Here is a 71,709-nt window from a genome sequence, read left to right as displayed (position 1 = left end):
CCCTCACTTTAAAGAGGCGGAAACAGAGAACTTAAGTAACTTGCCCAAGGTCATGCAATACATGAGCCTGGGGTCAGGATTCCAACCCAGGCAGTTGGCTCCGGTTGGTGCTTTCAGCCATGTAGCTGGGACAGGGATAGAATGCAGAGATGACCTTTCGTTGCTTGCTTCTCCAGCATTCATTTACCTTTCCTTAGCCAACAGCATCCCTATTCTCTCTTGGGGAATCGATCACTCTCTCTCCACATTCCACGTGGTTGGGGGTGTGTGGCCCCCATTCCCAGCTCCAGGGGTGGATCTTCATTGGTGTAGGCCAATCAGCATATCTTTTTTTTTTTTTTTTAAGATTTTATTTATTTATTTGACAGATGGAGATCACAAGTAGGCAGAGAGAAAGTCAGGGAGAGTGAGGGGAAAGCAGGCTCCCTGCCGAGCAGAGAGCCCGATGTGGGGCTCGATTCCAGGACCCCAAGATCATGACCTGTGCTGAAGGCAGAGGCTTTAACCCACTGAGCCACCCAGGCACAGTTAAGCCAGTTTAAGTTGGGTTTTCTGTCATTGGCAACTGAAAGATTCCTGACTGGTATACACACACACACACGAGTGACAAAATAAAAATAAGAAAAATGTCGTATACATGTACCTAGCACACCCTGATGGAGATTAGTTTTGTTAAAACAATATTCTGTGAGATAAGAGCTAGGGGGTTTTGCTTTCTGTCACCACTAGCATCTTGACCCTAGCAGGCATGGCTCTTTGGGTCTACATGTCCATTTGTAACAGTAGAAGTTTTCTCTAGGCTGAGTATTTTTGAAAATGACAAAAGGATTTGTTAAGGGTGAGAGAGACCACACTCTGAAATGAGACCTAGATGTGGAGTGTGATACATATTTATAGGCTCTGAATGATCCAGCCTCACAGTGGCTCCCGCAGCAGGCACCTCCCCATCCCCCTTCTAAGGAATGGGGGTCCTGATGGCCTGGAATGGCTGTGGGAACAGTTCCCAGTCAGCCAGAATCCTCTTTCTCAGTTCCCACTGGTTTTCCCTGAGCTGTCTGAGCCTGCCTCTCCCTCCCAGACCTTCATTATTAAAGCCAAGCACCAAGTATTTGGTTCTTTAATTGCTCAATGCTCAGACTTTAAGAACTGGGCTGCTATGTGGAAGGCTGTTACCTTCTTTGTATCCCCTCCAGCTGGGGCGCCTAGCTGAAGGACTGAAGGACCAAAGGACCATCTGTTTGCCTCCATCCACGCTGTGGCCATGGGGATCGGGCATGGTAGAGGACACATCTCACACCTGTATCCCGCATCCCCTCCCCAAGAGTTACCCTTGGCTAGGATCCAGGCTGCAAATGAATCCTTGGTTGTGCAGGATCACAGAAGGGGATGAGGAAACGAACTACTCAAAAATCAGTCATGTCACCTATTCCATTAAAACCAAATGAACAGGGGCGCCTGGGTGGCTCAGTGGGTTAAGCCTCTGTCTTTGGCTCAGGTCATGGTCTTGGGGTCCTGGGATCGAGCCCCACATCGGGATCTCTGCTCAGCAGCGAGCCTGCTCCCCAACCTCCTGCCTGCCTCTCTGCCTATTTGTGATCTCTATCTGTCAAATAAATAAATAAAAAATAACGTTAAAAATAAAAACAAAAACCAAAAAACCAAACCAACAGAAATGATTTAGAATATTTTATTCTTCTGAACCACCATCATGACCACTTCATAGATCTTCAACCTCATGCTCCCCTTTCTTCTTCAGAGTATCCCAACTCCCCCTGGTTTCAAAGGTATATCTGATTTGTTGGCAAATGCAAGTTACCAGTTGTCTTTTTTGGAATTTGTGTTTTTTTTGCCATTGTAAGGTCTCTCTCCCCTGTGGACCACAAAACAATGCCTGGATCACTGTGCATAAGGGGAGGTCTTAGGCATACCCAGGTACATAAGAAAGCCTGCATGTAAATTAGTGTGTTAAGAAGCTGGTATGGTGGTCCTTGGGCCCCAGTGGGCAAGCATTGTCTTTATTCTTACCCATAATGCAGGTCTTAAAAACAGCAATGTCCTGTTTTAAAAGTTAGAGCCCATGAGATTTATTTTTTTCCTACCCAGCCAAGAGGAAGAAGTCATGTATTTGAGGTTCAATGGGCAAGTCTCACCCCAAGAAAGTCCCTTCTAGGTCTAGTATATTCCCAGACCTGTAAGGACATTTCTCATTCAATGCTGTTTGCAAAGACCTAAATGAAGACTGTTCTTAGACAAACCCTGAACCTTTCACTAATGTAAGAAATAAGAATAATGAATGGTCTGGTGATTGTCTACTGTCTGGCTAGTATAATGTGAGTGTCAGAATCCTACTCTGATATGTAAGCTATAATTAATCGTCCGGCCTCCATTGATCTGGGTTGAAAAATACAATCCTCTTACCCAGCAGTAATACTGCTTGGTCTCCTGCCACTTGCCCTGGGGAGGTCCAGCTGTGGTTGATTCCTCTCCCACTGTGATCGGAATCCCCGGCAGTGGTCTTAATATGTGTCGCTAGGTCTGGTCCTCTTGTCCTACCCTTCCACCCTAGCCCTGTGTTCCTGCTCTGGGATCCAGCTTGTCACCAGGTGTTTCCTGCTGATACCAACCAAAGATACATGGCGGCTGATGCCTGTCAGCATCTCTGCTGAGGCTGCCAGGGCCCAGTGTTGAGAGCTGTTCTATCTGTGCCAAGAAGACCATTTCCTGCTGCAGCCAGACCCATTTCTGAGTCATTGCTGCTTGTGGTCTAAGCTTCTAGAGCCCAGGTTGGGGTATCATAAGCAATGGCTTTTTCTTCAAAAGTTGTTGCTGCCCCCTTGACCCTGGAGCCCACTTGATCCCCAAGTAAAGGTTAGGACCTGCCAGGTAACCTGCTAAAGGACAATCTCAGAGACAGAGAGTTGGCTGTGTTCATATCACCCCTTTGTCTTTGAACCAAACTAGGTTGCCTTGACTTTCTAGAGGGGATTTAACTCTGTTAGATGCATGACTTCCAGCAAGTGGCTTAATCATCCTCGGTCTTACTTTCTCCTCTGTAAAATAGGAACAATGCTTATCTCATTGGGTGGTTGTGAAAATTAAATGATGTGAAGTCTTCCATGTGCCAGGTGTGGAGTAAATATTCAATAAATATTATAAGTTATTCTTAGGAAATGCTTCAGCCCCTAACCAGTTATCTAAACACGTCTGACTCTAGGATGATGATTATTATTTTTTGAAGATTTATTTACTTATTTTGAGGAACAGGGATAGAAAGAGGGAAACTCAAGTAGACTGTGGGCTGAATGGCAAGCCCAATGCAGGGCTTCATCTCAACGACCCTGAGATCACGACCTGAGCCAAAACGAAGACTCTGGTGCTTAACTGACCCCACAACCTGGGCACGCAGGATTGTTTTGTTTTGTTTTTAAATATATTTTTGTTTCCACGTTGAACACTTTCTATGTGGCATCCACGGTACTGAGTTCCTGTTGCTCATTCTCTCATTTATTTCTCAAAGTAGGGTAAGAGGTAGATATATTGAAAGCTTTGGTTTAAGGCTGAGTACACTGAGGCCCACAGGGATCAAATGGGCTTCCCCAAGGCCATCCATGTCATAAGTGGTGGAGCCTGCATTTAAACCCAGAGCAAACAAACTCCTGCAAGGCATGTAACTTTAACATTTAGCATGTAACTCTGAGATATTGTCACTTCAGGACGAACAGACCTTGGTCTCAGGCTAGTCCTTTGCTGCAGAAACTTTTTTTTTTTTTATGCTATTATTACTGAAGAAAATGTTGTAATGTCTTATTAGGTTAGCCAGGAAATCCCTGAAGCTGAGGGCCTGGTCCTTCAGCTGTCTGTTGTATTCTGTTTGCTTGTCCAGATATGCTGGTCCAAGAGTGCCTCTTTCATTTCCTGTCTCAAGCTAGGAAATTCATATTACCCTGGGCAGAAATGGTGTTCCCTTTCCTTGGTAAACCTGGCCTTGGCCCTGCGCTTCCCACAGTAATGGTACAGGGAAAGGGAGACATAATTCATAATCCCCTTCTTTAAAAAAAGTCTTTACATTTATATAGACAGATGTTGTTTTGTTCATTAAATCATCATGCTTTGCTTTAGATTTTTAGAATCACTCTGTTTTAAAGGATAGTTTTTTTTTTTTTTTTAAGATTTTATTTATTTATTTGACAGAGAGAGATCACAAGTAGGCAGAGAGGCAGGCAGAGAGAGAGAGGAGGAAGCAGGCTCCCTGCTGAGCAGAGAGCCCGATGCGGGACTCCATCCCAGGACCCTGAGATCATGACCTGAGCTGAAGGCAGCGGTCTGTTTTGATGTCATTTCAAACTTAAGAAATGTGAGTGGACAAACAAATAAGAAACTTACAGAAATGTTGTAAGAATAGGACAAGGAATTCCCACATGACCTTCAGTCAGATTCACCAATTGTTTACATTCTGCCCCACTGCTTTGTTTTCCCTGCTTTTTTTCCTAAACCATAAAGAAGTAAGCTGGAGACATCATGTCCCTCTCATAGCTGCATATTTCAGTGTATGTTTCCTAAAAATAACCACATAACCACGGTGAGAATCAAAATCAAGAAATTTTATATTGATACAAAAGTGTCATCTACTTGGTAATTCATATTCAAGTTTTTTCCCAATTATTATAATGATATCCTTTATAGATATGTTCCCAGGTCTATGATGAATTTCAGGATCACTCACTGCATTAAATTATCACATCTCTTTAATCTGGAATAGCTCCTCAGCCTGTCTTTGTATTTTTTTACTTTGACATTTTTGAAGATTAAAGACCAGTTATGCGGTATAACGTACTTATGTTTGTGCTTGTCTGGTTTTCTCTCATGATCAGATTCAGCTTCTGCATTTTTTGGCAGAAACATCAGTAAAGTGATATTGTGTCCTTTTTCGGGCATCATATCAGTGGACATAGGATGTTGATTCTGTATTGGGGATATTAGCTTTGGTGGCTTTTGTTTTTTACTATGAAGCTATCATTTTCCCTTTGCAATTAATAAATCATTGCGAGAGCCTTTTTTCTGCTTCAGCTTGTTCTTCTTTGCCAACATATCCATAGCAGCTCTGATATTAATTAGGCCTAACGTGAGAACTGAGCTGGTTCTAGAAAATTCTAGTTTCCTCCTCAGTCTATTGTCCTCTTTCTCTTCTTCTTTTTTCTTCTCACTTTCTTTTATTGAGCTGTAGTTTACACACATCTTATCTGTATATATATCTTAAATGTGCAACCCTATCCATTTTTATATATGTTTATGCCCGTGCAAACACACCCACATGACCCAGGCCCAGAACATTTGCAGCTCTCTAGCTGGTCTCTACCTTTTCACTCTAGACATAAGGAGAAGCCATTGGGAAGTTTTGAGCAAGTCCGGGGACCTGCTCTGTTGGATGTTATCAGAGGCTACTCGGGTTGCTATGTGAAGAGTCACCAGTGACAGGGCAAGGAGATAGGCTGGTTGGAGACGTACCATGGGGTCACCTGGAAGCACAGCCTGAGTTCTTAGGCAATTTAGCGTGAGAAGTATGGGAGGGGTCCCAGAAAGGCCAGGACAGATGCAGGCAAGTGGGACAGGGAAGGGAAAGGAGGCAGGGAAAGATGCATTAATTGAGGTACTGCTGTGGAAAACCAGAACGTAAGTCTCCTGAGGGTCCCCCAGAGAGCCGGGCACATGGCGTGCGGTGAGGGGACAGCTTGCCTGGCCTGTGAGGGCTGCTGGTGAGGAAGCGAGTGCTTACTGCTGTGAGGACAGTGGGGGTTCCTCCAGGGAACCTTGCAGAATGGAGGCCGGAGGCCGGAGAGGGAAAAATGAGAGCCTCACGGTCGCCCTCCCACTGATTTCAGTGGCTACCATTTGAGAACTCCTCTGGCCTCCTATCTCCTTGGGAGATAGGTTAGGAAAGTCTTTGCAGGGACCCTTGTGCTGCTGAAGGCGCTGACAGGAATGAGAATGAGAGAAATGTGTCCTCGTGGGGCACCTCAGTGACTCAGTCGGGTTAAGCATCTGCCTTTGGCTCAGGTCACAGTCTCAGGGTCCTGGAATTGAGTCCTGCGTCTGGCTCCCTGCTTAGCGGGGAGTCTGCTTCTCCCTCTCCCTCTGCCTGCCTCCCTGCCTACTTGTACTCTTTCCCTCTCTCTGTCAAATAAATAAATAAATAAAGTTATAAATAAATAAATAAATAAATATATGTGTTCCCCTACTATTCACGTGCTCCATTTCTTCTCTGTCCCTAGGCCTGGAAAGCGTGGCTGCATTGTGATTGTTTCTCTCCGTGACTGGCCTGGAGCTCACCCTTAGACCACACATTTCTTTTCCAGTTTGGGTTTCTGAATTGCTGACACCAGTTTATCACACCACCCCCCGACCTCTGACCTTAACTCAGTCCTCTGGACTCAAAGCGCCGTCTCTCTCCCTGCACACACCTCTTTCTCTGTCATCTGACCCGGTCGTGACCTCCTGCCAGCACACTGCCTTATCTTGCCAGCCTGGCATAACTCCCAGAAAGGCTGCCCTTGGCTTGTCCTATTTCATTTCTCTCCCTAATTTGACACTGACATTGACAGATAAAGACACAAGAGAAACCAAACCCCAGGGCGTAACTGGTATCATTCAAGCTCTACCAAATTAATTCTCGAGATCTCAGGATCATGTCAGCCTGGAATCCCAATTTCTACTGCTTGATCTGGAAGCAGAGAGTAACTTCTGGAATTGTCACCTAGTGGAGCTCTTTGCCCAACTAGAAACCCCAGTATGGAGATCTGGGGCTCCCAAGTCTAGGTTCTGGGGAAAAGAGACAAAGCCTGACGTCATGGAGGAACAAGGAGAGATTAAAAAATGTGAGGCTGGGGCACCTGAGTGACTCAGAGGGTTAAGCCTCTGCCTTCAGCTCAGGTCATGATTCCAGGGTCCTAGATTAGAGGACCGTCCCACTGCCTGCCTGCTTGTGATCTCTCTCTCTCTGTGTCAAATAAATTTTAAAAATCCTTAAAAAAAATGCATTAAAAATAAAAAGTGAGGTTGGACAAAGATGAGCTGTCTGTATTTCATGGTTGCACCCAGGCATGGCCCATGGTCTGTGGGAGATCTTTCTTATTCCAAGAGGAAAGTAACACATAGGAATGTCTGCTTATGAATTTACTATCCCACACCCACCATATGGAATTGTCTTCTGCCCAAATAAAAGCAGTCAATTTAAGAATTTCTTGGTTGTTGGGGCGCCTGGGTGGGTCAGTCAGTTGGGTGTTGCCTTCGGCTTAGGTCGTGATCTCAGGGTCCTGGGATAGAGCCCTGAATCAAGCTCCCTGCTCAGCGGCCAGTCTGCTTCTCCCTTTCCTTCTGTGTCTCTCTCGCTCTTTCTCAAATTTCAAAAAAAAAAATCTTGAAAAAAAGAAGAGAATTCCTTGGCCCTTGATTTTAAACATCTTCACCATGGCATTCAATCTTACTGACTAGTAGCACAAATTAATATATATTTTTAAAGATTTTATTTATTTGGCAGAGAGATGGAGAGAGAGTACTCGTGGGTAGAGCAGCAGACAGAGGGAGAGGGAGAAGCAGGCTCCCTGCTGAGCAGAGAGCCCAACATGGATCTCAGTCCCAGGACCCAGGATCATAACAGAGCCAAAGGCAGCCACTTAACCGACTGAGCCTCCCAAGCACCCTAGATTAATATTAATATAAGTTAATTTGTAAATTCCAGCACAGGGGCGCCTGGGTGGCTCAGTGGGTTAAAGCCTCTGTCTTCGGCTCGGGTCATGATCCCGGGGTCCTGGGGTTGAGCCCTGCATCGGGTTCTCTGCTCGGCAGGGAGCCTGCTTTCTCCTCTCTCTCTCTCTCTCTCTCTGTCTGCCTCTCTGCCTACTTGTGATCTCTGTCAAATAAATAAATAAAATCTTAAAAAAAAATTCCCGCACATTCTCAAAACACAAAGAAACACCACTATGAGAGAAGATTCTAGCAAATTGGTAGGGGAGCTGCTTGAAGGCTTTAATGGCTACAGTGGAAGAAGAATTTGGGGTCCCCTGAAAGAACCTGTAGACACAAGGGGGCATTCCTGGAGTCTTAGAGTCCTGAACTTGACCAAAATTTGACACCTTGACACTTGCTGGGCACCTGCCCATATCAGTGGAGACTGGCCTTGGGAGAAGTACCCATAGTGTCGAGCCTTCTCTTATGGCCATTTTTTTTCTAACAAGCCTTTATCTAAATACAAGAGTGGTTCCAACTCTTTGATCAGGATATAATATAGTCATCCATTCCAGAAAAATCACAATTAACCAGTGATTTTATTTCTACCTTGACATTTCTTTGTTTGGAAAGTTCATTTGTTCTGTGTGGCTCCTGGTGGGAGTGGGCAGAAGGAGCCCTTCGTCATGTGTGTGGGGACTGCTGCCAAATCTTCATAGATGGAAAGGTGTTGGCTTTTTATCATCGTGGGTAGGGGGTGAGAGCGAAGCGGGGAGGGTCACTGGGTAGGATATTCTACCCTAAAATATTATTCTAAAACATACTGGCAGCTAAATCTGGCCATGTTTGTGGGATTGGGTGAGGCTTTACTTAAAACGACAAGGCAAGGCACACTGTAGGTGAAGATTTTGAGTTGGGTTGTACATCCTGGGGAAATGGCTCAGCAGGGGCGGGGGGGGGGGGAGCTGATTCAGAGAGACAATTCCATGCATGGGGCTTACCATACCAGCTATCTGGCCTCAGGCAACTTACCTAGCCTCCCCGGACCTCCAATTCATCATTTAAAGAATATCACTTGAGCCCTAGGGTTGCTGGAGAGTAAATTAAGAATTAATATTTGGGGCGCCTGGGTAGCGCAGTCATTAAGCATCTGCCTTCAGCTCAGGTCATGATCCCAGGGTCCTGGGATCGAGCCCCACATCGTGCTCCCTGCTCAGGAAGAAGCCTACTTCTCCCTCTCCCACTCCCCCTGCTTGTGCTCCCTCTCTCACTATGTCTCTGTCAAATAAATAAATAAATAAAACCTTAAAAAATAATTTTAAAAAAACCTAAAAAAAAGTTAATTATGTTGTATAGTATTATATTTGTATTGTTTAGAACAGTCCAGAGTACAAGACATTGCATATACGACATTATTCTTTCCTGCCTGTTATAGTGTCTACCATCTAATTAAGTATCTACTAAATGTTAGGTACTGTGCTAAGTACTTTATATGCATTTCTTTTATTTTCTTTCTTTCTTTTTTTTTTTTTTTTTTTTAGATTTTATGTATTTATTTGACAGAGAGAGACACAGGGAGAGAGGGAACACAAGCAGGGGGAGTGGGAGAGGGAGAAGCAGACTTGCCGCCTAGCAGGGGGCCCCATGTGGGACTCAATCCCAGGACCCTGGGATCATGACCTGAGCTGAAGGCCAATGCTTAATAGCTGAGACATGCAGGTGCCCCTTTATATGCATTTCCTATTTTACCGTCAAGGATACAAAATTGTCTTATGATCCCTATGATGATTCTATGTATCAACTTGGTTAGGCTCTAGTACCGAGCTCCTCAAACGCTGATCTAGGTGTTGTGAGAGCTTTGCTGGTGTGGTTAGTGGCTACAATCAGTTAAGTGAAGGACATTACACTCAATAACGTGGGTGGGACTCATCCAATCAGTTGAAGTCTTGAAGAGCAACACCTGAGGTTTTCTGGAGAAGAAATTCTGCCTTGGGATCCAACATTAACTCCTGCCCTAGTTTCCAGTCTTACCAACCCTCCCCATCATGGGTGTGTGGATGTGAGTGTGTGGGGGTAGACGTGTAAGGAAACAGACCATCCGAGAAATAAAATAATTGCATAGGGTCATGTAACCAAGAAGGGGCAGCTGAGACCTGAACCTTGTCTCCCTCACTACAAAGCTGACTTCCCACATCGGATGCTGTCGCTCTGGTCATAACATTTCAGCTGCAGGCGAGAAGACCTATGATTTCGGGCTGTTGATGGAGCACGGACCACTCCCTCACCCTCAAATCTGATGGAAGAACTGACAGAAGTACAATTCCTTTGACTATCTGCTCTGCTCTCTATTCTGGTGGCATCCAAAGAAAAGGGTGGGTTGGGGAACAGGGAGAGAGAAAAGGGAGGAAGAAGGGTTTTATCAGTGGGGTTTTGGGTTGCAACAGAAACTGACTTTCATCAAGTTACCCAGAAAGGAAAGGAAGAGAAGAATAGCATGGAGGCAGGCAGCTCAGAGGGAAAAGACCCTAGAGCTGGATCACGAGAGCCCTAGCAATGGTCTCATGCCAGGGACCGCCTGGTTAGGCCACTGCCACTGCAGAGACTAAGCTGGAACTGGCCCCTTCTCCTTTAGGCAAGGTGCCCAGGCGGACATTGGTCCAGGGAGCAGCTTAGATCATGTGCTTGCCACATTCGGTCCCTGGACACAGAGAGAGGCGTGCGCTTACATCGGGAGGGGAGCTCTATTTCCCAAAAGAAAACTGGGGGGCTATGAAAAAGGGTATGCATGCGTGACAGCCAAAATGGTTTATGACCATTACAGTAGCAGAAATGTCCTCATTTGAATCTCTCTTCGCAAAATGTTTCTGGATGGATTCATCACCGGCCTCCAGAAAAGGCTCTCGGGCGTGTGGGGTGATAAGAAGCACATCTCTCAGCTTTAGTTTAAGATTTTTTAAAAAAAGGTTTTGTTTATTTATTTATTCAAGACAGAGAAAGAGAGAGGGAGAGAGCAGGGGGAGGAGCAGTGGGAGAGGGACAAGCAGATGCTGCCCAGAGTGCCCAGCCCACCGGGGGGGTTCCATCTCAGGACCCTGAGGTCATGACCTGAGCCAAAACAAAGAGTGAGACACTTAACTGAACCACCCAGGCCCCCTATGTAAGTTTTAATATGAAACATAAATAGCAATCGTGATGACAGCAGCTGATCTCTATCAAACACTTAGTGTGTACTGAACAGTGTTCTAAGGGCACTGCTTGGTATTCCCCCTTGTCTTTACCGGCTCGGTGAAGTAGGTGCAATTATTATCACTACTCTACATGTGAGAAAACCGAGGGACACAGAGGTTAACTAACTTGCCTACACGCCTAATGAATGGCAAGCAGTTCCACAATAGCGTCCTTTTACAGTTCTAATTCTGGAATATTAAATAGGAGAGGAGACTATCACATAATCCCAAGTAGGAAGTTCCTTAAGGTAAACAAGCCTTCCTCTTAGCTGAAGGACCGACAAGGGCTTGCTTAATAAAGATTCCGCCTTGATGTCTGATCTGAGATGTTCGATTCCATTTTCTTAATGGCTGTCAATCAGTTCCCCACTGTTTCCCCTGGAGGCTGGACCCAGTAGGGGTGTTGTCAGCACTTAGGAGTAGCATTAAGAACAAAGCCTGATGGGGCTGTTTGTTTTTCCCCCCACGGAGGTGGTCCATCCCTCAACACAGTCAGGAATGAGTTTAGATGTCGTGGAATGAATGGCTTCCCAAATCACTGGGCCTCCCAGAGGCATGAAGGAGACTACTCGAACAAACAGAAATGGTGTGAGCTCAAATGATACCTGCCATCGTCTTGGGTTCCATGGACTTCATTCACTCTTAGGACAGCAGTGTCCGATAGAAATATATCACAAGCATCATTTAAAATCCTCTATTTTTAAGGAGGTGAAGTTAATTTTAAAAATACATTTTATTTGACACAATGATCCCCAATATTATCATTTCAACATGTAAAAATATGAGAATTTATACTTTTTTTTTTTCTAAGATTTTATTTATATGTTTGACAGAGAGAGAGAGCACAAGCAGGGGGAGTGAGCAGCAGGCAGAGAGAGAGGGAGAAGCAGGCTCTCTACTGAACAGGGAGCCCGATGTGGGACCCAGGACCATGACCCGAGCCGAATGCAGATGCTTAACCCGACTGAGTCACCAGGTGCCCTTTACATTCTTTTTTTCACCTTAAGTCCTCGAAATCCATTGTATATTTTGCATTGAGCACACAACTCAGTCTGGACTAACCACATTTTGAATGTTCAGAAACCTCGTGTGGTTAGTGGCCGTTGTAGTGGATGACACAGCCATAGACCACAGCTCTTTCCACAGCTTCATTTCTCGAATATGAGCACCTGTGAGGCGTTACATCAGTTGAGACCGCGTGGAATTACATTCCAGAGAGGACAACATAAAGTAAACATCCAAACATACAAGGTGATTATAGGTTTTGATGAGCAGAGTGACTTGGGAGGACGCTTGAGCTTGAACATGTTGGGCAGAAGGGGGTGAACAGACTTCTCTTAGGAGGGGACATCTGAGCTAGAACCTGAAGGGCAGAAGGAACCGGCAGTGTGAGGTGGGGGCACACCTTTCCAGGCAGAGGCCAGAGGCAGTGCAAAGGCCCAGAGGCCAGAAAGCCCTCGGCATGGGGGATACGGAAAGGACGGCTGTGTGGGTGTAAATGGCTGAAGAGCTGAGTAGGCAGGGACCAGACTGCCTACTCAGGATTTTGGATTTTTCCTAAACATGAAGAGAAACTACTGATCTGTTTTAAATGGGATCTGATCTCAGTTTTAAAGGTGGCTCTGGTGGGTAACGGGGTAAATTGGATCACTAGAGACCCCTCCCCGCCACAAACACACAGAAATGCCTTCATTTAAAAAACAAAGCTAGGGGCGCCTGGGTGGCTCAATGGGTTAAAGCCTCTGTCTTCTGCTCAGGTCATGACCTCAGGGTCCTGGGATCCCCCCTCAACCCCCACATTGGGCTTTTTGCTCAACAGGGAGCCTACTTCCTCCTCTCTCTCTCTGCCTGTCTCTCTGCCTACTTGTGATCTCTCTCTGTGTCAAATAAGTAAATAAAATCTTAAAAAAAAAAAAAAAAGCTAAACAAAACTAAACTGAACTGTGTATTTGAGTTTGATGGAGAGAAATCCAAATTATCTTGGGCCAGAGGGTTAGAGAGGAGTTAAAAACATGGCAGGATCATTCCAAGTGGATTCTGGCTGGTTGGAGGTGGGAATGGGCTTGGAGGAAAGTTCCAGAATACAAACCCTAATGGGTATGAGCTGGAGTTTTTGTGCTTGTGCTGGGACAAGGGACTGGGTTGGACCTACTTGTAAAGAGAGCTTAGAACTAAAACCCTTCATAAAGTTAGGACCCTCAAAGGGGTCCCCCATCCCCTAATGAAACAGCTGAAATGCCTTCCCTCAGCAACCCAGGGAGAAAGCTGGAAATCTTGTCTTTGTCTTGCATTAAAAAAGAATCATAAGACATCTCAATCTGGTGCCACGTGGAGGGGTGGAGTCAAATAATTACGCAGAGCAGTGTGGGGATTGGCAGATCTGATCCCAAACCAATGGATTAGAGGCAGCCAGAAAGAGGGGGAGACCAGTTAGTTTCCTGCAGGATTTGGGGTGCTTCTTGAACTTTAATGTGCAAACGAATCACCTGGGGATCTTATTAAAACACAGATTCAGATTCTCTAGGTTTAGGTCAGGGCCTGAGACTCTGCATTTCTAACAAACTATGGACAACGGGGGCTTGGACCAGGTTGGTGGAGGAATACGGAGAGAAGAGGATGGATTTAAGAGATAGGTGGGGATAGAACTGACAGGACTTCCTGAAGGACCTATCTGGAACAAGGGAAAGGAGAAGCAAGGACAACTTCTGGGTACTTGGCTTTGGGAACTGGCAGATGGTGGTACCATTTATTGACACAGGGAAGTCCAGGGCACGGATAGGCTTTTTGGGGTGGGGGGTGGTAGGAGACTGTGTTGGGGAGGGATCCAAAAAACTCAAGGCCAGGCAATCGCAAATACTGTGCCTTATCTCCTTTCTCTGCAAGAGAAATGCCTCCAGGAGGCACACAGAGCATGAATGATCTGTTTTCCCAGCTCGGGATTGCTGACAACAATCTTTGCTTTGGAGGTCCAATCTGGCAAGTGTTAAAGGCTTAATAAATAACCGACTTTATAAACAAGGTCCAGGACTGACCAGCAAACTCCCCTTCTCTGCCTCTCACATGTTCAACACACATCTCTCCAGATTAGCACCAGCAACAACGATAACACTTACACCAGTCGAATCTAGGCCGTATAGACGGGAATCTCCCAAACTCCTCAGACTGTTGTCAATGTGAATGAACAGAGTGCTTGTACGTTGCAGTGGGTTTTTTGGTTTTTTTTTTGTAAAGGTTTTATTTATTTGTCAGAGGTGGAGGGGGCTGGGAAAGAGAGGGAGCACAAGCAGGAGAAGCTGCAGGCAGAGGCAGAGGGACAGGGAGAAACAGACTCTCCACTGATCAGGGAGCCCTATGCCTGGCTCCATCCCAGGACCCTGGGCTTATGATCTGAGCTGAAGGCAGACACTTAACCGACTGAGCCACTCAGGTATCCCTATAGTGCAGTTTCTAATAAATAATATAACGTGCAGAGTTAAGGGATTTTTGGACATTTACTGGTTCATTTATCATTATTATTTTAAAAGATCTTGTTTATTTAAGATTACAAGTAGGCAGAGAGGCAGGCAGAGAGAGAGGGGGAAGCAGGCTCCCTGCTGAGCAGAGAGCCCAACGCGGGGGGGGGGGGGGGGGTTGATCCCTGAGAGGCTTTAACTCAACTTTAACTGAGCCACCCAGGAGCCCCTTGTTTGTTTATTTTTAAATAATCTCCATGCCGAACGTGGGGCTTGAGCTCACCATCCCAACATCAAGAGTTGCACGGCTCTACAGACTGAGCCAGCCAGGCGTCCCAACAAATAATTATTTTACAAAAGAGAAGAAATTATCTTTGTGCTGGGTGCTCTGCTAGGTGCTTTTACAATCACTATCTTATTTAGTAGCTACAACAGTTCTTCCAGATAGGTTCTGCTATTCCTATATTCATGTAGGAGGAAGGTGAGGCCTGGAGGGATACGTAATTTGCTCAAGGTCACACACAGCCAGGTCAGCCCAAGCCTAAACCCAGGTCAGCCTCAGTGCAAAGTCCAAGTTCTCTTTTCATTGCTCTGGGCTCCCAGTTCCAGGCTCTGGGCCATGTGCTGACTGCAATGCGCAGAATTTCAGAAAACATCATTCCAGCGCTGGAGGAGTTTCATCTCAATGGGGAGAGAAGTCCATCAGGCTAGTGGTGCAGTCTTGTTGGATATACTCCTCCAGCTTTGGGGTGAGGGAGGCTCAGCAGTATTCCAGAGAAGGTCGGACTTGAAACCATGCATGGTTTCAATAGTTAGGACCATTGAATGGTTAGGACCTGGAGAGAGAGAGGGGAGAACTCCCCAGGCATCCATTCCTGGCAGGAGACCAACACAGGCCAGTCAAGGAGGCAACCTCTTGCCAGCAGGTTTTCCCGTGCTTTTTGCACCACTAAAATCCAACCTGGTTTTTCCAGGCCCAGATTAAAGAAATGTGTCACTCCTTTAGGCCAAAACAGGTGTCCACTTCCCACTCCCTCGTGACAACCTGTGATTATTTCTATCACTGTTATTGCCACATTAAATGATTGTTTTGGGTGTTTCCTTCCTGAGATCAGGGACTTGGCTTCATCCACGCATGAATCCCCAGGGACAAGGCAGTGCCTGGCACATAACGGGTACTTGATTAAAAAATATATATATTTTTGGACTTAACTGAATGTTTTTCATAATGGTTTTCCTCTCCTAGGCACCTCTTTGTTATTTGGTTTGTGTCATTCTGTTTTGGTTAGGATACACCTGAGACAGCAAAGGTTAATATATCAGTGATTTTTGTTTTAAGGATTTTATTTATTTATTTGACACAGAGAGATCACAAGTAGGCAGAGAGGCAGGCAGAGAGAGAAGGGGAGAAGCAGGCTCCCCACCGAGCAGAGAGCCCGATGCGTGGCTCCATCCCTGGACCCTGGGATCATGACCTGAGCCGAAGGCAGAGGCTTTAACCCATGGAGCAGCCCAGGCGCCCCTATATCAGTGATTTTTTTTTTTAAAGATTTTATTTGTCAGAGAGAGAGAGCAAGCACAGGCAGGGGGAGCAACAGGCAGAGGGAGAAGCAGGCTCCCTGCTGAGCAAGGAGCCAAATGCAGGACTCTATCCGAGGACCCTGGGATCCTGACCTGAGCCCAAGCCAGATGTTCAACTGAGTAAGCCGCCCAGGCGTCCCTACATCAGTGATTTCAATAACATAGTGTATTGTATTGTTTCCATGGATGAATAAGAGCAGAAGTGGTCCAAAGTGCTGTAGAGCCTTTGCGAGGCAGGCTGTCCCGGATCCTGCCAGCTAGTCGCTCTCTACCTCCCCCTCCCCCCAGTATGTGCCTTTCATTTGCATGGTAGAATCACATCTGCGTTCTCACCCGCAGGAAGGGGTGAAGAGGGAAGGGAAGACAGGCTGCCATCTTTTTAAACGTGCAAACTGAAAAGAGAACATATCACATCCATTCAGGTCCCGTTCTTGGGACCTCGTAGTGGAGCCAGAGCTAGCTATATAAGGTGGTCTGGGAAAGGTAGTTTTGTACCTGAGCAACCATTGAAGACTACATAGCTATGACCAGAGAAGGGAAGAGCAGACTATGAGGTATGGGGAGGGCAGAGGACGGCGGCTGCCACACTTTCTTATCCTACGCTGCCCTGTCCTAGGCGTCCAGATAGTTCCATATGCTATGCTTGACCTATTTCTTTCTTTCCAAGGTACGTTGACTATTGAATTACTTGCAATTGTCCAGTCATGTGTGGTCATCTTATATGTCCTCTGAGAGCTTGAGTTTTTTCATCTGCAACTTGCACAGCCTCAAGCTTATAGCATGACTTGTACCGAGATGTTCAATCAATGGATACGTGGTTGATGAAGAGTCGAGCTTCTTCATTACGCCATTACCCTGTGGAGTGGGATTTGTCAATTGTGTTGGGCCACGGGCATGAATAAATCAGCATTATCTATGTTGGGAACTCACAAAATGGGGAGCAGATAGGAACCTAAACCTCCTCTTGCCTGCCCTCTCTGGCAATGCACTTGAGCCAAGGAGGAGTCAGATCTGAGTCTAGGTGGCTAAACTCCCAGGACGCATGTCATAGTGTCAACTGTACCACCATCATCTTCTTCCCCTGCCCCCTGGCTCTCCTTCCTAAGGAGGATCAACTCTCCCTTTCATAATTTTTAAAAGCACATCTTTTGAGTTAGGATGCCAAAATTTGGAGGGAAAAGGAAAATAGTTCCAAAGATCAGCATTTTCTAAGGAGTCCTGAAGCTGCCCTCCCTGAAGCTGCGGTCATCTGGTTTAGGAGTAGCGGTGGAAATTGCTCATTCGCCTTATGAAACTGGGTTGCATTTTGACAATGCCAGGGCCGGCTGGCCCCTGCAAGGTCTGTTACCATGGCAAACAGTAAGGTCACCTTGTGATTACCCACTTGACCTGAGCTTGTTATGTCTAGACGCTCACACCGAGGGCAACATCACCCAGGAAATCAGAAACCCGTAGATTTCTGGTTTGTTACATTTTCTCTGGCCCTCCTGGACCAGGACAGGGTTTCCAGCTCTTTCATATTCATATCTGGCATTTCCTTGCTGTGGCTCTCCTGGGGCTGGGTTGCTTTTCAGCGGATGCTGCCCTTCCCTCCCCCAGTCCAGGAAGGGCCCTGGCCTCTGTGACAGCAAATCCATTGCACCACTTAGGTTTAATTAGAGCACAATGACGGATGATTAGTTTACACATCAAAGCACTGAAACAACTCAACAAATTGGCTCCATCCCAAAGCCCAGCCTGGGAGCTGGCCTTGAACTCCAAGGCTCTGCCTGCGGGGGCTGGGTGGCCGGTGATGAAAGCTCTGGAGCCCCACACAGAGGTGCACGGAATGAGTTTTATTTCTCAAGTGAAGAAATGGATCCCAGCTGTTTCCAACCCTAATTGTGCTCCTGCACTCCTCTCACATTGGCTTTTCCCCGCCAAGCCTGCTCTTGGCCATGGTTCCTGGGTCATCCGCTCACAGTTACCTGGGGGCTGGCTACCAATCCATGAGTTCCCCGAGCCCTTGTCTAATTCTGTTTTCTACCCGGCTCCCCTCCAGTGGGATTTTGACTGTTCATTTGGCCACCTACCAAGAAATGAGAGAGAAAGCAAATAAGTTAATCTTCAACCCAGGACGCTTGGCTACCAGCTGGTGATTTTTTGTTTGAGGTTTGGTGGAGGAAAGAGAAACTGTAAATTGCAATGAGGTATATCAGTTGTCTCTAGGTCTCCTTCATGCACATGCTCCCCCTTCCTTTGGATGACCAAGAGCCCGGCGAACCCATGAGAACCCTTGACATGACATTGTCTTGGCCTGTGTTACATATTTCAGTATCGCCTAGTGTCATGCTGGTGCCTTCGAGAAACTGACAACAGAGGTTGGTTCTTCGGGTTCAAAAGCCCAGTCTGTTCATACTAACAACCCCTTAATTCAGCGAAAAACAAAAACAGACAAAAACCCCTGGAAGTCCACCCAGTAGCTGAACCGAATTGATCCTCCTGGTCCACACACATGCTCATCAAAACGACTGGCATGTCCCGCTTCAAGGTCATGCCATCAAGTCAATCAATGGCAGAGCGGACCCTCGAATCTAGGTCTTCCTTCGTGCCCTTATCCCCCCAGACTATGGGCTCTTTCTAACTGTTGGAAGAAAATGGGGCTGTGACCATGTACAAATCTCATGAAACACAAAGGCTCAGGGCACTCCTCTGAACAATGGATGGGGACGCAGTGCACGGTAGGATTCTTGTTTTCTCGCTGTGAGCCTTGGGGGTGAGTGGGCATCAGCCTCACCGCTGTGATGTGGGCAGACAGATGAATGCTGGCTGCCTCTAGCGCAGGACAGTGGGCGGGAGCTGTACCGAGTTCAGAATGCTGTAAGCAAAGCACTTCAGAAGGACGATGACGCGGTATTATTAGCATAAACCAGGAACCTATTGATCTGGCTGATTAGAGAAACTTCCAAGGCACAGGGGTAATTAGCACAATTTACAGAGCAGCAGTTATCAGCTTCATTGCTTAATTAACAATGTAAATATCTTCCTAAATGACATTTTATAATCATGATCAGATCCTCTAGCATTTGCCCTGTTCGCTGCTAATTCCTTCCCAGATGTACAGATAGCTGCCTTTCTTTTTCCCCCCATGCCTAACATAACTTCTCTGCATCACATACGGTAGAGCAATTGTCCACGACCCATATCTCTTTTGTATCTTACTAGGGGTCTCTTCTGCTTTCCACTCTCTGGCACAAAATATACAGTCTGCCAATTGAATTGCCAATTAAAAGTACTTAATTAGACGTGAAAGGGGAGTTCTGTCATGTTCTGGATTCTGAACTATTTTTTATTTATGTGCTTAGCAGGATAAGTCATCTTAAATTAGCATCACATTTTTCCCTCTGAAGAGCATGTGAGAAATGAGGCTATTAGGAGGAGAGGTTTAACACAATATTTGTGTACACTAGTCATGGGTGCAGAGAATCAGCCCAAACGCATATGCTGCTTTGGCAAAGCAGGGTTACACTGCGTATGTATTTTATTGCCTTATCATTTCTTGTTGAATTAATGTTTGCAAGAGAATATTTGGCCTGCTTAATCAAGCATATGTGCGGGGAACTTGATTGTTTTCTTTCTTTCTTTCTTTCTTTCTCTTTCACTTGAAATCTATCTATTCTTTTGAGCACCCAGGCCATACTGAAAGATTATTGTTCCATGTCTAAGTTCCAAATGTCACACACACAAATTTGAATCTTTATGGAGCCCTCAGGGTGGAAAGTTCAGAGGCTCATAACCTCCCCTGGAAGGATGCCCCAAAAGCTTTCCATTACTGGAGGCCTGATGATTTCGGTTGGTGGATTATTATTCACTTCTGATCTTTTTGCTCCCACTAACTGCCTCGTGGCCAACACACCCACAATGTAGGTGGAAAGGGCATTTTGTCCAAACCAGTGTGTATCACGTTGGTAAAATGGTAAGGGCAAAAATGAGTTTTGGAGGAATTTTCTGTGGGTTTTAATTAACCGTCTTGCCCTTGTTCCCCATTATCATTGATTTGTGTGATAAGTGCCAATTAAATGTGTCATAAGTATACTTCCTTTTGCTGAAGACAAGAGATCTTGTGTGTGATGCAAATAAGGGTTCTCAGAATGCTAATTTTGTAATGAGCCAATGCATTCTTCAAGGAGTTTACAGTCTAGAGGGGGAATAACATGTGCATAAATAATTATAATGCAAAGTAGGAAACTGGTCTGTCATGAGACAGTACAGAAAGAATTATGGCCAAAAGAGGGTGGAGAAATAAATTACAGTTGAGAGATTCAGGAAGGCCTGCTTGAAGGTTGGGGAAAATTCGTATAAAAGCAAATCGAGAGTATCGGGTGTGGTTTCCAGGCAAGAGGAACGGCAAAAAGAAAACACAGAGGTGGGATAACATGACATTTTTTTTTTTTTTTTAAAGATTTTATTTTATTTGACAGAGAGAGAGATCACAAGTAGGCAGAGAGGCAGGCAGAGACAGAGGGGGAAGCAGGCTCCCTGCTGAGCAGAGAGCCCGATGCGGGGCTCGATCCCAGGACACTGAGATGGTGACCTGAGCCGAAGGCAGCGGCTTAATCCACTGAGCCACCCAGGCGCCCCTAACATGACATTTAAATGAAGAACAAGATGTGGGCGCCTGGGTGGCTCAGTGGGTTTAAAGCCTCTGCCTTCAGCTCAGGTCATGATCCCAGGATTCTGGGATCGAGCCCTGCATCGGGCTCTCTATTCAGCAGGGAGCCTGCCTCCCCCTCCCTCTCTGCCTGTCTCTCTGCCTACTTGTGATTTCTGTCTGTCTGTCAAACAAATAAATAAAATCTTAAAAAGAAAAAAAAGAATAAGATGTTTACGAGAGCCATTCCAGGAAGCAATGTGAAGGAAAGCCCCACAGAAAATGCTACGCAGGGAGGACAGGGCTCCACCAAGCAGAACCTAGAAGAGGCACACACCGCTTTCTGTACACCAGAGACTGACAAACTTGTTTGTGTGTGTATGTGTGTGTGTGTGTGTGCACGTTTTAAAGGGCCAGCGAGTAAATATTTTAGGCTCTGGGGGACATGAGGTCTCTCTCCCAGTTGACTCTGCCACCATAGCACAAAGGCAGCAGCAGACAAGTAAATGAATGGCCGTTCCAGTAATACTCGGCTTGTCCACATTGAAATATGACTATTGTAAAATATCTGCGTGTCACAAAATATTCTTCTTTTGATTGTACTAACCATCCCCGGCTATTGGGGGTGAGGCAGGGATGTGAAGCTAGAACTATCTTCTTCTTCTTCTTCCTCTTTTTTTTTTTTTTTTTTGAAGATTTTATTTATTTATTTGACAGAGAGACACAGCAAGAGAGGGAACACAAGCAGGGGGAGCGGGAGAGGGAGAAGCAGGCTTCCCGCGGAGCAGGGAGAGTGATGTGGGGCTCCATCCCAAAGGCAGATATTTAACCACTGAGCCACTCAGGTGCCCCTAGAACTATCTTCTAACCTGTAGACTTTTTCTTTACTATTGGCCCTAGCCCCATAAGCAGAGAGCCAAGGGCTGATGACTCTGGACCTGCCAGGTGTCAGGGTGTCACATGACCCTAAGGGTGCACGCACCCCTCAGCAGGTGTTAATGCTCATTGCTATGGGCCAGGACCAAGCTTCAGCATCCAGCACTAGGGTCCCATGAGGGCTGTGTGTTCCCAATGGCTTGATAGTATTTGGTAATAAAAATCAAATACTTGGGTCAAGTGTTATGACCCTATGTATGTGGTACCCAGACCATCCTCTGCTTTAATGACCCCACACTTTGGGATGCTAAACACTGACATCCCTCAGTTACCTTCCCTGTGCTTCATAAGGTCTCTCTGCACATCAGCAGCTAAGAATAACTTCCATCCTTCTCCTGTGTGAGGCGATACATTTTCCAGCGAGTGACTTTTGCCCACCCCCAATGCCCCTCACAAGACCAACCTGCCCTCCAGAACTAGTCTGGAGTTTAGACCGGTGATCCTGTGGGAAACCCCAGAGCCCCTGCCAGGTCTCCTTCCCACCCAGACTCCCTGAGACCTAACTCTGAGCTCAGGGAGGCAGCCCTAGAGGCATGTTGAACCAGCTTTATCCTTTGTGAGCTGGATCAAAGCAGCTATCTATCTCACTTTCCAGATGTACCTCACATAACAAAGCGGTTTTATTTCATTTATTATTTATTTATTTATTCTAAAGATTTCATTTATTTATTTGAGAGACAGAGAGCATGAGCACAGGGGAGAGGGGGAAGCAGGCCTTTGCCGAGCTGAGAGCCCGATGTGGGGCTCAATCCCAGGACCCTGGGACCCAGGTCCTTGGGATCCCAGGACCCCAAGCCGAAGGCAGAGGCCCAACCAACTGAGCCACCCAGGTGCCCCACAAAGGGGTTTTAGAACTAAAATGTGTGGGTTTTTTTTTTGTTGTTTGTTTGTTTGTTTTCTGATTTGGAATTCCACACAAACGCTGGAACAAAAGGGATCTTTTATTCCCCTTCCCCTTCTCTTCTCTGCCCTCTCTTCTCTTCCTCATTAAAGTTTTTCATTCTTTCCCCCTAACAATAGCTACATTGAACACTATATGGTAAGGAAAATGTTACTCAGGTGACTAACTTAATTTTACAATGCTTCAAGAAGAAGGGTGTGGTCAGCGGACCCAAAGGCTGCTGAGACGTAGAGGCTAAGGACAGAGAAGGAACCGTTGCTTCTGACAATATGGAAGCCATCCAAAACTATACGAAGAGCAGTTTCGGTGGCATGAAGGTGGGAGCCAATTGTACTGCCAGAAGGATGTTTGGGTGAATGAGTGAGGAGGTGAGACAGCCTGTCTAGACAACTCTAATGATGGCTTCTTGTCATTTTGATCTCAGAGTAAGTTTCACCTCTTTGGAATCATCTAAAGTAGACATTTGGTCACTATCACGTGGCCATAGTTAATTTCTCTGCAAAGCACTTACTTATGACCTGATCATATCTTCTTGCTTTCTTTGTTGTTCTCTGCCCTTGGGACATCACACATATATGATTCTAGTGGTGGGTTTTGGTTTTGGTTTGTTTTTTCCTTTATCTCCAGAACCTGACAGTTTGCTTGGTACCTTGAAGATGTTCTATACACATTTGCTCAATGGATGGATAAAATTTTGTCTAAAATAGAGAGTGGAGGAATAGCCCGATGCTTTTCAAATTTTAGTATGCCTAGGAACCATAGCTGGGACTCTCATTAAAATCCAGATTCTGATACTCTAGGGTGGAAGATTCTGCCTTTAAAAAGAAAAAAAACAGATTATTTATTTATTTTTGGAGATAGTGAGAGTGTGCACACAAGAGAGGGAGAGAGAGAGTGAGAAAGACAGAGAATGAGCAGGGGGATGGGGAGAGGGAGAGGGAGAGGCAGACTCCCCACTGAGCAGGGAGCCTGACACAGGGCTCCATCCCAGGACCCTGGGATCACGATCTGAGCCAAAGGCAGACACTCAACCAACTGAACCACCCAGGCGCTTCAGATTCTGCCTTTCTAACAAACTCCAAAATGAGGCTAGAGCTCCTGGTCCATGAACCCCATGTTGAGTAGTAAAGCCCTTAGACCATATCGGTATGTTGCTTAGAATGAACAGGTGAAGAAAAGGAAATTAATGGAGCAGGAAAGAGGCAATAACTGAATAACTGCAGAAGCAAAGATTTTTAGGAAGGCAGAGGGGAGAGGGTCCAGAGATCCAGCAGAGGGACTGGTTTTTCAAAGGCAGAAGGCAACTCTCCAGGAAAGAAGAGGGAGTGTGAAGAGGAGGAAGCCCCGCACTGACGAGGTCTAACTTTTTCCTGAGGTCATCTGCAGAGAGCGAGGGTGGGCGCTCAGATTGTCATTCTCTTCCCAGGCAGGATCCAGTACGCCTTTGAGTTTAGATCATAAATTGAAAGCAAAACCTGTCAGCTCGGGGCTGTTTTCACCGCCCTCACTAACAGCTTCCAAGTCTTCTTCTGGGGGATTCCAAAGTAAGGTATCTACAGTTATAAACTATGATACATGCCACAGGGCAAGGCACAGGCTGTTCTTCCGGGGCCAGGAGAGGGGAAGGGTTATCTGCCTCAGTGTCAAACGGGAGTAGTAAGCACATTAGGGAAGTTGAGAAAGACAACCTGTGACTTGGGGTCTAAGGGAGGAGCAGAATGGAACATGGTGCATTTGAGGATCAGAAAGTCCACAGAAGGGGACTGGGGCCGTGGAATGAAGCCCAAGAGGCCAGACATTGCAGGTAAGGAGTCTGACGCATCTACGCAGAGAACACTGAGAGGCCATCGAGAGGTCTGAGGCTGGCCAGTGACAAGATGGGATCTGCCCTCAACAAGAAATAGAGAAGGAGGAGAGAAAAGGAGCAGGAGAGAGAGGGTCAGGAGGCCTCCGCAGGGACCCAGGACTTTGCATGGATGGAGTCTCAACAAATATTTGCTGAAGTGGAGGGTAACTATTAACTACATATTTGATTGACCAGAACACCCTATTTCCTGGCTGAGATGAATAATGATTTTCCTTAATTAACGATGCCCCACTTAACTTTATTAGGCCTTTCTCTTTGGGACAGCACCAAAGTGATGACTCCCTCCTGCCTTTTCTCATTATCCACTGCCCTATTTTTCTCTCTTCTTCTCTTTCCTACCTTTTCCTCTACACCTCTCTTCCCAAATAATCCTATTTAATCAAGTTCATCAAATCTTGCATTCTCGGGGCGCCTGGGTGGCTCAGTAGGTTAAGCCTCTGCCTTCGGCTCAGGTCGTGATCTCGGGGTCGTGGGATCAAGCCCCGCATCGGGCTTTCTGCTCGGCAGGGAGCCTGCTTCCCTCCCTCTCTCTGCCTGCCTCTCTGCCTACTTGTGATCTTTCTCTATCAAATAAATAAATAAAATCTTAAAAAAAAAATCTTGCATTCTCCATTTCTATTAACTGGGGTGTTGAACTTCTTATCTGTGGCTCTCTTACTCATCTTCAGACTCATATTCAGAGATGACGAACATGTGATCATCGATGTGCTCTCATGTGTGGATGCGATGACTACATGTTTACAGAACATACCAGGAGACACTGAATGATATATACCAGTCAGCGTGTTTAGAATTAGGGAACTAATTCAGAAAGTAATACAGGACAGAGGTCCAGGAATGCTAAAACCCAGGCTGTAAATTAGTCTCCTGGTATATGTTGTAAACAGTCATCACTGTTCTCTTTTCTCTCTTGGACTCCTTCTTTCTTTCTTTCTCTCTCTCTCTCTTTTTTTTTTTTTTTCAAGATTGATTTATTTATTTGAAAGGAAGTGAGCGAGGCAAGGGCAGGGGCAGAGGGAGAGAGAGGGAGAATCCCAAGCAGATTCCCCGCTGAGCACAGAGCCTGATGTTGGCTCCATGTGGGGCTTGATCCCACCGCCCTGAGATCACGATCTGAGCCAAAATCTAGAGTCAGACGCTCAATGGACTGAGCCACCCAGGCATCCCTCTTGTACTCCTTTTTATAAAAATCTTGAAATCCCTGCTCATCCTCTTCTTCAGCCCAGCAATTAAAGAAGAAAAGACAGTAGGTGTCTGAGAATTCACATAACCTTTTATACCCAATATTTTTGTTGTCTTAAAAACAAAGGGTTATGTTCTGCAACAGCCTGAGATGGAGATGATCTGTTCACAGGGTTTTCCAATTTTGCCCTGGTGTCCCCTGTTGGCACATTCACCAGTCACCCCATGCCCCCAACCCTGTGCTCTGGCAGGATTTGAAACATGCAAATTACAAACTGGTAAATAGCAACTTTGCATATTTTAAATAGAAGGGAACAACACCGTACACTCACCCTGTTCACAGGGAAATCTGAGATAATGGGAGTGAGGGCAAGGGCAGACCGAGGGTCCTAAGTGTTTTCTTCCAAGTGTTTATTATGCTTATTAAATCTATTGTACAGTGATGAATTCATTTGAATTATTTACATGGTCAACCTTTGAGACAATAACCTGATTTAACCGGAGGATGCAAATATATCATTTCTCTTTGAAATCTAAAAACAGGTTTGAACTGGAAGAAGCATCACCACTTGTATCTTTTCCTACAAATATTGGTTACACACCAGCAGTTATCAGGTTCAATGACAAAATGTCAGAAATGTGGCGATGTATTTCTTGGGAAAGTCGATAAACTCCCCTGTGAGAACATGTCCCCTGGACAGTCAACTCTTGGGTGACAAATTTCTCAAGGAAGTCTTTCAATTCTATTTATCTGTAAAAAATCCCGCACCGTCTGACACGAGGGTGTTCATCTGCTACAATTTCAATGGAAAGGAAAATGACATAGTAAGAATGGTTGGATTTTCATTAGATTAGGGGCCCTGGCGTCATTGTAGTGTTTGGCCCGGCAAGAATGCTTTAGTTTTACTACTGAAGCTGTCAAGAATCTAAGGCTGCTGTCAAGTTCAAAGTATTATAATCCAATTATTTTTGAAAAACAAGGTTTTTCAACTTTGGATTATTTTTTGCCTGTTGTTTGGATGTTTATAAAGGATTTTTGTGAACCATAAAATTATATGTATTTATAAGGACAGAAGAGGCACAAGTAATTCTGGAGGTGGTGTCTTTCTGAGGTGGAGTGAACAGCTTGCATCTTAAATATTTTATGAGATCTAGGTATTAGAACAATGTTTCTGATGCAGGAACACAGCGATCTAGGAACAAAAGGGAGATGGGGGCCAAGGAACAGACTGTGAAATTTCTTCAAAATAATCAAGTGATCCCAAGGCTGAAAATAGCAATGGATGGGGATACTGCAGATTGTTCCTAATAAGGGATTTAAAAGCTTAATGATTTATTGGTTGGATCTTCACTAATGATGTGTCCCTAACTCTGTGTGTGTGACTAAGAGGGCTGATTTATGAGGGTACAATCGTATCTTTCAGATATATTTGGTCCAAGTCTACATATTGAAAAGAAATTGAAGGGTTATCAGAATATTTCAGGAAAGCAACGCCTACATGATTTGTATGGTAGGTGAAGGCTAGTGTATTAGGTGAAGAGAAAAAAACCAAAAACCGGAGAGGAAAAACTGTAAAGGGAGTTAGCAAAAAACAAGAGAGAAAAGCCTACACCAAAAAATACCAAAACAAAAAACCCCACTTCTGTTAAGAAATAGCCCCTGCTTCTCTTAGTCTAGAAGGAGAAAAATAGCTTCTCAGATGCTACCAGGGAGCAATAGTTTCCTTTCAAAAAAGAAGAAGAAAGAAAACGAAAAAAAGAAAAAGTTGTTCTGTTAAATCAGCTACACATGGAGTCAGTCTGTGTAAGGAAATCAGCCTTTTCATTACAAATGGGTTTAAAAAGCCCTAGAGAAGTGAGACGTGAACAGAAACAATATTATCCACTAACAGCCCAACTCTCTTTCAGACAGCTGAGAGAAGATGAGCAGCAGCATTGAACAGGGGGTTTGTCTTAAGATAAAGACTCATCTTTATTTCTTTCAGGATATAAAACTTGTATTTAAATCAATTCAGAGAAGCACTTTAGCTTTAAACATTAGAGAGCGGGGAGAGCCTATTTAATAAAACAGCATTATTTCATTTTCAAAGAATGATACTGGCAGTAGCTCTGAGTTTAAATTCTGTATTCTTTTCCTCAATTATAATTATAGATGGGACTGAAAGGAAGCATGCCTATTACTGTCATATTTATTCTTTTGACAGGTGTTATGGGACTGTAATTTGATGAAATGACTCAAAACGCAGATTCCCTTACAAATACAATTCCTGTCATCAGCACGAGTGGTTTAGGGGAAGTCCTCCAGCAAGCCTTTTCACCAATCTTGAACACCCCTAATGTTTTAGCAGCGATCTGTATTCAGGAACATGGGGGAGAGCCTGCCTTCAGGGCTTATATCCGAGGTAGCAACAGCCAGAAGGAAGAGTGGGTGTTTAAGGTAGAGAAGGCAACTGTTAGTGGGACAGCCTTCTTTTTCATCTGGGTGGGGTTGGATCAGGCAAAGGGCATCCAGACTGTTTTCGCCAGTAGGGTTTCCTTATAAACAGACCCCAGCCCCGCATGCGGCCGGCAGAGGGCGCTCGACGAACAGCCGACGGGCGGGGGCGGTGCCGCGCCGAACCTGGAGCGCAGGCGCACTCGTGGCTGCGGCGTCCGTCGCGTCCGGGGTTGACGTTGCTCGGTGGAGGCGGGTGAGCCGAGCTGGGCTTTCGGAGGGCGGGAGAGGAGCCGCGCGCGAAAGGGCGCAAGGGGGACGGAGCCTCCCGGGGCGGCGGGGTGAGCTAGGGGTGTGAGGCCTCGGCCGTCCTCGGTCTTGCGCGGCCAGTGGAAGACCCATCGGGGCTTCCGTTGCCCCCGTCCCCTCCGCGTCGGCCCTCGTGGCCTCGGAGGGCCAGGTGGCCCGGTGTGTGGCTCCCGGCCGCGTTCGGGCCCGTCGCAGGCCTCGCCGGGCGGCTCGGGAGAGCGGGGCAGGCCCCAGTTTGCTGAGAGGGCCGCAGGGAGCCCCGGGGACTCCAGACGCCTCTGCGAAATGCCCACTGTCTGGCACACACCTCCGCGCTCAGTCTCGGCTGGGCCATTTATAAAAGCAGACGGGGCCCCTCCGCGGCCCATCTGCCCCAGGCTAGCTCCTGGGGAGCACGCTTGCCTGGAGTGACCTTCACGTTCTGATAGATGCGTCTGCAAGATGCGTCAAGTCCCGCGGAGTGGTCCTCAGGACTGTTTTGTTTTATTTTATTTATTTTTATTTTTAAAAATTATTTTTGTTAACATGTAATGTATTGTTTACCCCAGGGTTACAGGTCTGTGAATCATCAGGCTTACACAGTTCACAGCAGTCACCATAGTGGGTTTTTTTGTTTGTTTGTTTTACATAGCTTACAATTCACTCAAAGTGCACCATCGAATGTCTTTTTTTTTTTTTTAAGATTTTATTTATTTATTTGACAGAGAGAGATCACAAGTAGGCAGAGAGGCAGGCAGAGAGAGAGAGGAGGAAGCAGGCTCCCCACTGAGCAGAGAGCCCGATGGGGGACTCGATCCCAGGACCCTGAGATCATGACCTGAGCCAAACCCACTGAGCCACCCAGGCACCCTCGAATGTCTTTTAGTATAGTTAGTGTTGTGCATCCATACTCAGAATCAATTTTAGAACACTTTCATTGTCCCCCAAAGAAATCTCTCCTTTAGCTGTCACTCTCAAACTCCCATTCCCCCCACCCCCGCCCTGGGCAATCCCTATTCTACTTGTTGTCTCTATGAATTTGCCCATTCTGCACATTTCCTGTAAATGGAATCATACAATATTTGGTCTTTTATGACTGGCTTCTTTCACTTACAGTAATGTTTTCAAGGTTTACCCATTTTGTATCCTGTATCAGTACTTCATTTCTTTTTATTGCAAAATAATACTCCACTATGAATATGCCATGTTTCATTTATCCGTTCATCAGTTGATGGACCTTAGGACTAATCTTAACTCTTCACCTCCTACCAAGCCCCTTCTGGATCTGACCCAGACTTCCTGGCCATCATCTTGTTAGCCCTTGCTCTCCCTTGGCACCCCTCCCCCGACTCTGGGGGGCCTGGCATTCCCTTCCTCCCCTAAGCCTTCATGCAAGCTGCCTTCCGCCTTCACCATCCCTTCACCAAATCCTACTCTTCCTTCAGACCTCAGATTGAATGTCCTTTTCTCAAGAAACCTCTGACCCTTGACTGGGTGAGGGACCCCATGAGCCATTCTCTCAGGGACTGAATTCACCTTTGTAGCATTTATAACTGAGTAGTTAGTTTTAATTTTGTGTTAATTTGTAAGGTATATAGGGTCAGGGCCTTCTGTTTGTTTCTGTAACCCCAGTACCTAGACCTTCTTGATGTCAGTGACTATTTCAATACATGTGCTCATACGCCTACCATATATCAGGCACCGTACTATATTAGGGAGACAGCCATGAATAAATAAATTAACTTCCTGCTGTATGGAGTTTACATTCCAGCGGGGGGAATACAGAGGTGTCAGGTGGTGAAAAGTGCCAGGAAGAAAGATAGAAGGGACTGCAGAATGGTAGGAAAGTCCTCTTAAGTGAGACCTGGATTCCTTTAGGGCAGAGCAATGTGGGTGCCTGGAAGAGCTGTTGGGTAAGGGAGGAAGGGAGAGAGTGAGAGAAGGGTAAATCGGGAGCTTTCAGCTCAAGGGTCCTTTGAGATGAGCCCTACGTATGTGTAGAAAGAGCTTGTTAGGAGGGTAGAGACCTAGGTACAAAGCCTAGCTGCGCTCTCACCCAGTTCTGTGTGACCCAGCGCCTCAGTTTTTCATCCTCCACAAAATGGAAGTATTAGGATTGTAGAGTAAGTAGCCCCCATGAAGTACTCAGCCACGTGGCAGACACCTGGTGGATGTGTAATGGTTTCCTTCTTTTGCCGTCAAACCGCATTGGTGTGTTGTGGCCTATGTGTGGGAGGCCATTGCTTAACGTCACGATGACTTGCTTCATGTTGCTGGTTGCACTGCTCTGAGATCAGCATGTTTGCCTTTTGTCTGATTTTTCCAGTTTGCATTGACGGGGCTAGCTTACCACGTTCATTTGAAGCTGGCAAACTAGCTCAGGACGGTTGACTGGACACATGGGCTGTTCAGAGTGGCTCCTTAGGCTCTGAGAGAGACAGAAGGTGTGGGAGGAAGAGCTGAGGATCCAGGGCCCGAGTCTGAGACCTGGCTCTGCCACCTTTTGGCTTTGTGATTCCAGGACAGCCATTGTCCTCCTGGCTTTAGTGTCCTCTTTGGTAAATGGAAGTCAACACACATTTATAGAAAGGATTACAGTGTGAGATCTTATAGAGGAGTATGGGCAGTGTGGGGTGTGAGTCTTGAGGAAGGGACGCGGGAGCTACATCTTGGAGGATCAAGAGGAATTCTTGAGGCAGATGAAGAATCCAGCGTAAGGAAAAGAGAAGCGTTGAAGAGCACAGCGTGTTTCAGAGACACAATTAATGATAGTTACCAAGTGCCTCGTATGTGCCGAGCGTTCTTAGTGGCTTAGGGGCATTCATGAGTCCTCGCAACGAGTCTGTGCAGGAGATACCATTAGTTGCCTCATGGACAGATGTGCAGCTGACTCTGAGGTAGAAATTGAGAAGCTTGCCCAGGTCCCACCGCTGGCCAGTGATGGAGCAAGGATTTGAACATAGACTGCCTCATCCCAAGGTCCAGAAACTTAGCCTCTAAGTTCAGTATGTGGCTAGAATGTAGGGACTGTAGACAGCAGGAGATGAGTTTGACGAGACAAGTTGGAAGCAGATTTGAGACGGGTAAACGCTCCACAGAGGTTCTGGAGAAGGTGAGTGACACGGTGTGCTTTTGAGGAGGTATCCTCCGGTCGGACTGGAGAGAGTGATAGTCGGATAGTCTGAGCAAGGTATTGTTACAAAGCTGGGAGCCCAGGCACTGTCCAGGTGAATGAAGCGGGGGTGGACACTGAGGACGGGGAGGGTGGGACTTGAGAGCCTTGACCATGAAGGAAAGGGACTGGAGGAGCACAAATTGCTGCCCTGTGTTCTAGCTTGGAACGTGCATGTGCAAGTTAGAGCCCCAGAGGTGGGGGAGCAGAATCACTCTGCTTCTATATTGCGACTTTCCCCATCCAGAGAAATAATTGCATATTTAAACAATGGCCTGCACAGGCTTAATTTAGCCTTGTATCAGTATTTAATAGGGCATAATTTCTGGTCTTGTTCTGTAGTTTCATTCTTTTCCTTTCTTTCTTTTTTTAAATATATGACTTTTCCCCACTTATTTTTAGGTGCCTTATGTCAGGGCACAGGGTAGGGAAATAGCCAGGGGGGTTAAATGGGGCCGTAGGCCTATTTCTCAGCGTTTATACCAGTGATATTACTTGGCTCCCAGGAAATTCCCTTTGTGGCTTTATTCTCACTCTTTTCCTTTATCCTGTTATCGTCTCCTTTGGGTTTCCTAAGAACTTTTTTAGTATTTCCTTAGCTGCCCCCTTTTCTTTGTCTGTATAATTGACATCAGCCTTGTGACTTTTTTTTTTTTTTTCATCTTTATGCAGCAGGAAGCTATAGATGATGGCCTTGGGTTTCAGAAAAGCATGGAGCAAAGTTTTATGGAGAAGGTTGAAAAATAAGTGAGGGATAATAGCACAGTCAAGTGCTTTCATGCATGCGGGCCTGGTCCTGAATGAGCTCCAGGAGAGTTCTCTGTGGGGTCCTTAGCCTGGATCCAGAAGGCATTCAGTGGATGGCTCAGATACAGACGTAGCAGGTGGTGTTAGAAGCAGGCAGGGGCAAGGGGCAACAGTCCTCAGTGTGATTCCTGGCCTTACCATCTAATAGTTGTGTGGTCTCTGGCAAGTTTCTTCCCCTCTCAGAGTCCCAGTTTCATTATCTATAAAATGGGACTAATGATTCATACCCCAGAAGATTGTTGTGAGGGTGCACAGGGTAACACATGAAGCGCTCAACACCTTCCTGGCACTTCCTGGCACTTTCTGATCATTCCCTGAACGGTAGGTCATACGACATGGCATCAGCCGTGTAGAAAGCTTGAGGTGGGACAGCTAGGTAACATGCCAGGCCATCCGTTTCTGGTCCTAGGGCCAAGCCCAGAGCCATACACGTGCTAGGTTCTCTGAATGATGTTGTGTGGGTGACTGACACAGCTCGCTGGGGCTCCTGTCTCTCTCTCTGGACCCCCTTCATGCCTGGGATGGGATTGTTTCGTGCTTTTGTTGTGCTGAATTGAGTGGAGCCGGCTAATAGACTGGGTCAGGTACCCCAGAGATTGTAGCAGATGGTGACTCTGGACAGAACTAATAAAATACAAGGTGGGAAACAGATTTAAGAAGTGTTCATGGAAAAAAAGTTCCCCTGAGCTGAATGCCAGAGTCACGGTGAGGGCCTGAGCCGAGAATGCCATCTGAGTGGCCTTTCTTGAAGAGCTACGTAAAGGAGGGAACATTGCCCCTTGAGCTCCAAGAACCCACGAAGCTGGTCAGGATCCAGAACTGTGGCTTTCCCCCTGGACAGTACGTCTAAGAGGGAGACCAATATTGAGGGTGCGTGTGTCCTGAAGAGTGTGAGTGGGACAGGGAGGCATTAGGAGAGGATAGCACCTTCAGGGTGGGGATCTTGGAAGAGAATGACTTCGGGGCTGGGGTCACTAACTGAACAATGACAGAATGGCCTCGGAGGTTGTTGGGCTGGGGGGAGCGGGTAGAGACTTGAGCCCAGAGGGCAGAGCTCAGATCCACAAATGAAGTGGAGAGCTCAGACTTGGGAGCATATTAAGGGAGAAAAGCTGGAAAGCTCCCTGGCAGGGATGGGGAGAAGAGATTTCTTTTACCCTGGATAGGAAAAGGCTGCCTTCGGTGCTCTGGTTTTGAGACTCCCTACTTTGGGAGAAAAGTCATTTTCTGCTCATTCAGTTAACACCTCTGACCGAGAGCGTCTACCATGAGTCAGGCCATGCCACCTTCCGTATTTTTAGAACTTTCTAATTCATCGGAGGCGACAGCATGAATAACCAGAGTTCAGTTCTGATTTGGGGAGAAAGCTAAATAAATTTCATATGCTCTTTAGTTTAATTTCAAAGAAAAAAAGATTTTTTTTTTCGCTCTGATGTTGGTGGAGGTCACTAAATCAGTGAAATCCACCACCTCTCCCAGTGTCAGTTTGCATGAGCATCTCTCTTCTTCCGCAGCCCAGTCTTGTCTCAGCTAGAAGCACCTAAAGATATCATAACGTATTGTTTTCCCTTTTGCTACTTTTCCAGGCCCCGAAAAGGGCCCCCTACTGAGTGGGCTGCTGCCATGATCCCGGCAGGCATGCATGCTGCCTTACTCAGTCCTCCCATCTGTCTTGCCATGATCGGGGGCCCATGTACTTTCAGTGTTCCACTCAGTCTTCCAGATGCGGGAGAGTTGACTGGAAGGTGTTGGAGCGAGGAAGGGTTCAATCTGACACCCTTCTGTTGAGGGACCACTGCATGCCAGGTGCGCCTAACAGAGGAGGCTGAGCTGGGTAGAGGGTGGAGGGAATGGAGAATTTGGTTTCAAATGGGATAGAGATTGGCAGTTGCCTGGGAAAGCCTTGACACCCACCCCCCCACACACACCCCTACCACCACCACACACACTCATATACTGATGAGCTTAGAGCTTGTTCTGTGTGTGCCAGTAAAGGATATCAAGCAAGGGGCTCAAAGATGAGACTTTTTTGTCTTCCGTTGCTCATTCTGGCTGCACATAGAGAGGGACTGAAGAAGAGACATGTCAGAAGGGGTGTTGGATTAATCCAGGAGAGAGGCTCTGAGAGCCTAACAGAGACAAGGAAAAGGAGGGACGCCTTTCCTTCAAGAACTCAAGGAGTTTAGAGCACTGAAGTCGAGTCAGAGTCCACATCCCAGCGCTGCCACTCCCTGGTTGTGTATTCATGGTCGGCTTCAGTTTTCACATCTGCAAAATGGAATGACAATGCTTTTTTGTCCAAGGGTGGTTGTAAAAATGTCTAGCACCTCTCTTAGCCCATCAGTCAGCTCTTGGGCAAGGATGAATCTCATGAAAGAGGGGATTTGAAAATACTCTTGCCCGATGGCCTCCCCAGACTGACTGAGGTAGGAGGCGTCAGTTGCCTGTAGGGAATTCCTGCAGGTGACCTGGAGGGAAGCTGAGAGGACCGGAAAGGGTTGTCATGGATGGGCAGGAAAGGGAGGATGTTGCTGCCAGAGGTGATGGGCAGGAGAACTCAGGGCTTGGAAGATTCTGAGGTTCATCAGCTAGTAAGCATTGATGGAGGAGTGTGCTTGGTGCCAGGTTGTACTGTGCTGGCACTGAAAGAATAGAGATGGGGGAATCGGACACAGTTCCTGTCCTCAGGGGAGTTCTGTCCGGTCAGAGAAGATTGAGAGGCAAACACTCAGAGCCCAGGTGATTCCTGCTGACCTAAGCAGGCACACAGGCTATGGGCAAACAAATCAGGGAGAGAGTCTAGTTCTGTGTGGGGAGGAAGAGGAGACAGGAAGACTTAACCAAAAAGAAATTTCCTGGAAGAGTGTTAAGAGCTCACAGAACCAAGGGAGAAGGCTGGAGAACCCGGCAGGAATCTAGACATTTCTGGAAGTCCAGGAGGCAGGAGCTACAAGGACAGTTCAGAGCAGGAAGAGGCTCGTCATGCAGTCATTGCTAGAACACATGAACTCATTTTCATGTTCTTTGTAAGCTTGCTCAAGAGCCCATTTCCAGAGATGGGGAGTACTCAGTTGGCCTCGCCTGGGTCTCATGTTCTCCTTGTTGGCCAGGAGAGATGGAGCCACAGACAATAGTCTCAGCAGGCGAGGCTCAATGGAAAGAAGTCATTCCTTAAAAAGAAATTGGGGAGTGGGGTGCCGTTAGGAAGAGTAGCACCCACCTGGACTCTGGAGCCAGACTTCCCAGGTGGAGATCCTGGCTTTTGTGCTCAGAGCTCTGTGACCTTGGACAAATTTCTTGCCTCTGTTTCTTTATCTGTAAAAGGACAGCATAATGGAACCTCCTTGTTGAATTATTGTGAAGACGAAATTAATTCATGTGCGTCATTTAGAATAGTGTCTCTCCCATGCTACATACTCAGTAAGGCTGTGATCGTAATCATCCTAAGTGCTCAGGGTTTGTTATTATTACTAAAGGAACCACAGGTGGTGTGTCAGTGTGCCTGGCAGGTGGAGGAGTGCTGAGGGGTGAATCTGGATGGGCAAGAAGGCTTTAGGAGTCAGTGCCAGCCTCACGAGTTTAAGACTTTATCCCCTAGGTAAGTAGAAAACCGTGGAAGGGTTTTTCTAAAATAACTTTAAGTTACAAAAGAAATTTCAAAATACAGAGAAGTTGAAATAATAGCACAAGGTCCACCCTATTCCTGCCCTCTAAACACGATCTTAACATTTCACCACATCTTTCTCACCCTATCTTTTCTCTTTTTGTGTTGCCTCTTGTGGAGCCATGTGAAAGTAAGTTGCAGACGTGATGACACATCACCCCTAAACACTTCCTTCCACTCACGTCTCCCGAGAATGAGGACATTCTCCCACACGACGCACTGTTGTTCTACCTGAGAAAATTCATAGTTAATAATAATTCACAATATCCCGTCACATCCAGCTGTGGGAGGATTTGAAGTAAGATGTTCGACAAGGCGTTGTGGCTGCCATGTGGAGGATGACTGTAAGGGGGCCAAGGGCAGGCAGGTACCCTCCCGTAATGCAGGTGACACATGATGAAGCCCGAACTAGAGTGATGTGGGGTTGCAAGGCCTGTTTGAGGTACTCCAGAGGTCTCCCATTGAACGTGGTAGCAGGGATGGTGGGTCAGTGAAAACTTCCAGGAGGAGGTGCTGGACCTAACACCTGAGTGTTGTAGGGTCAGGAGACCTGCAGGAAGCAGACTGTGGGCAAGAGTGGGAGGATTCATTTGACACGTAAATATTAAGCATCTACTGTCAGGGTTCCATTTATACGTCAACTTGACCGGGCCATGAGATGCCCAGAGATTTGGCCAAACATTCTGGGTGCGTCTGTGAGGGAGTTTTGGATGGGATTAACAACATTTATTTTTTAACAGGGGAGGGGGGATGCTGAGGGAGAGGAATTCTTTTAAGCAGACCCTACACTGAGTGTTAAGTCGAACCCAGGGCTTGATCTCATGACCTGAGTTCATGATTTGTGCGGAAACCAAGAGTTGGATGCTGAACTGACTGTGCCACCCAGGTGCCCCTGGATGAGATTAACATTTAAATCAGACTGAGTAAAGCAGATTGCCCTCCCTGATGTGGGCAGGCCTCCTCCAAGCACTTGAAGTCCTGAATACAACAACAGACTGACCCTCCCCTGAGTGAGAAAGGATTTTCTTGGCTGGTGACCTTCAGCCTGGGACATTGGCTCTTCCTGGTTTGACATGGACTCAAACTGGGGCACCTGCTCTGTGAGATTTCAAACTTGCCAGCCTCAGTAATCACGTGAGCCAGTTCCTTATAAATAGTATACACACATAAATATAACATAGATATATTCTCTCTGTATATTCTATTGGTTCTGTGTCTCTGGAGAACTCTATTGCGTCTACTATAAGCCAGGCATTTTGTCACAGTGCAGAGACTATAACAGGCAAATAGGACGCAGACTCATGGAGTGTGCCACTCAGAGCTCAGTTTGCCTGGACTCTGGGCGGAGTGGTCGAGAAGGGATGAGGGGTGGGCAGGGGCCTTGGAGGAAGGAGTATGGACTTTGTTCCTATGGAACAAAATAATCTGCTGCCCATACTTGCTGGGTTGGTTTCTAAGTATTGCTTGGGTTTTTATCTACAGTGCTTTCCAAAGCTTAGTACCACTTTCCTGATTTTTCTCATATCCACATCTCAGCTGCATTCTTCTTTGCTGGATATATTTAAAAATACGAGTTTTACGCCTATTCCTTTTTAAAACATTTAAGCCACACTACCTATGAAATTACGGAATTTTTTTTATTACATATGAAAATAAACAAAAAATCATTACAATAAAATATGTTGACCCATATACTGCTTAAAATAATTTCACAGTTTTCCTACATTTGGGGAGAGTTGTCATGAGGGACAGGGTTAGGGGTGGATATCAGATCTGGGGTTTTAGGCAGGAATATGCCATGCTGAGATTTAGGTTTTGGAAAGACTCAATGGCTGTTGAGTGGTGAATAGATTGGAAGATAGGGAGACCTGCTCAGAATTCTGGCTGTTGTCCCTGGGAGCTCTGTTAAGAGCCTGAAGCAAGGATGTGCAGTGGGAATAGAGAGGCGGGGACAGATGTGAGGGGGCATTCAGAGGTAGAATTTGATAGGACTTAGAAACAGTGGCGTGGGATTGAGGCAGGAAGAGAAGTCTAGGTTGGCTTAGTGATGGTTTTGGTTTGGTTGCTTGAGAAGACAGAGGTACCTTCACAGAGGAGCTCAGGAGAGGCTAAAGTTAAGTGCAAAGAGCAAGATATGCCAGGTGATGGTTAGGGGCTGCAGAGTTTGACTACAGTTCTAGCAATGATGCTGTGAAGTTCATTGCCCCTTAATAGCAAACCCACACTTTAAATTAAATTAAAGCATTTTTAGTTTAACTCTTCTGAGTGGACCCACACATGCATTCTCTGCTACTTATTACTGAGAATGACTAAGTATTATAATTGAGCTGAAAATAATCTCCCGCCCATACTTGCTGGGTTGGTTTCTAAGTATTGCTTGGGTTTTTATCTACTGAAACAAAGTTGTGCTCTTTCCAAATGTTAATTTTGAAGCCTGCAGATGGTAACCATCTGTTACACGACTAGCATTTTACAATATTTGATTAGCACTTTATATAGTTTGGGGAAGCCTGCCAGTGGAGTCTGCCCATCAGGTGGGGACTTCGGTGGTACGTGCTCTCTAGTGGTCCTTGAAGGTCTTTGCCCTCATTGTATGGGGTTCCCATCCTTTTTGGGGGAGGAATGTGCTTTAGTACAGCTAGTCAGACTGGTAGGTTGATATTTGTGGCAGGAGAACCTCAGGGGCCTTGCCTTGTTTGTACTGTTCCTTAGAGCTGGAACCATCAGACCTCATCGTGGAAGCAGAGTTTGAGAGGTCAAGATCTGTCTGTCAGTTAGGACTCTCTGGGTTGCAAGTGACAGAGTAACAAACCCAAGCTTCTTTGGCAAAGGGCATTATTAATTGGGTTAAGTCATTACTAAGTCTAGGGGTGGGACTGCCTTCGGGTGGACGGTTCAGACGAATTCTTCAGACTTGGTTCCCTCACACCCTTAGCTCTGCCTACTGCTGTGGCTTCAGTCTCAGGCTTCCAGAGGAGGCAAGATGGCGCCCTGGAGAGAGGCACAAATCCCCGCAGCAGCAAGTAATGAGGGGAAAAAAATGGAGGCCTTCCCGGCCACCCCTGCAGAGGCAGTAGGATGCGTTCTGATTGGGCCAGCTTCCATCATGTGCCACCTGTGACCCAATCCCTGCGACCACGTGGATGCAGAGCTCTGATTGATCAGACCTGGAGTGGAGCCCCACCCTGACCTGTGGGCAGAGGCCCGGGGAGAGGCAGATCAGCAGTCACACGTCTGGTGCTGTTAGCAGAAGTGGGGAAGGTTGAGATGGGGGGCGGTCAGACCACCACCTGCCTGCCCCGGTGTCATGGCGGGAGCCCAGAGTACCAGGAGGCATTGGCAAACTTAGCTGTGGAGACAGGCAGTTATTGTTGCCAGGACAATAATATGCTGGAAATGGAATGAAGGAGCCTCTGAAACCGGCTACTTAATGAATTTCCTTTCATAGTTTTAAGAACCTCTGATAGATTGAGTATTCTAGTTCTCTCTCTCTCTCTCTCTTTATTTATTTATTTTTTTTTTTTTGAGGGGGAGGGAGTTGTCTTTTTTTTTTTTGTCTTTCTTCTGTTTATGTCACTTTAAAACTAAGACCAGTCACTTAATCTTGGTCTTTTAGCTCCTTGGTTTGGAACACTGTGAGCTTCTCTCTCAGAGAGGAGCGATCTGTACAGAGCAGATAACAGATTCCATTCAGTCTAGTTCAACAAACAGGGCACGAAGCCCCGGGGCCTGGGCCAGGCTCCACAGACCTGGCAGCAGATGAATCCTCAGCAGTGTGGGAAGCACTGTAACAGCTCCAAAACAGGGCACTGTAGCTCCTCAGGGCAGGACAGTCAGGAAGGGCTTCTCAGAGGAAGTGACACGGGGCTGGAGCTGGAAGGATGAACATGAGTTGCCCCCATGGCAGAGAAGAGGAGGGGAGCTTGATGCTAAAGGCACTGCTAGTGCCAAGAGACCAAGAGGCGAGGTACTTGCTGGTTTGGGGGGGTTGAGCAGAGGCCACTGGCTCCAGTGGGCATTCTGGCGTCAGCATGGAGAAGACTGGAGAGTGACAGGCTAAAGGCGGGAACAGACACCAGGCAAGATGCTGTGGTAGAGGTCCAGGCAGGAGCCTGTGGCGCATCTGCTTAAAAGGCAGGTTTGGTCCAGCCGATCTGGGGTGAGAGTGTTTCTAACCATCTCTCAGGTGACATCACTGCTACTGGTCCAAGACGATTCTTTGAGTGGTGAGGCTCAGACCTCTGGCGTTCTCCTCTTTGTTGGCTGTAGTCTGCTGGTTTCTCAGTCTACAGTGCAGAATCTTCCTGCTCATCTCCCCTACTCTGCCTTTCCATGACACCACCTCACCCACCCCCCACAAGTTGGCTTCCAGAAAGAATGAGGCGTGTGTGATTTCGCCTCTGGTCCCTGAAGGCCTACCGTGGGCTGAGGCTTCTGCAGGACAGAATGCCCTGCCCAAGCTCAGTCAGGGTCTGGGTTCTGTGCAGTGTGGCGCGAAGGGGACTGGGCCTCCATGTTGTATCAGACCTGCTGACAGAGCCATGGAACAGGGAGCTCAGGGCTGGGGATTGGCTTGATGCCTTTGAAATAATGCTCTGTGTTTTCCAGGGACAGAGGGACTCGCAGATGGCCCCACTACCAGGGGCAGAGCTGGTCCAGAGGCCGCTGCAGCTCTACCGATATCTGCTGCGCTGTTGCCAGCAGCTGCCAACCAAGGGCATCCAGGAGCATTACAAACATGCTGTCAGGCAGGTGGGAGCAGGGGATAATGAGCTCGGGGTGGTGGTGGGGAGGTGTCACATAATAGGAGGACTCTTTCAGAGTTGGGGGCAGGGGACAGGGAGGGTCTTTTGGGTGGTAGTGTAAGGGAGGAGTGGCAGACTAGTAAGAGACACCAAAAACCATAGCCCAGCTCCTCTCTCTTATTTCTGCTTAGAAAACAGACGCTTATCCTCTAGCACATCAGCTCTGTGCCAGGGCTCAATAAGGCAGCTAAATGGATAATTAGAGTAGAGTATAGGACATAGCATCACTTTGACAGGCGTTCCTGTGAGTAATGCACAGCCTGAGTGTACTCATGAGAAAACATCAGGTAAATCCAGACGGAGGGACCATCTCCACACCAGTGGCCTTGGCTCATCCAACATGACAGGGTCGGGAAGCACCGAGAAAGGCAGACTTGCTCTGCTTGGTATGATATGACCATGAAATATAATGAGTGGATTGGTTCTGGGCCAGGAAAAAAAAAACAAAAACAGTGCTTAAAAAGGACAATATTGGAGACCTTCCTGAAATTAGAATATGGGCTGTAGATGAGATGATAGTATTATACCAATGTGGCATTTTCTAAATTTGACTACTGTGGTTTTGTAATCTCCTTATTAAAACACATGGAAGCGTTTAGGGATCAAGGGCATGATGTCTGCAACTTCGAAATGTTCCCAGAAAATGGAGTACAAACCTATATAAAGAGAGAATGGTAAAGCAAATGTGAGATGTTCATGACTGGTGATTCTGGCAGAGAAAAGCTTCTGTAGGTTAGAGGTTACTTCCAAATAAAAAATCATAAAAAATAAATAAAAATAAAAAATAAAGTAAAATAAAAATAAAATAAAAAATAAAAAACTTAAATGAATACAAATGTAATGTGGAAAGTTAAAAAAAAAGTTGAGGTAGCAACAGACAGGCTGTGAAAATACGGAGGAGGAAGCAGCTAGTTGTCTGAGGGCGTCAGGGAGGGCTTCGCAGCGTGAGCATTTGAGGTGCTCCTGAAGACAAATAGGTTGAGAGTGACTGGGCAGAAGAGGTACCAGGTACCCTTGTGAAGCGCTCTGAGTGCCACACCAGTGAACCTGAATCTCACATTCCTTCTCTGGTCAAAAGCAAACAGCAGCCCCATGCTGCTCTGCACTGGGCCTGGCTGGAGTTTTTAGTCACTGGTCCCCAGCCCCCACTCTGCTTGGCCTTCCAGCACTTTTCCTTCCTATCATGCCCTGCAGGGAGCAAATGGAACCGAGAGATGGAAGTTTCTTTGGGCCCCTGCTGCCTGATCACCTTTGGGTCCGGCCTGATTTGGGGTACCTTGGGGGCCAGTCTTCCATACTGCTGCTGCTCTGCGGGCAGGAGGATGGGCTGTGTAGTTAGAAGGGACTCGGATTTGAATGCCGCCGCCACGCACAGTGGCTGGGTAGGTCATCCAAGCCTCTGTTTCCTCATCTGTAGGACAGATCCTTCCTTTTTTTTTTTTTTTTTTTTAACTCATTTATTTGACAGACAGAGATCACAAGTAGACAGAGAGGCAGGCAGAGAGAGAGGAGAAAGCAGCTCCCTGCCAAGCAGAGAGCCCGATGCGGGGCTCAATCCCAGGACCCTGAGATCATGACCTGAGCCGAAGGCAGAGGCTTTAACCGACTGAGCCACCCAGGCGCCCCATGGACAGATCCTTCTAACTGTCCCTGGAGGGCTCAGAGCCATGCCCAGTGAAAAGTGGCCATGGTGTGTCGGGCCTGTGCCTGATGCTCTGAAGATGCTGGTTCTGCGAATTTTGTCTTGTCATTTTTTTTTTTTAATGCTTAAACTTCCAGAGTTTCCGGGTTCATTCAGATGAAGACAATCCTGAGAGAATCCAGCAGATTATTAAAAGAGCCATTGAAGATGCAGACTGGATCATGAACAAAGTAAGTTCTTGGCTCCCGGCTCTTCCTACCCTCTGGTTGGGGGGGGGTTGACAGCAGTAATCTCTGTGGCCACCAGGGGTCGCCCCTGCCCCACACGTGGGCCAGATCAGCCAGGCAGAGGCACCCTACCGCCCCAGCCAACAACTCCCCTCTTCCAGAAGCCCAGAGTTGGTGGCAGATGCCTTTCTGGTTGTATCTGTTTTCTGTCAGGGGTGGGGAGTTCTGAGTCCCTAAACACCAACAGTGCTGAATAAGCTAAGGCAGGGTAGCAGGAAGAAGGAAGAGAAAGGTCTTCTTGGAAGCAATAGTGCCTGAACTAGCAGCAGCCTTGTGATGGCTCAGACAGGAAGGCTGTTTTGGGGTGTAGTGAACTCCTCATAGCCAGGGGTATTCATACTGAGGTAGGGTTATTGAGGAAACATTCAAGCATCTATTTTGGTAGAGGAAGGGAGAGAGTCAGGATTACAAATTAACTTGCTGGTCCTTACCCACTAGTGTTAGAATAACCCAGAGAGCTGGGTGGAGCGTGCCCCATGCCCCCATCCTTCTAAATCAGGATCTCCAGATGTCGGGGCCGGGGTTCATTTTTAAAACTCAGTGATTGGACTTGATGACTTCTGAGGGTCTTCCTCTACCTGAGTTTTTTTTTTTTCTTTGAACCAAGATGTAGCTTAAAGAACAGGATGGGCACACCCCATATTCCTGTCTGACATTCCCATGTCTGCTGTCTTTTTTTTTTTTTTTAAAAGATTTTGTTTATTTATTTGAGAGAGAGACAGTGAGAGAGAGCATGAGAGGGGAGAAGGTCAGAGGGAGAAGCAGACTCCCCACGGAGCTGGGAGCCCAATGCGGGACTCAGTCCTGGACTTGGGGATCATGACCTGAGCTGAAGGCAGTTGCTTAACCAACTGAGCCACCTAGGCGCCCTTCTTTGTCTTTCTTATGTGTGCCTTCCTACCCCATCAGGTTCCTTTTCCATTAAGGAAGAAAGGGTCCCTGTGTGCCAGCTAGAGATTTGACTGTCTGGTGCCTGCCTCGCTGCCTCCAAGAAGCCCCTGCAGGAGGCAGCTAGGGCCCCAAAGAACATGGTTCTCAGGATTTCCTAGGTTCTCCCTCCCCCTTTGGCTTCCCTCACCCACTTCTAATGATCTCTCTGCCGTACAGTATAAAAAACAAAACTGAGACACTGTCTGTCCTGAAGACATTGAAGTGCAGAGACCTCGCTTCTCCTGAAACTCAGCAGCAGCAGCCGCTTTGGAATATCCATCGGCCTCATTGGCTGAGAGCAAGAAATCAGGGGTAGGAGAAACTGACGTCAGCTCAGCCAGCTCTTCTTGCCACGTGTGTGTTCCCGGCATCTTTTATGTTCGCTTTCCTGGCCGTTGCCACGGGAGATTTGGGGAAGAATACATTTTGTCACTTTGTTCTGAAGGTGCCACATGAATTCTGGATGTTGTCCTTGGAGATCCAGAGGAGACAGGGCATGGGTTTTTGAACCAGTCAGGTCTGGATTTGAATCTCAGTTCTGCTCCTTGTCAAGGGTCTTGTCTTTGAGCTCAGCGTCCTCCCATGTGAAGATTAAGTATGAGGAAGTTGAAGAGCTTCATGCAGGACAGAGTACATGGGGGTGCAAGTAAATGTCCCTTCCCCAAGGAGGCTATCCTCTAGTGCTCCTTCCTCCCCGCCCACAGTGCTCCGCATGTCTCTCTGGTGCACTCCTTGTCTGGCCCGGGTGGTGTGCGGGCCTGTCCTGTCTTGCTTGTTGTCCCTGAACCCTCATGGCCCCACCATGCCCAGCACTCCACCAAACAGCTGTTCCTCTAGGCACTGTCCTCCCGTGAAGTCCTGGCCCGTGCCTTCAGGGAGTCTTTAGTGTCCCTGAAGTGGTGAAACACGGGCCACATGGAACAAGGAAGAAGGGCAGAGCAGCTCCAACGGACGCCCAAGTGTGCAGGCTTCTGTGAATCTGCGATCTGGCGTGCTGGCCCTTCCCTGCTTTGCCACCGTCTTGGAAGGAAGGGTAGAGGCAGAGAGGAAAGGAGGGAGGTGGGGAGCAAGCATTCTTGTGGAGTATGATGACCCTGATACCCGTGGAGAGGCAGGCTGGGTCACATCCCCCAATTCCATACAGTTTGCTCTTGGGGGAACTTACCTGGCTTGCTTCAGCCTTGGTTTCCCCATCTCCAGTGCAGTGATGCCCCCGCCCACCTGCCCGGGCTGCAGCGAGGAGCACTGAGCTCTAATGTAGGCCAGGCCCTTCTTGCAGAAGCCAGCTCAGGGAGCCTGCTGCGCTGCCGTGGCCGGGTACCACGGTTAGGGAGACCCCCTTTGCCTATGGGCAGGTGGAAGCATGGACGGGTTGAACTCCATTTCAAGGTCACCAGGCTACTAAGCAAGTTCTGTCTGAATCTACCAAACACTACAGATTTGGGAGGGAAGAAGGGGCAGCAAAGGGAGGAAAAGCTTCCAGGAAGGACTGGGGGGACTGGGCAGAGCAGGAGGAGCAGCTGAAAGTGGAGAAGCCACACTGGACTTGAGTATCCCCAAGGACTCTCAGCCAGAGGGATGAGCCAACACTTCATGACCCCGCAATGAATTATAAGACTTAAAGTGACTCAGGGACATCTGTATGCACTTGACTGATCTGCAAATAATGAAGTAAATATATCGATTTCTGAAAGCTCTGGTATCGTGAATGGTGTGCTCATTCATTCCCCAGACACATGTTGTTGCCTACTGTGTGCTGTCATACTAGGTATTGAGGACTTAGAGACAGGCCTATAGAAAGCTGTCCAGGTGGAGATGGATCTTCAAAGGAGATGGCTCTCTTTTGTTGAGATTTTTATTGTTTTCTAATAATGGGGGAACTGGTAGGTGGGGATTATTTCTTGGCTAAGTACTGGCTGTGTGTTTGGGGGTGTGGGGTCCTCTCCTTATCCCTGATGCTCAGGGGATGATTTGGAGGGGGGAACACTTACCCTTACTACATGATGGGCAGGCCTGGGTGCCTCCCACAGACATCCTCTGAGAAGTTTGTCTCGAGGCAGAGAAAGGACCTATTCCAAAGCACAGATTGTCAGGAATGAAGACCCAAACTTCTCCCAACTTCCTTTAATGAACCTGTCCCTCTGTCCATCTTGCTTCCCTTGGGGATGGGGATTAACATGAGCATCCAGAGCAAAAAAAACCCAGCAACCAAAACAAAAAAACCCAGACTACCTTTGTTGAATGACAGGGGAAAACTTGGGAAATGATGTGCATTTCCTGTCCCCAGTGCTGACCTCACTCCCGCCCTGTCCATGACGTCCTCTGGCACCCTTGCACCTTGCACATGGATTCCTCACTCCAGCCTGCTCATTCTAGGTGTATTTGCCCAAGCATCTCCTCCTGTCTGCAGTGCCCTTCTTTGCTTGCCTTATTCACCTGAAAAACATCTTTTCTCTGTCAAGACTAAGCTTAGGCATGATTTCTATGAAGATGTTATTTGCTCCCCGTAGCATTACACCTTCAAGATTTTTTTCATGTTAACTGCTGAATGCAGACCAATCAGATGACGCTGGTTCCTTGAAAAATGAATGCAGTCTTAGGCCAAATTAAGAAAGACATGGGATCAAGAAGAAGGGAGGTAAAAATCCTTCTTGTATTCTGCTTTATTCAGATTATATCTGGAGTATTGATTTTCAGGTGTGGTCCATGGCCTCCTGGGAATTCCCCAAACCCTCTGATGGGATCCTCAAAGTCAAAACTACGTTCATAATAATACTAAGACACTGTCTTTGCCAGTCCGTGAACATTTGCAGTGATGGCACAGAAGCAATGATGAATAAAACTGCTGGTGCCTAAGCATGAATCAGGATAGGGATTATCACCACCGGCTTACTCATGAATGTCCCTGATGAAACAGCAAAATGCTTAATTTTGTTAAGACTCAACACTTGAGTGTTAAAATATTCTGTGCATTGAGCTGAAAAGCACACATACATACAGCACCTGGGCTGCACACATAAGTAGGACAGTTGTCTGGAGGAAAAGCACACAATTATTTGAGATGTGAGCCAAATAAACTTCTTTATTCATAGAACTGCATTCTCTTGTGGAAAACTGGTTGGATCTGTCCTCTGTCATGTTAACCATCCTTCATAGGTTCATTTCCTCTGTAGTGTTGCCATTCATTTATGTAGTAATTCACTAATTGGACAGACACTGAGCACCTTGTATGTATCAAAAATTACATCTATGTCTCCATCTAGGTGAGATTGTGGATGGGTTAATTTGCTCCCCCTTCTGATCTGTGTGGTTTCTGGGAATGTGTGGAGAGATTTCGTTTTAGGCACCCATGATGACCCTTAGGAATCTAGAAGTCTTTTTCATAATCTTTTCAAGGAAAAAGTTTTTTGCCCCTAAAATTTTCCTATTTATAGACATTAGTCCACTTTTACACATACATTTGTTGCTAACGAGTTTGACTGGAAAATGGTGAATCACTTTGAAAAGATTTTTTTTTTCTGACATTGCCACCTTCCCCTTACCATAAATCCTTAAAATTCTCAAATTGGAGACACAAGAGGACTTGTCTAAGTCCTCTTGGACAACTTGCTACATCAGCCTCAGCTTCCAGACTCCAGGTGTGGAGGTAAAGGAACATTCTCATCCCTTTCTTCATCTTGGCTGCGGTGTTGATTTCAAGCTAGCTCTGGCTCAGGATGCTGTGTCTTTCCCTTGCATACTTGGCTACATCAGAAACCACTGCGGGAGGAACGTGCAACCCTTAGACACTGCTGGTGGGAATGTAAAATGGCGCAGCTGCTTTGGAAGACAGTTCAGAAGTTTCTCAAAATGCTAAATATAGAGTTAGCATATGACCCAGCAGTTCGGTACATAAATCTGTGTATATATACCCAAGGGGAATGACATATGTTCAGAGAAAAAACTTGTACACAAATGTTCGTGGCTTAATTTATAATAGCCAAAAAGGAAAAAAAAAAAAAAAAAAGCAGCCTAATGTTCATCAACCGATAAACAGATGGATAAAATGTAGTGTAGTCATGCAGTAGAATATTATGTGGTAATAAAAAACAAAGTACTCATACACCCTACAAAATGGATATACCTTGAAAACACTGCTAAGTATAAGAAGTCAGTCACAAAAGACAAGAATATATTGTATGATTCCATTTATATGAAATATCCATAACAGGAGAATCTATGGAGACAGGAAGTAGATTAGCCCAGGGCTGAGAGGGACAGGTGTTCTTTGGAAGGGGAGTGACTGCTCACTAGTACAGGGTTTCTTGGAGATGAAAACCATTTAGAATTAGGTTGGGTTGATGGCTATGCATCTCTGTGAATACATTAAAACCGACCAAATTGGGGGCACCTGGGTGGCTCAGTTGGTTAAGTGTCTGACTCTTGATGTCAGGTCGGGTCTTGATCTTAGGGTCATGAATTCAAGGCTCTTGTTGGGCTCCACGCTGGGTGTGGAGCCTTCTTAAAAAAAAAACAAAACAAAACAAAAAACAACAAACCACTGAATTTTAGTTTATTTTTTACTTTTAAAAATATTTTATTTTTTTTGACAGAGACACAGAGAGAGAGGGAACACAAACTGGGAGGGGGCAGGTTTCCTGCTGAGCAGGGACCCCCAATGTGGGGTTCAATCCCAGGACCTTGGGATCATGACCTGAGCCAAAGGCAGACGCTTAATGACTGAGCCACCCAGGTACCCCAGAATTACACAGTTTAAATGTGTGAATTGTGTGGTATATGAAATATATCTCAATAAAACTGCCAAGAAGACATCAAACGCCAGGAGAAAACCAAACAAATCAGTGTGTCTGGAGGGTACCACTTAAATACCACCAATTTCTAGAAAATTCTCACCTTCTTGATTATCTCAGTTGAAAGGAGTAATTGTCTTTTCCCTTCAGTGGTATCTGAAGTTGAATTTTTCTACCAGGCTTCTCTTGATGTCTTCACGCCCCACAGTGGGTAAAAAGCTCTCAGTGTTGAAAACTGGGAAGAATGACCAAGCTCTGATGGATCAAGTGGGCAAGCCCTCCAGTGCTCATCATGGAAACTGCAGTTACTCAGTGAGCTGTTTCAGGCAGAGAGAGGGATTGGCTAGGTCCTTGTTGACTGGAAGTTAGTTGAACTTCGGGTCCTGGTAGACAGAAACTGTCATTGGGAGAAGGCAGGTGAGCTGTTACTACCTTTACTTCCCTTGGTGGTCATTTAAGATTTGTTTGGGTTGGCAAGGACATTCTCAAAAGTCCTCAAATGACATCACCCATAGTGCCAGGCAATATGCTTGTGCACAGGGCAAAGTTCACCCTCTGGGTTGACCAGTCAGGGATGAGTAACTTGCCTGTTGGCATTGATCCGTAATGCCTTGAGCCTCATCTCCTCCTTTCAGCTTTAATTACTGTCTTCTTTTAGGATAGCAATAGTTGTAGATGCTGTTGGACAAGAAACCATTGATTCTGTTATCTGTTTCCTCTGTTCGTCATCTTTTTATTACTGAATTTGGGTTTGAATCGGTCATGGCATGTATAGTAAATAAATAATAACATATTAAGCTTTAAGTTCATTGCTTTCACTGACATCAATGTCATCATCATTTTTCAGTCCATTTTGATTCAATTCAATGGAATTTAGTAGGTTTTTGAGCTCTTGTTCATTGAAAACATTGTCTTGGGCGCTGAGGATACAGCAATGTGTCTTTAAATATGGCCCCTATTCTCATGAAGCTTAGAGTCCAACTGAGAATGGAAAGATAGATTTGTGGGGGGGGGGTGTTGGAAGGTGAGGGGGATAGGAAACAAAGAGCTCTTCAGTGGAGAATACAGCTGGGCCAAGGTCTAGAGAGCTTGGCATATTTGTAAGCTTAAAGGAAGTCCAGGTGTCTTGGATCACAAGGGGTAGAGTCATAGGAGATGACCTAGGAGAGCCTAAGAACTATGCTATGGATTTGGGACTTGATCCCAAGGCATTGGGAAGGCTGGCTTAAGTGGTCAGAATGTGTTATACTAAGCAGGTAGTAGGTGATCATTAGGATAATGGGGCTGAAGATGATAACAAACACTTACATTGCACTTACAATGCCAGTCACTGTTCTAAGCACCTTACAAATATTAATTAATTTACAAAAAGACCCATTCTAATCTACCCCTATTTTCCAGTACCAGGAGGCAAGACAAAGCCAAAGTCAACGAGAGAAATCCAAGAGTCAGGTTCTGGGAAGACCAGAGAATGAAGGTAGTACTTTGTGGAGCATTCTGGAGCCAAGTTCTCAGGGTCTGGCAGAGAAGGAGCTGAAGGAGGGCAGGTTGGAGATAGTCCAAGGGGGCCAGGGGACAGACAGCTTTGGGATTTCTCAGCTCATCTGAAATGGCAGGAGGCACATCACACAGAGAACTCCATTGCCGAGCCCATCTGTCTCTTGCCTTTGGTGTGAACTGCAGCAGATGCTGGAGGTGACCCAGATACTCAGGTCTGTGGACGGTAGAATGCAAATGCAAGACCAAGACATGAATAAGGAGGGTTTCTATGTCATGATCAGAGTCTGAAGTTTAACTGGTACTGACGTCGATTGGCAGCTAGTCATTTGGCAGCTGACAACCTGGGTCATGTCCACCATGTACCCATCTCAGTAGTTGAAAAGGACCCCGGCCCATAGTCTGAGAGGTTTGCCGCTAGTGCCATTCTTGCTCTCTTCTAGCCATGTAAGCTGCTGCCAACCATTCGCCGTGCCCAATCCTCAGTTTTCTTACCTACGAAATGGGCTTTATGGACTTGTTATGAGGATGAAATGCAAACTTAAGTGCCAGAGCATCCTTCCTATGGTGACACAGCTCTATATGAGGGCTGTGTTCCAAATCAACATACAACTGGCTTGTCCAAGAACATCAGCTTCATAATTGAGTGTGATTTGGGAAATGTAGTTGGCAGATATCTGCGTGTGCTTTCAGGGCACTCTTGCCCCAGGAAAGGGGACCAGAGAATGCAAATGATGGTCTGTATGTGGTGGCTCTCAGCAGAGTGACCAGTCGCCAGGTGGGTGGTGCAGCAGGCTCTCAGCAGAGTGGACACCTGTGGCAGTTGCTGCTTCTGCTGCCCATAAGCCTTTCCCTCTCTCCCACCTGATTCAGGGACCAGCTATCCTCTAGCCAGATGATCATGACTAAGCTCCAGACTATCTAGAATTCCAAGCAGTGTAGAGGCATATGGGTTGGAGTGGACAGAAAAAGCTTTAAGATCCAGGAACTTGAGCTAGACCTTGAAAGGTAAACAGAATTAGGACAGTCAGAGAAAGGGAAAGGCATTTCAGGTGGAGGGACCAGCAAGAGCAAAGGCTCAGAGGCATAAAGAGATGCAGGGCTGTGATGGGCCTCAGACCAGGTGGCAGAGTGTTTGCAGGAGGTAGTGAGAGATAGTCAAGAAATCAAAGCAACCACAATCCTGAGTTTGGATTATATGTCTGGTATCTTGCCAGCTTATTCCTAGCCTGTCTTGTCTTCATCACCCATTTTATGAACCAACATCCATCACTTGTCAGAAAGTTCTTACTTATATCTAACTTAAGTCCATGAACTGGTAATATGAGGTTGTTTTTCTGGGTTTGGTCTTCAGAAGAGGTAAAAGAAATACTTTATGGAAAGTCCCACCATGGAAGGTATTCTTATCTTGACCCCAAATGTCCCCATGGAAAGCTTTTGCCATTTGGAATGGCCCAAGTATCCCAAGCAGCAGGATTCTGCCTTAGGACGGGCTCTGGCTGCACTGGGGCTCCTGGTTATTTCCTCTTTGTCTTTTTTTTTTTTTTAAGTAAAACAGTTGACAATTTTATTTTCACATTTCATAATGCAAATAAAATTTTTTTTTTTTTTATTGTCCCACTACTGCTCTGCCAAAACCATCCTCTCACTGATAGGAAGGGGGAGCAAGTCTTCCTTGTCATGCTGTTGGGAAACACGAAGAGTCATTGCACCATTGTCTCCTGGGGAAGTAGAACAAATAATATAAAATGGATTTAAAGATGCCCCCCTCTCTCCTTATCTGTCTGGTCAAGTCATTCCTGGTCAACTTGGCACCATCATGGGACAGTCTCATCACTGGAGGCCCAGGAATAAATGGCATGTGGGCCTCCCATAGGCAATCTCATTCCAGGAGCTAGTCCCACTGGCATCATCCCAGCAGGAGGAGGGCCTCCCATAGCAGGTGCTGGCATCCTACCAGGGCAAGGAGGACCGGGGAGACTAGGGGGAGGTGGGATCATTGCCCCTGCAGGAGGAGGAGCAGAGAATGGTGGAGGGGGAGCCCTTCCTTGCGGGCAGTTGTTTTGTTGATCAGGCTCTGAGCCTGCTCTTCCATCCATTTCTGATAGTAGGCTTTCTCCTCTTTGTGTTTCTACTGCGGCAGCGTGTCTTCCTCACAGACGGAAAATCCAGGGTGAGGTATGGGTCACAGTAGTCACAATAAAAGGTAGCCATGTTGCTCGGCACACCATTGGCCTCCTCTTTGTCTTTTTGACTGCTAAAAGGACTTGATCTCCCCATTCAGCTCATATTGAGAAGGAAAGGGGGAAAAAAAGGAAGAATTTGTCATCTTTGTTTTTGGAATAGAAGTAATTTACAGATGCCAAATATTATTTTCAGATGCAATATTGAAAGGAAAAATGGCACAGTTATTTTTTTAAAGATTTATGTATTTATTTTGGAGACAGACGGAGAGTATGAGTCAGGGTGGGGTGCAGTGCATGGGGAGAGGGAGAGAGAATCTCAAGCAGACTGCCTGCTGATCGCAGAGCCCAACACACGGCTCCATCTCCCCACCCTGAGATCATGACCTGAGCCAAAATCAAGAGTCAGATGCTCAAACAACTGAGCCACCCAGGCAGCCCCAAAATGGTATAGTTTTTTTTTTTTTAAGATTTTATTTATTTATTTGACAGAGAGATTACAAGTAGGCAGAGAGGCAGGCAGAGATGGGGGGAAGCAGGCTCCCCAGGATCCTGAGATCATGACCTGAGCCGAAGCAGAGGCTCAACCCACTGAGCCACCCAGGCAGCCCAAAATGGCAGGTGGTTCATTGGACGCCTGGGTGGCTCAGTTGGTTAAACGACTGCCTTCGGCTCGGGTCATGGTCCCGGAGTCCCGGGATCGAGTCTGCATCGGGTTCCAAGCTCCATGGGAAGTCTGCTTCTCCCTCTGACCTTCTCCCTGCTCATGCTCTCTCTCACTGTCTGTCTCTCTCTCTCAAACAAATAAATAAAATCTTTAAAAAAATAAAAATAAAAAAATAAAGGTGGTTCATTTCTGATTTTAAAAGAGGGTACTTCTGATATATTAACATCACCCCAAAAGCAAGAGCATGGCATCAGAGAGGTCTGGGCTCATATCCCGACCTGGGCACTTGGCTAGTTGTGAGACCTTAAGCAAGGTACTGCACTTTTCTGAGCCCCAGCTTCCTCCTTTGTAGAATGGGGTAGGGCAGAGGACAGTAATCTTTCTCCATAGGGTTGTTAGACAAATAACTGCATTACAACACAGAGACGGGGAGTCTGAGATCCCTACTCCACCTTGTCCTCATTCTTTTCTCTCCTCCCCTGATTCCTCCCCTCCCCAATCCACCTGTCTGGTCCGCGTCTTAACTTGCCAGAGGGGACTCCAGGGCAGAGCTCACAGCTGCTTTCTTTCATTAGCACCAGAGAAACAGGGAACTCCTTCTGGAGGCGAACCCCTTGTCTCCCTTTCATCTTCCTTATCAAGCCAGGGTGATGAAATCGAATGGTCCGAGACATGAACCTGTGCTGTCAACCACTGGAATTTAATCAGGACTCAGCTCTTTGGGTTGTGGCAAATGGGGAGCTCAAGACATTCTGGCCTTACTCCCTTTGTGCTGCTTTCCCTGATACCACAAATACTTTTGGATGCTTATTGTTTTTGCAGAAAAGCACAGCATGAATATCAGCCTTTTTAATAAAAGTTCTTGTGGAGAGGAGATCGCATCTCTGGAGGCCAGTTGCTACTTCAGAGACGAGTGGCGCAGCTTTTCAGCAAAGAACCTAATTAAACAAGCTCGAGAAAGCCCCAAACGAATGTGTCTCTGTGGGGCTGCAAGACACTGGTTTCAGGGGCAAAGAGGGGGATCCTGATGCCAGTTGAATGAAATAAACATTTTCACCCCACTGCCTGCTCCAAAGGCCCCAAGGATTGATTCCTCTGTTGGTGGGTTACTCTTGAGGATCATGCTGGGAATTGGAGTGGGGCAGGAGCCAGGATTCCCTAACTCCTTTTCCTCTAATAGTACAGGGGAGTACTGATTGGAAGGCATTTATTTAACAAATTAATTTCTTTTTTTTAAAAGATTTTATTTTTTAAAAAGTTTTAAAGATTTTATTATATTAAAGATTTTACATATATATCTTTATTATATATATATATATAATAAAGATTTATCCCTGCTGAGCAGAGAGCCTGATGTGAGGCTCAATCCCAGGACCCCAGGATAACAACCTGAGCTTTAACCCACTAAGCCACCCAAGTGCCCCAATGAATTAATTTCTAATTCATTTAATCAATTAATAATTATCATGTACATTTTTAAAGTTGTAGAATAAGTAAGATATTTGCATGGTTCAAAAATAAAGAGTTACACTGTAAAAACCCCCTCCAATCCACTCCCCTACCCAAGGCCTGGAGGCAAGCAACAGTACTGGTTTCTTACACCTCCTTCCAGAGAAATACTGGACACAGAAAAGCTATACCCATTTCTTTTCCTGGGCCTTTTTTTTTTTTTTTTTTTAATTCACATAAATGTTAGTCATTTATAAACTCAATCCTGAACCATCATTTTTAAAAAACTTAATAATCTTGGAATTTTTTCAAAAATTGCATAAAAATCCCCATTATTCTTTTTTATGGTTGGTTTTAGTCCACTGTGTGGAGACATCATGACTTTTTGTGATCTCCTATTGAGAGACTCCTGGTTTGCTTCCAGTTTCCTGCTATTACAGGTAACACTGCAGTGACTAACCCTGGATAAATGCCATCGCATGCATGGGCAAGTGGATCTGTAAGATAAGTTCCTAGAAGGTAATTACTGGGTGAAAATACCTTCGTAATTTTGAACCAATATGGGGAAATTGCCCTGTGTAAAAGTTGGATCAGTTTACATTCCCATCAGCAAAGTGTAAGGGCATTTTCAATATGCAAGTATGTTTGAGTGTTTATTCTGTTTGCTGTGCATCAGGTGGTTAAAAAGGTAGAGCCAGGGGCGCCTGGGTGGCTCAGTGGGTTAAGCCTCTGCCTTCGGCTCAGGTCATGATCCCAGGGTTCTGGGATTGAGCCCCACATCAGGCTCTCTGCTCCGGAGGAAGCTCCTGCTTCCCCCTCTCTCTCTCTGCCTGCCTCTCTGCCTACTTGTGATCTCTCTCTGTCAAATAAATAAATAAAATCTTAAAAAAAAAAAAAAAAGGTAGAGCCAACCTCTAATGGCTTCCCTTTGCTCTTAGGAAGGAGCAACCTCCTACCAGCCACCTTACATGACCCTGAGGCTCATTGCCTTCCTCTCTCCTCGCCTGACTCACTACCTTCAGGCACATCCACCTTTCTGTAGTTTAATCCATACCAAGCTTCTTCCTCTCCCATGATCTTTGTACATGGTTGCCAGATGCTTAGAAGGCCTGTTCTCCCCTCTCCTCACCTAGTTAACCACTTTTAATCCTCAGGACTCAGTTCAGTCACCCACTCCCTTTTGGGCACTCTTCCCCGATGTCTAGGACCAATTCTCTACAACTGGGTTATAAGCTCCCCAGCACCATGTAGTTCTCCTTCCAGGCCCAGAAACTAGTATCCATTTTATTTCTGGGATTATTCAGTTAATGTCAGTCTTTCCTGCTGATCTGTGAGCTCCAGGAAGGTGGAGACCATGTCTGTTTTGCTCTTTATTGTATCTCCAGAGCTTAGCACTGTGCCTGGTACCTAAGAGACACTCAGTAAATATTTCTTAATTGGATTTATTCAATAAGATCAATGACTGTTAAGTATCAACTATGTGAAGGAACTGTCCTAGGTCCTGGGACTCAATTAGCAAATAAAATAGACAAAATTCCTGCTCTTGCAATCCTTAACATTCTGATGGTGGCTGGGGAAAGGAGCATACAGTCAACAAATACATAAACTATAAATATATAATATGTCAGATTGTGATACATGCTATGAAAAGAAATAAAGCAGGGTAAAGAAATAGTAGGATTGGGAGTCTTCTGGAAGTTCTTTTAAGTAAGGTAATATTTGAGCAGAGACCTAAATGAAATGAGGAAGTGAGCTATGTGGCTATTTGGAAGAACAGCATTTGGAAGAACGGGCTAAGGGAATGGCAAAGACGTTGAGGCAGGTCCATTAAGTGTGTTAGAGGAACAAGAAGAGGACCAGCATAGCTGGAATCAGGTAAGCAATAGCGAGTGAATGATGATGGTTGGATGAATGGGTGACCCATCGGCATGTAGTAGGAAAGATAAGATTTACAAGGGGAAAACTGTAGTATTAGATCAAAATGGACAATAGTCTTCAACTAATGATACCAGGGCAAATGAACATCTACATATAAATAGTCAGACCTCTATCTACACCTCTCATTATCTGCACCAATTAAAATGGATCAGGAACCAAAATGCAAAATGTAGAACTATAAAGCTTCTAGAAAACATCGTAAGAGAACATCTTTGTGATTTTGAGTTAGGCAAAGATTTCTTAGCTACAACACCAAAAGTATGATCTGTAAAAGGAAAAAAAAATGTCAATTGGACTTCTTCAAAAGACACTGTTAGCAAAATGGGAAGACAAGTCATAAACTTGGGAAAAATCATTGCAGATTGCATAACTGATAAATGGCTTGTATATAAGAACTCTTAAAAACTCAACAGTAACAAAGCAAACACAATTTAAAAAGGACAAAAGACTTGAACAGCTACTACAGCAAAGATCTGTGTGCGAGTGGCAAAAATATGGATGGCAAGATAGGTGGGTAAATACATGAAAAGATGCTCAACTTCATTAGTAATTAATGAAATGCACATCAAAACCACAGTGTTACAGGATTACCCGTCTTTTAGAATGCCTAAAATAAAAAGTATTGATAATACAGCGGTGTCTGGGTGGCCCAGTCAGCTAAGCAGCTGACTCCTGATCTCAGCTCAGGTCTTGATCTCAGGGTCATGAGTTTGGGCCTGTGTTGGTCTCTGCACTGGGTGTGGAGCCTACTTAGAAAATACAAAAAATAAATGAAAGTAAAAAGTATTGACCATGCAACTGCCGATGAGGATGCAGAGGAACTGGAACCCTTATACCTTGCTGGTGGCAATGCAAGAATGCTACAGCCACTTTAGATGTCACTTCGGCAGTTCCTTATAAAGTTAACACGCCTCCAGCATGTGACCCAGAAGTCTCACTCCTACAGAAATGGTCATGAGGATCACACAAAACCTTTATGTGAATGATTGCAGCTGTGTTATTTGTAACTGCCCCAAAATAGAAACAACCTGAATAGTCCAAGTGACCAGTAGATAGATGAACTGTGGCACATCCATATGATGAAATACCACTTCACAATGAAAACAAGTGGATTCCTGATACGTGTAACAACATGGGTGAAAGTCAGATGCCTTATGCTAAGTCAAAGAAGCCGGACTCAAGTCTGCTTGCTGAATGATTCCATTTGACATTTTGGAAACGGTGAAACTATGAGGACAGAAAATTGATCAGTGCTTGTCAAACATCTGAGCTCAAAATCTGAGCCACATGATCTCTCTGAGCTTCCGTTTCTTCATGTATAAAATGGGGGTGATTATACCCACCTCTGAAGGTGTTGTGAACGCTCAATGCCAAATTATATGAAATATTTGGAAAACTGCCATCTTCAAGAAATGTTCATTTTCTCCGCCTTCCCTTCTCCTGCTTTTGGAATATTGCTTTATTGGATTTACTCACTAAGATCAATGACTATTAAGTATCAGCTATGTACAGGAACTGTCCTGGGTCCTGAGAATCTATTAGTGAATAAAACAGACAAAATTCCTGCTTTCTCAATGCTTAACATTCTGATGGTGGTTGGGAAAAGGAGTATACAGTCAATAAATGGCTTGTACATTGGCTACAGATGGCCAATCCTTTCCACTAAGTGTCAATTTGATTAGTTTGCCTCATGGAGGGGCCTTTTAAGATTCTGGAGGCATCTTGCTTACCCTATAGGTATCAACAGCTGTTACTGGTGTATACTGACTGTGACTTCAGTGTTGATACCAGCTGAAATCCAGCCTGGGGTTCAGATATGTTCGAAGACCAAATGGGATGACTTTCCAGAACCCTATTTACACAAAGGATGGAACCTCTCCGAGAACTTGTTCTAAGTGAAGATGATACAGCCACAGGTGACGAATGGGTAGGAAGGAGCCCTTAAGAATGACTGAGGCAGGGAAATAGGGCAGGGACTCTGATGATCTCTCAAATTTTCACACCTGCCCAGTTTCCCTTGAACTGCTTAGGGACCCCCTCTCAAAGGAGTGTGAGGCAAAGGGGTTAATGCAAAGAGGCATTCTTTTACTCTTTGCACCAGAAAACCCTGCCACTTTAGTACTTCCAGGGTTCCTGGGTCTTGGCTATGACAGGAGTTGGTTGTGGTGTCTGGTGGCCTTGGTGGTGCCCTGTGACAGCTCTGTGAAGAAGCCAGGGCTCAGCTGGAAAGGATTTAACCATGGGCACACAGGAAAAACCTCCAGGGAGCTTCCGGAAATATATGTGCATACAGAACAAGGGGCAGGGAATTTTGCGTTGTTACTCTTACTGGAGCCCTCTGTGTCCATAGCCTGGTAGGATGTTCTCCCTACTTTTCCCCACCATTCCTTGTGATCATTGTCATGTAATGCTTACATGGTTGTGATCCTTCTAATGTGGTCAGGTACCTTTGAAGACAAGCCCAGAGGAAGTCTTCATGAACAGAAATTTGGTTATTGGACACCTGTTTAGCATAGACAGAACCCTGCTACATTCTAACAGGCACCATTCCTATCTCTGGGGAGTGCCTCTTATTGGGGGTAATCACACACAAAACTGTTGTACCCGAGTTTTCACGTCCAAGAGACCACCAAGGAGCCAACACTGATGCAATCACACGAGGGTTTATTTTACAAGCTTAAGCTTGGGCCCAAGTATACCTGACACAGTGGAGTAGGGACTTGGACCCCAAACGGGATTATAGTCAGAGTTTTTAAAGGCAGAGTAGGGGTGGACTCGGTGGTGGGTGAGGACAAAAGGGATTAGAGATGATGTAAGTCTCTAAGAAATTTTGGACGCAAGGTCTCCAGGAGCTTGAGGGGCTAGCTATTGTTGGGAGAAAGGTTATTTATTACCAGTAATAAAAATCTTCTTGTGAGACCCTTTAGATGTATATCAGTGGGTCATATGCTTGGGAATGATTGCTGACACTATCTTGGAGGTTTAGAGATAAAGTTTCCTAAAGGAATTATTAAAATAGACTTACAGGATCCTGATTGAACTTGTTGGAGTAGGGGGTTGATCAGGCTAGGATTGTCCTTAGCAAAACCTCAAGGTGAGGACAGTAGAGTCCCCAGGAGAGAGCCATTCTGTTTCAAGGGCTTGTCAGTAGGTAAGGAATTTTAATGATTTTCCTCTGCCTCTGTTTCCCACATCATTTCCCCGTGAACAATTTTGACCCTTAAATCTTTAGGGTTGTTGAAGGTGGAAGGTCTCATCTTCTGTAACTTCTTCCTGCTGAATAGGGGCATAGAGTTGTCCCTACCTACTGGGGTCAACACTAGTCAGTTGGGGAATGTGTAGGGGATTTATGAAAGATGGAGCCAGCTGGGTCCAGGGCAGACTGCTCAGGTGATCTTCCCAAGTGGAAAGGATCATCTGTGGAAGTTATGACAGCAAAGAGTTGAAGTCCAGTGAGGAGACATGGGAGAAAATAGCAAAACATGATTAGTGTTACAAAAAGAAAATGAAGCTCAAATTAGTTTTTTTGTTTTTTTTTTTTTTGCTATTTGACAAAAAACCCTTTTCCAGTCCAGGGGTTTAAATCAATCATTAAAGGAGAGAGGGACTGTTTAAAGTGCTAACCTGAGTAGGTCAGAACCCAAGAAATATTCTGTGATAATCTGGAACATCAAGATGGCTGCACTTACGTCAGGGCTAGACTTGAGGTGGGTACAGCCTTGTTTTTCTTGGCCTCCACAAAAACAACTTTAGAATTATGGTGTAATAACATACGTTCTCATGCAGGGACTAGGGCAATAGGCTCTAGGCTTAGGAGTTCCTTGCTACCCCGTATTACTTGCAAATGTTTTTATTTTATAAATGTTTTAATAGCTATACACTAGAATCACCTAGAGGGAGGGGCTTTAGAATTCTGAGGCTTGGGTCCCACCCAAGACCACTTCAATGGAAATTTGTAGGTAGAGGCCTGCTACTAATATTTTTTAAAAGGGCGATTTTATTTTCTTCATATTTTTAGAAATATTTTCCAATTCATTAAGACAATATGTATTAAACGGGACACAAATAGGCAGATCAAAGAACATTCCACATTCCTAAGCTTTTATAAAAATTCAGAAATGAAGGGCACCTGAATGAGTTAGGTCTTGATCGCAGCAGGGTCATGAGATCGGGCCCTGCATCAGGCTCCCTGCTCAGTGCAGACTCTGCTTGAGATTCGTCACCCCCCACCACCCCACCCCTGCTCCTCCCCCTGCCCTTGCGTGCTTTCTCTCTCTAAAATAAATAAAATCTTTAAAAAAATGGCATTCTTGCCCTTTTAAGTACTATTATTTTTTCCAATAACAAACTGCTTTAAGTATAAAGTACTATACAAGAAATGAATTGAAAATAAATTTTATAGGGGTGCCTGGGTAGCTCAGTCAGTTAGGTGTCTGCCTTCAGCTCGGATCAGGATCCCAGGGTCCTGGGATCTATCCCCACGTCGGGCTTCCTGCTTAGCAGGGAGCCTGCCCCCCCGCCCTGCTTGTGATATCTCTCTCTCTCAAATAAATAACATCTTTTTAAAAAAGAAAATAAATTTTATAAATACACAAGTAGATATTTCTTTCTTCTTCTTTTTTTTTTTTTTTTTTTTTTAGAGTGAGAGAGAACACAAGTGGGAGGGGCAGAGGGAGAAAGAGAGAGAAAATCTCAAGCCAACTCCAGGCCATGTACAGAGCCCAATGCAGGGATCATGCTCAGGACCCTGAGAATATGACCTGAGCTGAAACCAAGGGTTGGAGGCTCAGCCCACAGTGCCACCCAGGTACCTCTCATACAGGTAAATATTTTTAAGATTAGAATTTATATTATGTTAGAACAGTGTGCTTGGGGCACATGGGTGGCTCAGTTGGTTAAGGTCTTTCTGCCTTTGGCTCAGGTCATGAACTCAGGGTCATGGAATCAAGCCCATGTTGGGCTCCTTGCCCAGCAGGGAGTCTGTTCCTCCCTCTCCCTCTGTTCCAACCCCCTGCTTGTGCTCTCTCTCCCTCTGTCTCTAATAAATAAATAAATAATCAATCTTTAAAAAAGAAAAAAAAAACAACTAGTGTGCTAAATATCCTCCTTTCTAAGGTTGGAAGAATCCTAGGATAACTTCAGATTGAAAAAAAAAATTGGTGGTGAAAATAATTATTTTGTCCTGGCACCACAGGCAAAAAAATAAAACCATTATCTTCTTCCTAGAAAAGTCCCGTTCTTCATGTAATTATGACCAACCACCTCATTTCAAAATATTTAATTCATTTTATCTAAGCTTCTCTAGGCCAACAAGAAAATACAGTGAAAATTGTTTTCAGCAATGAATAGCAACATTAGAATAAATAAAATCTGAATATTTTAAATGCTGTAAATTTTAAAAATTTATTTAATATTCATATAACTTTTAAATATACTATAAACATATATAAAATTATCTATTTCTTCTTTACTTTTTTTAAAAAGATTTATTTGTTTGAGAGAAAGAGTGAGCAAGAGAGAGAGAGCATGAGTGGCAGTTGGAGAGCTGCAGAGGGGGAGGGAGAAGTAGACTCCCCACTGAGCAGGGAGCCCGACATGGGGCTCGATAACAGAACCCTGGGATCATGACCTGAGCCCAAGGCAGACACTTAACCAACTGAGCCACACCAGGCACCCTTTAAGGGTTTAATTTTATTTGACTTCTTCCTGCATGATTGTCTTCTACTTTAATGGTCTCATAATTTTTCCAGGTACTCTGAGGTACAGCCAGAGTTCAGTGCATTGGTCTAGAATCAGTAACTTTGTCTCATTCAGCCTCATTTTTCTTGTCTGTAGAATGGGGAATCGTATGACCAACCTTGGAGCATGGCGATGGAATTACAGATACGTGGCGTCACGCCTGGCTGATGTCAGGTGCACGACACTTGACAAGTGTTGTCATTACTCGATAGACTCTTACCCCTCTTCCATACCATCTCAACTTCAAAATGAGTTAGGCGGTGTGTTCCTCTCTTCCTCTGTGTTGGCCATATTCACCAGAATGTATTCTGCCCATGTGTGCCCATGTGTTTGAGTTGTCATTTTTGTATGCCTCCTGTTGGCCCCTGTTCTGTTGCAAGGTGTGGTATTAGATGAGATCACATGCAGGACACATGGCAGTGAGACAACAAGCAAATATTTACTGTGCATCTGCTTGGTGACAGGGTACAGGTGACAGGTGACAGTAACAGGTGACAGGGTACAGCCATGAAGCAGAGTGGCCCTGCCCTAAAGAAACTTATATAATGATTCTTAATGCTCCTTTCTGGACGTCACAAGGATTAGGTCTCTAACACTTTCGTGACATCACTGCTGCTGCCTCTCTGCTACTATCTTGCTTTGCTTCTGAGATATTTTGGTTGGTTTGTTGGTGTTCAGGATGTGTTCTAGGAGCCAGTGCATTGGCTGGGAACTTGGAATCTGGGAACCTGCTTCTGAACTCCCAGCAGCTACCTGTCTGTGTTCACACAAAGGGACTTGTTGGTAGCAGCAATGAGACATTCAGTATCTATGGTTAGTGGGTCTGGATAAGGTTCGCTGCTGTGACTCTTCAGACAGCAGCAGAAGCCAGAGTGAAGAGCTTCCTTTTCCTTCCACCATCTTTGCATCCCAGGACCAGAACTTCCCAGCCTGGTACAGTGCCTGTGACCTTTAATAATTAGTGTTGGACTCGTGAAGGTCATCAATGATCTCGTATTGCTAAATTCAATGCTTAGTCCTCAGTCCCTATCTCAGCTGACCCATGGCAGCAGTTGGTCAAACCCCTCCCTCCGTCTACCCCTCACTTGCCTTCCAGCACACTGTACTTGCCTGGATGGCATTTCCTCCTCACCACTACGGAGGTTCTCGAATCCAGCTTCCTCATCTCCCCACTCCTGACCTGCCTACTGTGTTCTTCTTCTCAGCTACAAGCACCTTCACCCTCTGGTTGCTCAGGCCCAAACCCTTGGGGAGGCTCCTTATTTCTCTTTCTCTTGTTCCGCACATCTAATCAGTTCATGAGCATTTCTTCTTAGCTCTACATGCAAAATATATCTAGAATCTGACCACTTCTTATCACCTCTGCGGCTGCCCCTTGGTCTGAGCCACCAGCATTTTTCACCTGCATGATTTTAGTAGCTTCCTAACTCCTCTCCTCACTTTGGTCTTTATGCCCCTCCCTAATAATTTATTCTTGACTTCAAGGCCAGGTTGATTCTTTTAAAATATAAGTCAGATCATCAGCTCAAGGCCTTCCAGTGACTCCTTGTGTTTTTCAGAGAAAAGCCAGTGTTCTTAAAATGGCCCGTGAGCCTTGTGTGATCTGACCCCCGTGACCTCTCACACCAGCTCCTAGAGAGCACTCTCCCTGTCCCCTGCTCCAACCATACCAGTCTCCTTGCTCTTTCTGATGTAGCCAGGCCCATCCCACACAGGCCCTTTGCCCTTGCGGTCCCTTCTGCTGGCAGGGCCCCTCCTCCTAGCATGATATGCTCCTCGCCTCCCTGTTTCTTGTTCATGTTTCATCTGCTCCATGAAAACCTGCCTGATCCCCTGATTTAAAACTACAACCCTTCGCACTCCCCACCCTCTGCCCTGCTTTGTGTTCCTTTGTGGACTTACCCCCTCCTAACAGACTGTGTGCTCCCTGATTTGTTTCCTTTTCGTCCGAGTCCTCCACACCACTACAAGCAAGAAGGCAGGGATTTTTCTGTTTCTTGCCTGCCATTCTGTCCCGGGCATGGATTACAGTATTTGGCATAGCACTTACTAACTCCTTGCCAAACTTACGACTACTAGCTGATGTTTACGAGTTCCTACTATGTGCTGGGCACTGTGCTGGCTGCCTTGGTGGATTCTATGATTTCATCCTTTAGCAACACTGTGAGGTGAGTGCTGCTATTATTTTATGGATGAGGAAAGGAGAAGTTAGGTTAAGTAACACGCCCAAGGTCACATGGTTAAAAAGTGGCAGACAAAGGGTTTGAACCCACCTCCCCTACCTCCAGAGCTCATGCCCCTCAGCACTTTGCTTGAGTTCATGTAAGCCTCAATCCGCAGTCTCTGCCTCCAAGAGGCCTTCCTGACCCCCAGTTGCAGGCTGGCTAGGAAGACAGCCCCACTCGGTGCTCACACTACACCAGGACCCACCTTGGTCAGAGCACTTTCCTGCTAAGATAAAAGTCTGTTTGTATGTCTGCTTGTCCCTTTAGACTGTGGGCTCTGCCAGGACAGCACTTTATCCTTTTTTTTTAAAATAAACATATAATATATTTTTATCCCCAGGGGTACAGGTCTGTGAATCACCAGGTTTACACACTTCACAGCACTCACCTTAGCACATACCCTCCCCAATGTCCATAACCCCACCCCACCCCAACCCCCCTCCCCCCAGCAACCCTCAGTTTGTTTTCTGAGATTACGAGTCACTTATGGTTTGTCTCCCTCCCAATCCCATCTTGTTTCATTTATTCTTCTCCTACCCCCTTAACCCCCCATGTTGCATCTCCACTTCCTCATATCAGGGAGATGATATGATAGTTGTCTTTCTCCACTTGACTTATTTCGCTAAGCATGATACCCTCTAGTTCCATCCATGTTGTCGCAAAAGGCAAGATTTCATTTCTTTTGATGGCTGCATAGTATTCCATTGTGTATATATACCACATCTTCTTGATCCATTCATCTGTTGATGGACGTCAAGGTTCTTTCCATAGTTGGGCTATTGTAGACATTGCTGCTATAAACATTCGGGTGTATGTGCCCCTTAGGATCACTACATTTGTATCTTTAGGGTAAATACCCAGTAGTGCAATTGCTGGGTCATAGGGTAGCTCTATTTTCAACATTTTGAGGAACCTCCATGCTGTTTTCCAGAGTGGCTGCACCAGCTTGCATTCCCACCAACAGTGTAGGAGGGTTCCCCTCTCTCCGCATCCTCGCAGAGAGAGCAATTGAATGGCTGTCCAATTTTCCCAGCACCATTTATTGAAGAGGATCTCTTTTTTCCATTGGACATTCTTTCCTGCTTTGTCGAAGATTAGTTGACCATAGAGCTGAGGGTCTATTTCTGGGCTCTCTATTCTGTTCCATTGATTTATGTGTCTGTTTGTGTGCCAGTACCATGCTGTCTTGATGACGACAGCTTTGTAATAGAGCTTAAAGTCAGGAATTGTGATGCCATCAACTTTGGTTTTCTTTTTCAATATTCCTTTGGCTATTTGAGGTCTTTTCTGGTTCCATATAAATTTTAGGATTATTTGTTCCATTGCTTTGAAAAAAATGGATGGTATTTTGATAGGAATTGCATTAAATGTGTAGATTGCTTTAGGTAGCATAGACATTTTCACAATATTTATTCTTCCAATCCAGGAGCATGGAACATTTTTCCATTTCTTTGTGTCTTCCTCAATTTCTTTCAAGAGTACTTTATAGTTTTCTGAGTATAGATTCTTAGCCTCTGGTTAGGTTTATTCCCAGGTATCTTATAGTTTGGGGTGCAATTGTAAATGGGATTGCCTCCTTAATTTCTCTTTCGTCTTGTTGTTGGTGTAGAGAAATGCAACTGATTTCTGTGCATTGATTTTATATCCTAACGCTTTACTGAATTCCTATACAAGTTCTAGCAGTTTTGGAGTGGAGTCTTTTGGGTTTTCCACATATAGTATCATATCATCTGCGAAGAGTGATAGTTTGACTTCTTCTTTGCCGATTTGTATGCCTTTAATTTCCTTTTGTTGTCTGATTGCTGAGGCTAGGACTTCTAGTACTATGTTGAATAGCAGTGGTGATAATGGGCATCCCAGGACAGCACCTTATTCATGTTTGTTTTCCTAGCCTGGCACATAGAAGGTGCACAGTGAACATTGGTTTAGGAGGTTGGAGCTGCTAGTGTCTTCTGGGCATTGTGGGTTCAGCCCTGATTGTCTTCTGTGGGGATAAAGAGCAGTGCTATGTCTTACCGGGTCTGCCTTCATCCAACACAGAGTCGATACTGGATACTTGGTAACTTCTGTGGACTATAAGGACGTAATTACTTCCTTAAGGACTTGAGCCCTTCGGCATTTGGAAAGGAAGCATTTTCACAAAGCTTACTTAGCCAAAGTGCTCATGGAAGAGATTGCGATGACATTTTGCCCTTTTTGGCTTAATTGAATAGAAGCCCACTCTATTTTGGTCGACACACTTTTGAACCCTTGCTAAAATTATTATTATTATCTTTTAAATATTTTATTTATTTATTTGACAGAGAGAGATCACAAGTAGGTAGAGAGGCAGGCAGAGAGAGAGGAGGAAGCAAGCTCCCTGCAGTCGAGGACATTCCCTGGATATTGATACTTTTGTTACCTCTCAGACATAAATGTAACTTGTTGCAATGTGGCTTTTAGGTTAAAAACAGAGCATCTACATTTAGGAATGGGGTGGATAAGATTCCAATTAACTGAGGGTTCTAACTGAATTGCACTTGATTGGTTTTGTAAATAATGCGGCCCTAAGACAATGCTGTGAACATGTTCGTCGTTTACTCATTTCATGAACCAGAAACAGTCCCACCTCCCTGTAGCCAAACCTGAGCCCAGTCCAAATACTTAAGCTGTTCTGCTACTTTGTTAGTTGGCAATTGTTTTTAAGAAGTGGACCTCTTTTAATTCCCAGGGCTTGGACTCCTTTTGTTCTATTGAGATTTTCGCAGAGCTGCTACTTCTAGCAAGGTTTGCCTGAAAGATAAGAACAAAGATGTGTGTAGCTCTGAGAAGGGCTTTGCCAAGAGCAGAAAAGATTGTTTTGAGCCTCTGCACCTGCTTGCCGCCCTGGGCTGTGATGCAAAACACAATCCTTTCAAACAAAAGAGTGTAGGAAGTGACTGTCCCTCAGCCTCACCAATCAATTCAAATCAGCTCCAAGAAAACAGATTCCAATCAGTAATGCAAACCCCACCCAGAGCTAATTCTTTCTGAACAATAACAGTCACCAAGCTTCACTGAACATTAGGTGTTCAATTCTATTTTTAAGTGACATGGGTCCTTACCCCCAAAGTCAGATTTAATTAACTAATTTTATCCAGCCTCTTTATAAAAAAAAAAAAAAAAGGACACGTGGGGGCTTTTATAATTTTAAATACAGTGAAAATGAGGAGCTTCAAGAGAGACTAGAAGCTGATTATAGCAAAGCAGGAAATATTCTATCAGGAATGTGGATAAAATAGTTTGAGTGTGAACTTTAACTCTGAGTTTCCTAGCACCCAAGGCAAAAATAAAAATGGTAGGTATGCCATGTGAGTTTTATCATCATCATCATCATCATCATCTTATCATCATCTTCATAATTTATCATCATCATCATAATAAGGAGAAGGAAAGCAGCAGCAGCTACAAATGATTTTTTTTGGAGGTACAAACATTCACCTGGCATCATGTGGTTGGAAAATTAGATTTTGTAGATCTTTTGCAAGGGACTTGAGAACACTTGCTCAAAGATCTCTTCAACTGTAATTTTGCTGGAGCGAAAATGGCCTAGATCTTGCCACTAAATCATGAAAGCACAGATCAATGATGACTCTTCTGAGGAGAGCAGTTAACTCATGTTTAAGCTCCCGCATCAAAGCCTGATCCCATGTCACATTTATTTTTAACTTTGGTTCAGGGATGCAAGGTGGTTGCTCATAATGAGTTGACTTCCAGGAAGAAGGACTCTAGAGACAGCGGATACAAGGAGTACAAACAAGCCAGCTTCAGCAAACCACCAGAAAACTCCCACGCCTTTCTTCCCCCACTGGTTGTGCAATACTGTATTTGCCCCCTTTTGATCTATCAAAAGAGAAAGTGAAATAACCAGGAGAGTCTTGACCAAAGGAGACACAAAGAACAGCACAGACTTCATGGACTGAGCAAGAGCTTCAGTGACTGGAAATTCCCAAAGTATGTGCCCATTTTGGCATTTCTACCCAGAGTGTGGACTTCCGGGGATGGTGGCAGAAAGCCAGATCTGCCCTGTAGGAAGAGTGATTCCTGTCCAAGGGCAGATATCCTTGCCCTAAGCTTTCCCTCTTGAACCAGCCAATGAACTGGCTTGGTTCCAATGTTTGACTTTGGACACAAAGGCAACTTTTCGGAAGTACATTTGCAAGAGATTCAATGAGCTAGTTTTCTTGTCTTCTCTCATCTGGTTCTTTCACAACCGACTGTGAACATCAGCATTGCAAGTACAAGCCCCACGGTGACCCCATCACTTCCATAGGCCATTTGGGGTACAGCGTGGGGGGGCAGTGGCTTCCGACTTCTCTGGATTAATAGCCTACATAGCTCACGGGAGGCAGGTACAGTTTTAAGTGCTTCTATCCCTTTGTTCCATGTGAGGGACAGCTCAGTGACATCAGCTCAGATGTCAACTGTGTGTCCTTTGGAGGCATAGGTTCTTTCCATGGTGCTGAGTGAATGGCAGGGATGATGTGTTAGTCTTTTCTTTAGGACGATGTGCTGTCTTATGACCAGCAGAGGGCATGAGTTGGCATTGCGAAATGGGACTGGGCTGTCCCCTTATTAGAGGGACAGTAAGCCACTGTCAAGTCAAAGAGCAGGAACAGAGCTCCCCAACTTCCCCAGCTTAGGAAACCAGTGCATTCTGAGGCACCTGGATCAGTTCTGAGTATGACGGGAGTGGGGTTTCCCCTGTCTGGGTGAGACAAGTGATTCAGCTCTTCGGCTAATTTTTTTTTTCTCGGTTTTTGGCTCTAAGTATTGGCTTTGCTCTAGGAAAAAAAAACAAAACAAACAACCCAACTTCTCCAAAATGGGCATCGCTTAGTTGAACCACTCATAAGGGAGCCAGATATCCATGCAGAAATTCTCCCAGAGATGCAGCAAATAACATTAATACAAATATTAGTAATAACAGCCATCTCTTATGTAGCAGTGAGTATGTACCTGCTCCAGTTCTAAGCACTTCTTGTACATTTACTAATTTCATGTTCACAATAGCCCTGTGAGGTGGGTGGGGTTGTTATCCTCATTTACAAGTCAGGGACTTTAGGAACAGAGAAGTTTAGTAACTTTTCCAATGTCGCAGAGTGGTGGGAAGATGTCTGCTGAACATGGGCTACTAAGAGTGTCATGGGAAAGAGTGATTTGAGTTAACCCTCTGGGTGGTTCGTAGCCAGCCTCATGAGGTCCTTATGCTCTTGAATCTTCTTTGGGTTCAGGAACCCTTTGAGAATATGTTGAAAGCATATAACTGGTCTCCAGAAAAAATGTGTACATGCTTTATCGCAGAAAAAAAAAAAGTCCAATATAGCTGCTTTACTGGAGGAAATGCAACTCACTCTTTAAAAAGAATGGTATGGGATGCCTGGTTAAGCATTTGCCTTCGGCTCAGGTCATGAGGGTCTTGGGATCAAGCCCCAAGTGGGAGCCTGCTTCTCCCTCTGCCTCTCCCTCTGCCGCTCCTCCTGCTCATGCTCTCTCTCTCTGACAAATAAATTTTTAAAAAAATCTAAAAAGGAATGGTATGATTTTTCTGTTTGCTCCCAAGCCTCTTTTCTGCAGGTGCGGCTCTGTCAGCGAGCGACCTGAAGGATGTCTCAGTCTGTCCCCATAACATCTGAGTCATTTGTATTCATTGAAATGTCTCATTTTGTACACTTTAAATATGTATAGCTGTATTTGTCAATTACACCTCAGGAAAGCGGGGGTAGAAACCAGTCTTGTGTAATTTATTAAATTTTAATATTAACGATATAAGTTCTGCCCATTTAAAGCCTTTAATCTTGTTCTAGTTCCAAGCTTCCCTCCTCCTCCCAGGCTACCAGGAGGCTGGTTTCCTTCTGAGGTGTGCCTGTTTGCAGCGTGGGGGATGTCTGCTCTCGCTCCCCCCTTCTACCCCCCTTAGTTACTCCCTCACTGATCTTTGGATCGGTTCAAGTCAGAGGAGTCACCTGCTAAGGGCTCTGCTTTGTAGGGACTCCCCATCAATGTCAAGTGGTGCACGGAGAGGGCGGGCAGCATGGTGAGGACACCACAGAGAATTTAACAGCAATCGTTAGGCTGGTAAGTTTGCACTTATCATCATGATGGACAGATAACACTAAGCAATGTCAGTGATGAAGTGCTTTTTCCTGCCTGGGCAAACCGCATGCCCTTGGTGGGTCATGAGGTCAAGGGACTTTTGCAGGCCTTGGCAGTCCTTTGAGATCCAGACTCTTTAGGGTGACTTCCGGCCAGAAGCACCCGTGGCTCATGGCTCTGTGCCCAGTGCCACTTGCCTCCTTGCTGCCAACAGAACTGGAGCCTCCCAGCTCATCTTACCCTCCACAGCCCCAGCTCTGCATTTAGAGAGAACCGGGTGGGAACCTGGGTGGGAACCTGGGTGGGAGAGAGTCATCCTTGCCCTTTCTGGACCCTACCGTTCAGGAGCCTCAGGTTGCCAGGCAGCCCCACAGACATCCAAATAAACAAGGCTGTCTCGCCATCATGCAGATGCCCACAGATTTTTATTGACCCTTGTCCCTGTTGAAACTAGTCAAAAGTCCCACTCTCCCCCTCCACTCCCAGGGAGAGGAAGGATGGAATAACTTCTTCTTCCAAACACTTTCCTCCCCCAGGAGACATCCCCGGAATCCTACAACCCTCCAGCTTAATATAGACCAGGGTGGTGTGGAGATGGGGGTGCGGCTCTGGTGCTTCCAAGGGTTATCTCTTGGCAGGCTTAGTGGGAAGGCAGCTTCCTTCCTAGCTGGTGGCTCACAGCCCTTGCTATGTGGTATACTAAGTCCCCATGGTTCTCAGTTTTGGGGAAACAGAAAAAAACCTTCTCAGCAACTCGGGCCACCATGCAATAGCCGTATAAAATTCTAGGCTCACTTATGCCCAGGCCAGGGCCCCAGGTCAGGAACCTCTGTGACAGTGTCATCACCTACAAGGCTGGCTCTCACAGGGGACAGTGCCGGCTGGGGTCGGCACAGCCAGTCTCTTAGTCACCAGGGCCCTTTCCTCACCTTTGTTCTATCAGCTGAGCCCAGGTACAGTCTGTGTGTGCCACAAGGAAGGGGTGACCTCTTCCAGATTGACACAAAGGAGCTCCGTAGATCAGCTACAGCCTGGGCACAAAGGCCTTTTAACAACAATCACCTCCTGCCCTCCAGGCCCTCTCTGGCTCCCAAAGTTCCCCAGGTTCCCGACTTGCTATGTTTTAGACTTGCCTTGTAGCTTCTGGGCTTCCCTCCCTACAGCTCTGGCCTCTTTCTGCATTTGGGCCAATTTATTTATTTATTTATTTACCCAGGCTCCTTGACAGGACCCCTTCCTTGAGCTGCTATCCCTTGTTCTAGTCTGACTCTCCATCTATAGAGTAGTCAGCTCCCTGCTGAGACTTCCCCGGTCTGCTTTATGATAAGGGAATTTTGAAGGCCATATGTATCACGAAAGGATCCTAGGCTTCTTGTAAGATACTGCTCTTGAAGTTACTTAGTTAGGAGAGAAGCCCTTAGGGACGCCTGGGGGTCTCAGTGGGTTAAGCCTCTGCCTTCAGCTCGGGTCCTGATCTTAGGGTCCTGGAATTGAGCCCCTAATCGGGCTCTCTGCTCAGCAGGGAGCCTGCTTCCTCCTCTCTCTCTGCCTGCCTCTCTGCCTACTTGTGATCTCTCTGT

The 71,709-nt window shown here is 45.8% G+C and overlaps 1 protein-coding gene across 1 annotated transcript; it reads left to right on the top strand.

The window, feature by feature from the left end:
- Positions 1 to 28,113: 28,113 nt before the first annotated feature.
- LYRM9 (LYR motif containing 9) lies at positions 28,114 to 45,220 on the top strand. Its single transcript, XM_059149034.1, has 4 exons — positions 28,114 to 28,188; positions 40,472 to 40,615; positions 42,448 to 42,540; positions 43,705 to 45,220. The coding sequence occupies exons 2-4, from the start codon at positions 40,490 to 40,492 to the stop codon at positions 43,720 to 43,722; spliced, it is 237 nt and encodes a 78-aa protein (XP_059005017.1). The 5' UTR covers positions 28,114 to 28,188; positions 40,472 to 40,489; the 3' UTR covers positions 43,723 to 45,220.
- Positions 45,221 to 71,709: the final 26,489 nt, after the last annotated feature.

The sequence above is a fragment of the Mustela lutreola genome, chromosome 15, assembly GCF_030435805.1.
Source record: "Mustela lutreola isolate mMusLut2 chromosome 15, mMusLut2.pri, whole genome shotgun sequence".
NCBI classification, from domain to species: domain Eukaryota; kingdom Metazoa; phylum Chordata; class Mammalia; order Carnivora; family Mustelidae; genus Mustela; species Mustela lutreola.
This window is presented reverse-complemented; position numbering and strand designations above follow the sequence as displayed.

Excerpts from the sequence above, each read along its gene's own strand:
- LYRM9 (XM_059149034.1), top strand. The coding sequence starts at position 40,490 with ATGGCCCCACTACCAGGGGCAGAGCTGGTCCAGAGGCCGCTGCAGCTC. Across the intron at positions 40,616-42,447 it reads ACAAACATGCTGTCAGGCAG|AGTTTCCGGGTTCATTCAGA; the intron begins GTGGGAGCAGGG and ends TTAAACTTCCAG.